Source organism: Mauremys mutica, chromosome 11, assembly GCF_020497125.1.
Source record: "Mauremys mutica isolate MM-2020 ecotype Southern chromosome 11, ASM2049712v1, whole genome shotgun sequence".
NCBI lineage: Eukaryota > Metazoa > Chordata > Testudines > Geoemydidae > Mauremys > Mauremys mutica.
The window spans coordinates 48,024,192-48,095,584 of record NC_059082.1 but is presented as its reverse complement, the minus strand read 5'-3'; the positions used below and the strand labels follow the sequence as shown (position 1 = coordinate 48,095,584).

At 45.2% G+C, this 71,393-nt stretch overlaps 2 protein-coding genes across 7 annotated transcripts in view; one reads left to right on the top strand and one right to left on the bottom strand.

Annotated features, from left to right (window-relative positions):
- JPT2 (Jupiter microtubule associated homolog 2) overlaps positions 1–28,061 on the top strand; it is a 31,047-nt gene extending 2,986 nt beyond the window's left edge. Inside the window, exons 1-5 of one of the 2 annotated variants that reach the window (XM_044980279.1) lie at positions 9,439–9,579; positions 9,783–9,931; positions 11,280–11,422; positions 24,380–24,428; positions 25,509–28,061. In XM_044980279.1, the coding sequence (XP_044836214.1) occupies positions 9,865–9,931; positions 11,280–11,422; positions 24,380–24,428; positions 25,509–25,681 (432 nt within the window). In that variant the 5' untranslated portion in view covers positions 9,439–9,579; positions 9,783–9,864 and the 3' untranslated portion in view covers positions 25,682–28,061. Of the gene's footprint in view, positions 1–9,438; positions 9,580–9,782; positions 9,932–11,279; positions 11,423–24,379; positions 24,429–25,508 lie in introns of those variants that run through there. The other variant, XM_044980278.1, reaches the window with a different exon arrangement.
- A 3,607-nt stretch (positions 28,062–31,668) lies between these two features.
- Positions 31,669–69,887, bottom strand: LOC123344352 (major facilitator superfamily domain-containing protein 1-like). Of its 5 annotated transcripts, XM_044980472.1 has the most exons (15): positions 69,739–69,871; positions 67,951–68,040; positions 66,801–66,901; positions 53,444–53,530; positions 53,238–53,362; positions 53,089–53,144; positions 52,007–52,150; positions 51,345–51,503; positions 45,739–45,854; positions 44,500–44,600; positions 35,226–35,337; positions 34,386–34,523; positions 33,622–33,761; positions 33,287–33,398; positions 31,669–32,828 (listed from the first exon to the last, which is right to left on the bottom strand). In XM_044980472.1, the coding sequence occupies exons 5-15, from the start codon at positions 53,282–53,284 to the stop codon at positions 32,718–32,720; spliced, it is 1,236 nt and encodes a 411-aa protein (XP_044836407.1). In that variant the 5' UTR covers positions 53,285–53,362; positions 53,444–53,530; positions 66,801–66,901; positions 67,951–68,040; positions 69,739–69,871; the 3' UTR covers positions 31,669–32,717. The 5 variants fall into 5 exon arrangements, with proteins under 5 accessions (XP_044836407.1, XP_044836405.1, XP_044836406.1 ...); XM_044980470.1 differs by lacking the exon at positions 53,444–53,530; XM_044980471.1 differs by lacking the exon at positions 53,444–53,530 and having other exon boundaries at positions 69,681–69,778.
- Positions 69,888–71,393: the final 1,506 nt, after the last annotated feature.

Below are 71,393 nucleotides of genomic sequence, written 5' to 3'. Positions count from 1 at the left end.
GTTATTGGAGACTAGGCTAGATGGGTCACTGGAGTGATCCAGTGCAGCAGTTCCTATATTCCTGTTAATCTCTGGGAGCTTGTACATCTGTATTTGTTTGTTAGATGTAGATGAGGTATGGGGAGACCAGCAAGGTGCAGGGGCTACACAATTGAAAAGAGCCTTTCTATTCTCTCAAGTACAAAGACTTCTGGCTGCAGTGAGGGAATGGGTCTTCTTACTTCTCCCCCAGCTTCCTGGCTCTTGAGAAGAAGTCCTTGCTATACTACCCTCCCACACAATTTAATCCCCCTCTTCCCCCCCCCCCCACCCATGAGTAAGTAACTTAGGGCTTGTCTGCACCATGCAGTTTTTAGCAACAAGGCTGTGTTGAGACAGCCTTGTCGCTAAAAGTCAGCATGTGCCGACAAAATACTTCCAGCCCCGCGAGCAGCATTAACTTTGTCCTCAGGAGAGCGCTCTTGCCAACAAAGCCACGTTCATGCTGCCACTTGCGTCAGCAAAACTTTTGTCTTTCTTGGGGGGAGGGGGGGGTTTTAAAGTATGCATGAAAGACAAAGGTTTTGTCAAACCCTAAAGTGCCTGCCTCAGTCTTAACAAAACAATGTCCACAGAGCTCTGACTAGCTGCTGTGAAAATGATCTCTCTGAAAACTTTGCCACTTGGTTTACATGACGACATGTAAATTGACACTTCATGTATCTGAAGCTGTCTGATCCCTGAAGACATGTAAACCAGTGTTGGGCTTTGCTTCATGTTTTTGAAAGTTCTTCGCAATTAAAAGGGCTAGAAACTTTTTTTTTTTTTTTTTTTTTTTTTTAATACAAGAACTGCAGAAATTGATGTCTTAGGTCCCATGCTCACTAGGGAAACTTCAGTGAGGAGGATTTCTTCCACAAGTGCTGTAAGGGAGTGTTAACTGTGAAATCTGATTATTATATTTAGCTAACTTGGGTATGAATTTATGGGAGCAGCTACCACAGTTGTGTATATAAACTGAGCAAATGCATGCACATAAGCAGAAATGTTCCTAAAAGTGCTCTGCATCATTTCTCCCATCTATTGAATGCAGTAACTTTGTAAATAGCTTTTTATTTATTACATAATGGTTATATTCTACCCTCTAGTGTTGTGCAAACATCCCATTTTTATCCTTGGGAAGTCTGCTCTGGAGCGAGGGTAGTTAGCACATGCAGTGTCTCCTGGTGTATTCCATTCCCAGTTCCAACTGTGGAACACCACTTGTCATAAATAATGCACCAAATGTAGGTTCTAACTTAAACTTTTTCTGGACCTCTTTGTTTTGAAGTAAATATTGAAGATGTGACCTAAGTATAACAGGTGCATTGGCTTCTGCCTAAATCAGCAGAGAGCCTGAACAATACCTTTGAGGGGTGTATACTGAAGACTAATAATGAGAACTTGTCACTGCTGGTTAATATTAGCAAAAATGACATTATCCCACAGTCCCAAACAGCCTCTCTGTGCAACTAGCAACTTCCAGTTTTGCTCCTGTTAATGAATAACTGCATCAGAAGCTATCAATACAAAAATCATTGTCATATTGATAGCTGAAAATGTGAGGACCGCATAATATTGAATTTAATGTCAAAATAGCAAAGGGATTAATATATTGACTATTAATCTTCATTTTAAGCTTTTGGCTTTTAATGAATTAAATATCAGCTGTTGCAGAATTTCCAGTCAGCCACAGAATCAGGAAATCTTGCCACAGAACCTAGGTTCGTTTCCCATGTAATAGGGTGTTGGAATGCATGGTCCCATTTGGGAGTACACTTAAACTGACCCTCTTAATACAATGAGGGTTTATACCCTTGCTCTCCTGCAAATGTGCATGCTAACAAGAATTCTAACAGCAGGAATTTCTTCTAAGTCAATGTATAACTTCTAAATTAAGCTATGCATTTCTTTTTCCTGTATATCTTTGGCAGTATTCTTAGACTTCTCCCTTTCTATCCCTCATCCTCTGGCCATACATAAAAGTGCTATAGTTCTTAAAAGAACAAGACCACAAAAAGTAAATCTTTTAACCGGCTCCATTAGTGTCTTGGTATGTCCTCATTTGCTCTTCTTTACAGAAATTCCTCCCCCAGCTCCTGTGTTTATGGTTTTTGGTCACTCAAATGACCTCAAGCCATAAGTTGGCTTTGTGTAAATACAGCGCTTAGATAAAGCTGACTCTTTCTAACATGGTTTTCTTATGTATGTTTTGATAGCAATTTAGTTCTTTTTAAAATAGCTAGAAAAATATAGCTCACTCAGCTGGAGAACTGATTAGCTTAGCATTGTGACAAATTCAACCTTAAACTCGAACCTGATACATCATGAGCAAAAGGCCTTACCTGTTGTGTTTGAGTCTGTAGCTAAAAATCTCAGCAAATGGAAGGGGTTCAGTAAACTGGTGTTCACAGTGAGACTAGGAAGTGTAAAAAATTAATGAAACCGGTGAAAGCAAAATGCAACAAAGGCTTATTTTGATGGAAGAAATTGCTCTGAACACAAAAGGGGAACTTTCTGCCGCCCTCCCCCCCCCCCCCACTTTGTAACAGACTGGAACTACTTCCCTTTTCAGGAGATCTGAAATGCTGCCATTTATTTTGTGTAACTGAAGTCAAGCTTCATAGAAATGGGGATACGTGGCAGCAGGCTACAAGATGCTGCACTGAATATAGACTGTGTACCTGCTGCTTGAGTTAGGTGTTGCTTTTATTATGCACAGCACAGAAACCGGCTCTTTCATATCTTCCTTTGTGTCTATAGTATTGGAATCTGACAGGATTGTGTTATCCATATGAAGGAGATGTATTGCACTAAAGATTTAGCTGAGATAAAACATAATTTAGAGTGGAATGAGGTGCTTGCAGTTACTCTGAATTCTGAGTTTTTTAAAAAACAAAAAAATGATTAATTTAGGCTGTGAACCAGATGATGGTGTTTATTCCAAGATCTGGAGGCACTTGGTGGTAAAGGGGAAAGAACTGCATCATGAGATGTCCCTAGGGTTAGTCGTAACAGCCATAGATTCTTGTCCTTTCCCACAATTCCTAACTAAAGCATACTGTGTAACAGGCTAACTTTTCCTTTCTGCTGCTCTGGGTTCCATCACATTGCTGATGCGACTCCTTTTTTGTACAAGATAAATTTGCTACTCAAACTTAGGAGGTAAAGGCAGCTGACCTAGGCACTGATAAAGCTACGGACCTACTACTCCAGGGGCAAGCCTTAGCTGTTGGTACTTGTTGCTAGGCTTCACTAATCTGATTCTACTATAACCACCTCATTCCTGTCTCCCTCGCTGCAGTCTTATTATGGCTGCATTCTGTTTGCTGAAAGCTTGGCTTTCACTGGACTACATTTGTCCACTGTAAACCCTAGAATGGTTAATGAAGTCTGATCTTTGGTGATGGGGTCACAAGTTTTCTAGTTTAAGAAGTTTTTACATGTCCTAGGACTGAAATGCTTGCTCTTTTTTCCAACTTTAAAGTGGAATTGTAGCAGAAAAACAGGCATAAAGATACCAAAAGAACTCTGGCAAAAAGTCTGATACAGTTTGAAGATTAACTTTATGAAATTTTTGTTGATTCAGACTTCCTTTTAGTCTCTTATTGCTTCTGGAGCATCACAAATAACCAGTACCTGTTCTGTAGATCAGAGGTCTCAAACTCAAATGACCATGAGGGCCACATGAGGACTAGTACATTGGCCCAAGGGCCGCATTACTGACACCTCCCCTTCCCCCCCGCTGCCCTCGGCCCTGCCCCCACTCCACCCTTTCCATGAGGCCCCGCCCCTGCCCCTCTTCCTGCCCCTTCCCTGCCCACATTCCAATCCCTTCCCCAAAATCCCCACCCCAACTCCACCCCCTCCCTACCCCCAGGGGGTGCAGGAGGGATGAGGGGTGCAGCAGGGGGTCAGGGTGCAGGAGGGGTGTGGCAGAGGGCTCAGGGCAGGGAGTTGGGGTGAGGGGGTGTGGCAGGGGGCAGGGGATTGGGGTGCAGGAAGGGTGTGGCAGGGGGCTCAGGGCAGGGAGTTGGGGTGTGGGGTGCAGGAGGGGTGCGGCAGAGAGTATGGGCAGGGGATCGGGGTGCAGGAGGGGTGCGGCAGGGAGTATAGGCAGGGGATCGGGGTTCAGGAAGGGTGCGGCAGGCAGCTTAGGGAAGGGGGTTAGGGTGCAGGAGGGGTGCGGGGTGCAGCAGGGGGCTCAGGGCAGTGGGTTGGGGTGCAGGAGGGGTGTGGCAAGGGGCTCAGGGCAGGGGGTTCGACTGTAGGAGGGGTTGGGGGGCGGGCTCTAGTCCGGCACGCACCAGGGGCAGGGCAGGCTCCCTGCCTGCCTTCCCTGTCCCCATGCCGCTCCAGGAAGCGGCTGAAACGTGGGGGAGCAGGGACACGGGTGTGTGTCTTGCTGTTGCTTCACGCACTGCCCCCTGCAGCTTCCATTGGCCGCAGTTCCCCATTCCCGGCCAATGGGAGTTGCTGGGGGCGGTGCCTGAAGCAACATCAACACACACCCCTGCGCTTCTCCTCCCCCAGGTTCTGTTCGCTTCCCGGAGCGGCACGGGGGCAGGACAGGCACACAGGGAGCCTGCCCTGCCGCCGGAGCAGCTCTAGGTAAATGCTGGGGGAGGGCCGGGGGGGGGGGGGCATAGAAAATAACCTTGCGGGCCGCGTGTTTGAGACCCCTGCTGTAGGTGGTTTTGGTCAACCGAAAAAAGATGTGTGGGACAAAAACTTATACCTGGCTCTTTTTAAAAAAAAAATTAGTTTGACAAAGCCTCAATTTAACTTGAAAATTTGTGCTTAGTGCCATTTTAGTTTAATTATAAACTTTGCTATTTCAGCCACTGACTTCAGTGTCCCTGTAGATGTCTTATCTAAATTTTACAAACTGCTGTACGCAAAGAATAAAGTATTAAAAATATCTTTATTCAGAACAGTGGGTGCTGTTGGGTGCTCAGCACGTTGAAAAACAGGTTAGTTTGTTTAGGTACCTAATATATGGACTTCAGGCACCCATTTTTAAGTTAGACTCAAGTCTTGGCCTGGGTCTTCTCCTTTTGAACTGCTTCATCCAGAAGATGTCTGGTGCCATTCCAAACCCTGAAGTATTTCAGCTTTCTTGATTTGTGAATCCTCAGTTTATCAAAAGGCGGTGTGTGCTGCAGTTAGAGCAAAGCTTATTACCTTAGTGTTCTGAGGTTTCTGGTTGCTTTCTGACAGAGGAGGTTAACAAGGCCCTGAACCTAAACTCTTGGCATAGATAAGCATTTCAAGGCCCTGAAAACACTTAAATTGTAAGCACTTTGAGACAGGGCCCATCTTTGTTCTGTTTATATAGCACCTAGCACAACAGGTTCTTGGCCCATGACTGGGGCTTCTAAGTATTAAAGGAATTCAGGTATTAAATACACAGTCATGTTGATCTCAAATAAGTGTGTATAAATGTGTATAGGATCAGAGCTGAAGATTTCTCTTTAAATAAGAAACCTTGTGTAAAATCTGAAATTCTAACAATGCGGAAACTCTTCCCTCTGTCACAGTGATTGTATTAATCATCTGGTTTCTAATTTTAAGACTACAACATTAGAAGACAGGGAAAAGTAGCAACAGCTAACCATTTGTTTAACTTAGGCTTCACTTAAACCATTTTAGCCATCCTGGAGACATCAAAGCATCCATGTATAGCTAAACAAAGGTCAGAAGTAGGACATTAGCCTCTAATTACACACTGCAGGTTATATAAACAAATAGCAAGTTAATTCATATCAAAAGTCAGAACACTGCGCTACAAAGTGTAGAGGACAATTTCCTTGTGCAGATGCTAGAGTCAGAGCTCTTCTTGACCTGCTGCTCACAAACAGGGAAGAATTAGTAGGGAAAGCAAAAGTGGATGGGAACCTGGGAGGCAGTGACCATGAGATGGTTGAGTTTAGGATCCTGAAACGAGGAAAACAGGAGAGCAGCAGAATAGGGACCCTGGACTTCAGAAAAGCAGACTTTGACTCCCTCAGGGAACTGATCGGCAGTTTCCCCTGGGGGAACAACATGACGGGGAAAGGAGTCCAGGAGAGCTGGCTGTATTTTAAAGAATCCTTATTGAAGTTGCAGGAACAAACCATCCTCATGTGTAGAAAGAATAGTTAATAAGCCAAGCTGGTTGCTTGTCGTAACAGTGAGATCCTTGCTGATCTTAAACACAAAAAAGAAGCTTACAAGAAGCGCAAGATTGGGGACCAGGGAGGAGTATAAACATATTGCTCAGGCATGCAGGAGTGAAATCAGGAAGGCCAAATCACACTTGGAGACGCAGCTAGCAAGGGATGTCAACAGTAACAAGAAGGGTTTCTTCAGGTATGTTAGCAACAAGAAGAAGGTCAAGGAAAGTGTGGGGCCCCTTACTGAATGGGGGAGGCAACCTAGTGACAGAGGATGTGGAAAAAGCTAATGTACTCAATGCTTTTTTTGCCTTTGTCTTCATGAACAAGGTCAGCTCCCAGACTACTGTACTGGGCAGCACAGTATGGGGAGGAGGTGACCAGCCCTGTGTGGAGAAAGAAGTGGTTCAGGACTATTTAGAAAAGGTGGACGAGCACAAGTCCATAGGGACTGATGCGCTGCATCCAAGGGTGCTAAAGGAGTTGGTGGATGTGATTGCAGAGCCATTGGCCATTATCTTTGAAAACCCATGGCAATCTGGGGATGGCTGGAAAAAGGGAAGGAGGAGGGTCTAGGAAACTACAGGCCAGTCAGCCTCATCTCAGACCCTGGAAAAATCATGGAGCAGGTCCTCAAGGAATCAATTTTGAAGCACGTAGAGGAGAGGAAAATGATCAGGAATGGTCAGCATGGATTCGCCAAGGGCAAGTCATGCCTCACTAATCTAATTGCCTTCGATGAGGAGATAACTGGCTATGTGGATGAGGGAAAAGGAGTGGACATGTTGTTCCTTGATTTTAACAAAGCTTTTGATACGGTCTCCCACAGTATTCTTGCTAGCAAGTTAAAGAAGTATGGGCTGGATGAATGGACTATAAGGTGGATAGAAAGCTGGCTAGATCATTGGGCTCAACGGGTAGCGATCAATGGCTCCAATTTAGTTGGCAGCCAGTATCAAGTGGAGTGCCCCAACGGTCAGTTCTGGGGCTGGTTTTGTTCAATATCTTCATTCATGATCTGAAGGATGGCATGGATTGCACCCTCAGCAAGTTTGCAGATGACACTAAACTGGGAGGAGTGGTAGATACGCTGGAGGGTAGGGATAGGATACAGAGGAACCTAGACAAATTAGAGGACTGGGCCAAAAGAAACCTGATGAGGTTCAACAAGGACAAGTGCAGAGTCCTGCACTTAGGACGGAAGAATCCCATGCACTGCTACAGACTAGAGACCGAGTGGCTAGGCAACAGTTCTACAGAAAAGGATCTAGGTATTACAGTGGACAAGAAGCTTGATATGAGACTTGTTACCAAGAAGGCTAAGTGCATTTTGGGCTGTATAAGTAGGCGCATTGCCAGCAGATTGAGGGATGTAATCATTCCCCTCTATTTGGCATTGATGAGACCTCATTTGGAGTACTGTGTCCAGCTTTGGGCCACACACTACAAGAAGGATGTGGAATCATTGGAAAGAGTCCAGCAGAGGGCAACAAAAATGATCAGGGGGCTGGAGCACATGACTTCTGAGGAAAGGCTGAGGGAACTGGTAGTATTTAGTCTGCAGAAGAGAAGTATGAGGGGGGATTTGATAGCTGCTTTCAAGTACCCGAAAGGGGGTTCCAAAGAGGACGGATCTAGACTGTTCTCAGTGGTACCTGATGACAGAACAAGGAGTAATGGTCTCGAGTTGCAGTAGGGGAGGTTTAGATTGGATATTAGGAAACACTTTTTCACTAGGAGGATAGCGAAGCATTGGAATGGATTACCTAGGGAGGTGGTGGAATCTCCCTCCTTAAAGGTTTTTTAGGCCTGGCTTGACAAAGTGCTGTCTTGGATGATTTAGTTGGGGATTGGTCCTGCTTTGAGCAAGGGGTTGGACTAGATGACCTCCTGAGGTCCCTTCCAACCCTGATATTCTAAGATTCTTGTTCTGTCATCTGCCACCACTGAGAACAGCTGAGCTCCATCCTCTTTGGAGCCTCCCTTCTAGTAGTTGATGGCTGCTATCAAATTCCCCCTCACTCTTCTCTTCTACAGACTAAACAAGCCCAGTTCCCTCAGCCGCCTCTTGTAAGTCATGTGCCCCATCCCACTGATCATTTTCATTGCCCTCTGCTGGACTCCCTCCAATTTGTCCACATCCTTTCTGTAGTGGGGGCCCCAAAACTGGATGCAATATTCCAGATGTGGCCTCACCAGAATAGAGGGGGAATAATCACTTCTCTTGATCTGCTGGCAGTGCTCTTACTAATGCAGGAATGGTGGTACGGCCACATCTTGAATATTGCATACAGATGTGGTCTCCACATCTCAAAGATATACTGGCATTAGAAAAAGTTCAGAAAAGGGCAACTCAAATGATTATGGATTTGGAACGGGTCCCATATGAGGAGAGATTAAAGAGGCTAAGACTTTTCAGCTTGGAAAAGAGACTAAGGGGGGATATGATAGAGGTATATAAAATCATGAGTGGTGTGCAGAAAGTGAATAAGAAAGTTATTTACTTGTTCCCATAATATAAGAACTAGGGGCCACCAAATGAAATTAATGGGCAGCATGTTTAAAACCAATAAAAGGAAGTTCTTCACACAGTGCGCAGTCAACCTGTGGAACTCCTTGCCTGAGGAGGTTGTGAAGGCTAGGACTATAGCAGGGTTTAAAAGAGAATTAGATAACTTCCATGAATTTAAGTCCATTAATGGCTATTAGCCAGGATGGGTAATGAATGGTGTCCCTAGCCTCTGTTTGTCAGAAGGTGGAGATAGATGGCAGGAGAGAGATCACTTGATCATTACCTGTTAGGTGCCCCATAGGGAGTTAACCTGGCATTGGCCACTGTCGGTAGACAGGATACTGGGCTGGATGGACCTTTGGTCTGACCCAGTATGGCTGTTCTTATGCTTGCTAGAAATTGACCCCAATAAACATCACATTGTCTGTACTTTGGACTTCTGGTCTTTTGCTGTTTGCTGTCTGTATGGCAAGAACCAGGGAAGTGGGAGGGTGAAGGGAAAGCCTTCTAACATAGGGCTGACTCTAATCTTGCTTTAGCAAATATATCTGTCTTCCTTCACTTGCTGACTATCTCTAAGTTTGCTTTGCTCAAGTGGAAACTACAGATAAATCTACACTTTTATAAAAGAAAATGTCAAGCCAAAGGAAATGTTGCTGTGTATTAACATGAGGGTTATGTCCAAGTTCTGGAATGTAACCCTTCAGGCTGGAATTATTACAGTAGTATGAGGTCACAAAGGGATTATATTCAGGCATATTCTGGTCAGAACTAATATCTGTGTCAAACTAATTACTAGAATAACGTTCTGGAAGAGGCAGATATGGCACCCCACTACTGCTCAGTGTTGACTTACAAGTGTTTGTCATAGTTTGTCAAGGACCAACCAGACAAGTATGTGAATTTTAATGATAGACGTGCACAGAGTATTTCTAACTCTGGTCTGCTAATCCTAAACTGTGTAGTATAAAAATTTGAGCACTTTAACCAAATTTAATCTTAACTTTGGGGATGGGGAGGAATGTGGCAAACATGCTGAATGCAGTAGACTTCAAATAAGTTGGCATCTGTCAGTAACTGTTAATGTTCTGCAACAGAGTATTGAAACCCCCTGGAGGAGGCTCTAGTAATCTGTTTGGGAACACAGAAGAAGTTTCCTCTTCCAGCAGACCACACAGAATGGCATCTAGCATCTTTGGAGCAGCTGAGGAACCTCAGAACTTTCCAAAAAGAACATACCCTCCAGGTGAGAACACTAGTTTCCTCAGAGAAACCACTGAGGAGAAGAGGTATAGCTGATTCTGGGTTGGAAGATATATTTGGTTCTTGTACAATACTCAGCTGGAACATGAACATCCTAGAGCAATGTAGCAGGTAAATACCAATTGAACAGCAATTTTTGCTGTCCCTGTAAACTATACACTGCTGCTAGCTGACTGAGCTTGTGCACTAAACCCAGTCAGGGAGCATTCAATCATGAGTGCTGAGCTTAGCTCTAAACTGAACTTGTGCTGTAAAATAGAGTACTTTTTCTCCTGATGAGCCATCAGGCTGACCTTATTAAATATAGGGATTGGGGAAATCATTAATCTACCCACTAGGCTTAAAGGACTTAAAACATTGAGCAAAGCTAATGTGGGATAAGAGTTTTGGTAGCCTTTTTTCTGCCTACAGGCAGAAATGAGACTACTCAGCCCACTTATAAGAACCTTGGAGTAGCCATTTTTAAGCTTGAAATAGAACTCTTATAATTGCAATGTGTAAACATACACGAGGGTGATGTTTCTGCTTGCATATTTAGTGTGAGCTTTTGTTACATGGATAGTTTTAGTGGTGATAAGCTTGCCAGCAGTGAAATATGAGGCATTAGGTAAATAGTTACCATTAATCCAATATGGCAGCTATTAACTATACAAACCACTGATGAAAACTTACTGTTTGTTCAATTCTGTGCAGTAATTTCACTTCAAAGCATGAATTAGAATGGCATGTACAGTTAGATTGCTACATTGGACTTTACTAGAAGTTCTTGGTTTAAAAAAATTTTTTTTACTAAAACCATAGGCAACTTTCTAGCCCTGCCTGTTTGCAGCCATTGAGATGCAAGTGCTCAAGACTATACAGTAACTACTGTATGATTTCTAAGTCTGTGTCTGCATTGACAGAACTCAGGCCTTTAGTTTTCTGGCTATAGCATAGGTATGATACCACCAGGTTGCCCAATCCTAGTAGAGAATTGGAGATCTTTCCTAATGTAGCCACCATATAATGTCGGGGTGGGGAGGAGGCAGATGGGGGAGAGACTTGGAGGATCCATTCCAGAGACTTTTCCAGCTGAAATGGTGACATACACAAAGAAACTACTTCAGCTGTAACAGATGTAAATCCAAGATTTTTTTCTGAATCCTGGTGACACAAGTCTTTTAAATATTTTCAGGATATTGTAGTAAGCAAAAGTCTAGGATTTCTGGACAGATTCAGTTAGTGATACCGAAAACCTCAAACATGGATATTTGAATTTTTAAATCACATCTTAGTTAACGTTTTAAAGAAAGTTAAAACCCTTTTCCAAGTAACTGTTCGTTACCTTGCAGGGGGGAAAGGAAGTGGTATCTTTGAGGATCCTAGCCCTGTCCAGTCTCGTCAACGCATGAATCCGCCTGGTGGGAAGACAAGTGATATCTTTGGGTCTCCAGTACCGGCCAGCCCTGTTCGAGCACACCCAAACAAACCCAAGGTATTTGTACTGCTGTGACTGTGAAAATGGTTAGAAAAAATTGCTAACAGGGCTTGCTATAATCTGGTAGAGTTAGTACGTAGGAGCCTTGTTCCTAACATGTGGCATGTTAGTCCTACGTTATGCCTCAGGAAACCCAACATTAGTCAGCACTGCCTCCACAACCCTCTTCTAGTCAAGGATCCCTTGTTACTTTTGATAGTAAACTCATTTATGCTGCATCAGTTCTCAGTGTGTTGCAGATTTTTGTACGTAAAAATATACAGTTGCACTGTGGAGCTATAAGGGGGAAGCCGAAAGCTTTTTACAGTTGGATACAGGAGAACTGGTGCGTCTGTCTCCCAGATAAGGTGTAGGAGGCTGTCTTCTGACAACCAGGAGGCATTTCAGGCTTTTGGAGTTGGAAAGAGATGGATCTCCTTGCTGCGCTTTTTTTTTTTTTTTAAATGGGGGTGCTGACTTCAAATTTGGGAGGTGCTGAATTCCTTACTATTCACCTTCACAAGGCTTTACATAAACTAGCTGCCTTCTGCATCCCATCTCAGTATACACAACAACATTAGTTTGACTTTCTGCTAAAACAGGGGTCAGCAACCTTTCAGAAGTAGTGTGCCGAGTCTTCATTTATTCACTCTAATTTAAGGTTTCGCATGCTGGTAATACATTTTTAGACGGTCTCTTTCTATAAGTCTATAATATATAACTAAACTATTTTTGTATGTAAAGTAAACAAGGTTTTTAAAATTTTTAAGAAACTTAATTTAAAATTTAAATTAAAATGCAGAGCCCCCCCAGACCGGACCCGGGCAGTGAGTGTGCCACTGAAAATCAGCTCATCTGCGGCCTTTGGCACGCATGCCATAGGTTGCCTACCTTTGTGCTAACATGATCAGCAATGAAATAGCTAATTTTAATGTCAGCCTTATCCCCCTTATTTCAGTATCTGCAGGTTCAAGCACATGTCAAAATATCAGTTTATATTTTCATTTTTGAGGTTCTCAACAACAATGGTTAGAGACCTATTTTTGTGTACAGAAGCTTAATTCTGGTGCACAGTTGTGGCAGTCATAGGACTACTATGTGGCAATTTACTTGGCTGCATAATCACATTAGACACAAGGTCATAGCTATGAGCAAACATTCTTCTGGGGAAAACAAGAATGTAAATACTTGCTACTTATGTACCATTTTCTTGCATAGTAGATTGGCTCCTGCATCTTGGCTGGTTAACTCTTTCCTTAAGTTGAAACTGCACCACTGAGTGAGTCAGCCATCATACTGGCAAAGTTCTTGACAAGTGGAGAGTCTTGGAAACATACTCTCTATTAAGCAGTAGTGTTAATGGAACCTGTGCTTCACTAAAATTTCTGCTGAAGGGAAACTGATGGTAGAAGCTTTATTGCTTCTAAAGTTCTAATTGACCAATGTTACTAGAATCTGATTTAAGAACATAGAACTAAACCTGAGGCAGGAGTCAGAAGTGATATTCTTTGTCGCAACCTCTTATGCAGTCTTGCCAGTATTGACTCCAAGGGATTCTGGGATTTGGGTCATAGGAAGAAACTGAGAATTTTGAGGGCTGGGTGTATGCTTGCTCAGGGGTCTTGTGTTACTTTAGAGGAGGTGTGTTTTGCTTCTCTTCCTACCCTCTGCATTGGATGGCTCTGGGGTAGCACTTCTGTGAAGTTGGCGCCACTCTCTAGAAACGCAGTTTCGCCCAGCCCTGGAACTTAACGCTGGATGTGGGGAGGGCGGCATGGACCATTGTAAAATTTTGGATGGAGCAGGGATGCAGTGGGAGCAGCAAGAGGAGGGGGATGAAATCATTCTCTGGGTTTTAGGTAGAATTCTAGTCAGTTGCTCACCCTCAGAGCATGCAGCCCAGTATGTGTGCCCACTTGCAACCTACTTTAAGCTCACACCTCACCGACTGTGAAATGCTTGAGAGAATTTGCACTGTTGGGTAATGTGATGCTGTCTTTAAAGAGGGGGTTAAAGGTAAAAAATCTTTTAATGTCATTTTCATGCCAGCCCTTTCTGCTGGGGGTGAAACTATCCTAGAAACAGTAGAACTGTAATGATTTGATGTACTAGGTATTCTAATGAATTGTATTGATTTGACTACAGCAGTCTTGGTGTGAGGAGATCCTTTGAAGCCATCCTTGCTCATCACAGCTGATTCCTAAATCTGAAAATGGGTCAGTGAGGGTGGGTGAAAACTATCCTTAGGCTCAACTGATACAGTAATCCAAACTACTCTGGATACTTCACTGAGCATGTGTTTATTGCTAAGATGCCCACTAGAGCACTGAAGAGTGTGCTGTTCTGGGTCTGAACACTTGCTATTTTTTTGGTGCCATTGGGTACTTGTAGAAAGAGTCTTGCAAGATAATGGTCTAGAATTGAGATAGATCCAAGGGTAGAAAGTCTTAAGAATCTAATAGACTATTGCTGTATCTTGCTTCCGTGAGTAGTCTTGGTACGACATACAGGATAATACAGCCAGCATAATGTGAAGAGCACATGTCGATTCTGATGTTATCGACATGAACTGTGACCATATAGATCATTGTTGCAACTGAGGTACTACAGTTGTACCAGATCTTGTACAAAGGAGGTCAAATAAGGTGTCTATGGAAAGGTTGTAATTCACTAGTTACGATTATGCTGTGTGTATCATTTTTATATTTGAAGTTATGAATATTGGCCATGTAATTGTATCTCAATGTTTTGAGTCTAAGTAGCATCAGTGAAGCATTTGGTCAGCTTCTTGAGAATGGGCAGTTACTCAGAATAGTCCTATCAGGAAACACTTAACTGACAATGGACTTTGGGAGATGCCAATCCACATCTGAGCTTTCCTGGGAACGTTCAAACTAACATGTAAACAATGGCGTCGGCCTGCAAAAAGCTGAATCATTCGTGGACATGTGACTTGCCCAGGTGGCTACAAACTCCATCTTATTGCTGTGATTCTGCACAGAAGAACAAAGGGGTTTCCACCCAAAAGAGAAGATATAAAAGGCCCTGGAAGCCTTTCCATTTTGTCTTCAGCTGGCTCAAGAGATGGCCTCTCCTCTCCAAAGAGATGCCTGAAAGAAACTGGCACAAAGGACAGTAACTACAGGGATGTGAGTGATTGCTGGACCCAAGCCATAAACTACAACGTTGGTCTGAAAAGGATTGGGCCCAGACTAGGAAGGAGTCCAGTCTGTGAAAGAAGCTTATTGGAACATCTCCAAGTACTGTATTCAGTTTCTTAATATATTAGGCTTAGACTTGTGTGTTTTGTTTTGATTTGGCTTGGTAACAGAACAAAGTAAATTATTACTTGAAACCACTTAAATCCTACTTTTTATACTTAATAAAATCACTTACTTACTGTGTTAATTAATACCTGGGGGAGCAAACTGCTGTGCATATCTCTCTATCAGTGTTATCGAGGGTGGACAACTTGAGTTTTTACCCTGTATACGCTTTATACAGAGTAAAATGGATTTATTTGGGGTTTGGATCCCATTGGGAGCTGGATGCTGGAGACAGGATCACTTCTTAAGCTGTTTTGAGTTAAGTCTGCAGCTTTGGGGATGTGGTTCAGACCCTGGGTCTGTGTTGCAGCGGGCTTGCATGTCTGGCTCAACAAGGCCCAAACTGGCAGAGAAAATGGGCTCAGAGGTAGTCTCAGCACAGTCCCAAGGGTGTCTCTGTGACCGAACCTGTCACAGTGGCGTAGTCAGCAGGATTTGTGCACAGCTGATTGCTGAGAGACACTGGTATCAATTTTAAGTGTGGTGGCCGGAGAACAGACAAACTGGTTACTGGTTTGTTATCTTTTTGTTTATTTCAAGTGAGGGATATAAACACAAGAAAGAAGGAAAATGACTACCAGGGAGGCAGCTACAAAACTAGAGCTGGCCAGATTGGAAGCGGAAGAAAAGACAAAGGATTGTGAGTTTCAAATGTGGCAGGCAGAAGTGTGAGGCTCAAAGAAGCAGCTGTGGCTTGGGGAAACCATGGAGTCCCAGAAACAGGCTCAAATTGAGCTGCCCTGGAGTTAAAAAAAACCCGAGAAATACAGGCCCAAATTGAGACCCAGAAGCATGAACTGGCTGTAATGTAGTGGAAGAGACAGAACCCTTCAGCAGCTGGCTCCACTTCCCCAAAAATCCATAAATGGGAGTGGTTATGTCGGTAGTATGATGAATCCAGTGATACTGCCGAATATCTTGTCACCTTTGAGAGACTATGCACCCTCCATGTGATTTCTGAAGATCCAAAAATGACCACTTGCCCAGTCAATTTTGCAATCAGAGCTCTGGACATATTCAATAAGATGCCTATTGATGCTTCAAACTATGGTAAATTTTAAGGAACTGGTTTTGAAATAGTTTCAGATTACACTTGGAAACCTACAGGGTTAAATTCCAGAGTTTTACGAGGGGATCTGGATTAAGTAATGTGGCTTATGTAAATAAAATGAGAGATTTGTTAGACAAGTGGGTGAGGGGGAAAAGGCATTACCGTTTTGAAGAAATGTGAGATTTAATTACTCAGGATCAGTTCCTGAATATGTGCAGTGATATAAAACAGTATTTGTGGGACAAAAAAGTGGATGCAGTGGGGGAATTAGCTGGGTTTGCAGACTCTTACGAGCAGTCACAAGATGCAATTAAACATAAACCACTGGCAGAGGGCTATAGCATTGGTGGAAAGCAGAATCACTGTTTTACCCCTGGGAAAAGGGAGGCTGGGCATTCACCTCCCTATTCCCGTTACTCGTCCCAAATCTCCTGTACAAGCAGAGGAGCCCAAAAGGTGCTATCGTGGTAAGTCCACTGAGCACCTGAGGAATAAACGTCCTTGGCTGAGTGGGAACAGGCAGCAGGTAATACACAAAGCTGCTGCTTCTCAGAGCACAGGGTTATCCCAGGCTGCTGCCTCTTTCCACACAGGATTTGTAAAGGTTGCTTCTACACAACCAAGCAGTGAGCATATGCATGCTGTTAAACTTAATGGCAAAGTGCTCCAAGGATGGAGAGACACTAGTGCAGAAATGTCTGTGGTCAGAAGGTACCTGATCCATGAAAAGGATTTGTTACCAGGGAAAATGGCAGAATTAGAATTGGTAGAAGGTGTTGAAGAAAAACTTAGTTCTCGCTACAAAGTCCTTGCACCTTTATCTAAGGTACACATGGAAACTGGTGATTTGGAGGCTGAACTGACTGTTGTAGCAGTGGCACAAAAATTTGTACCATTTCTACTGGGAGATGAATTCTTTGTGGCAGAATCTGTCCCAGGGTTTGTTAGCAACAAGAAGGAATCTTGTGCTGAAAGCCCCCGAGGGGAGGCTAACGTCACACATGCTGCTGGGGGAACAGGAGAGTGTCTCTTTAATTCCTCTGTAGCAGTGGAGAATGCAGCTCTGGGATGGTCATAACCAGTTCCTGTCACCCCGGTGCTCAAGGCAGGTCTGGGTGGGAAGGGCTGGATAAAGCCAGCTCCTGTCCTGTAATCATCTCCTTAGGGGAGAGAGATGTTCCACCTTGTAACAGGGAGGTTGTCAGGGTTCCTTCCCTACCCTGAACTCTAGGGTACAGATGTGGGGACCTGCATGAAAGACCCCTAAGCTTATTTTTACCATCTTAGGTTAAAAACTCCCCAAGGCACAATTTCCTCTCTTATACCTTGGATTAAGTAACGCTGCCACCACCAAGTGATTTTTAAACAAACATTTAGGGAGGGCCACTTGGAGCCCTCCCTTCCCCAAATATCGCCCTAAGTCCCTACACCCCTTTTCCTGGGCAAGCTTGAGAATATATCCTCACCAATTGGTACAGTGAACACAGACCCAAACCCTTGGATCTTAAAACAATGAAGAATCAATCAGGTTCTTAATTAAAATTCTTCTTTTTAAAGAAAAAGTAAAAAATTCCTGATTTTACAGAGGTATGGTAAGTACTTTACAGAATAACAAAAGACTCAAGAACACAGAGGATCTCCCCTCTAGGCAAAACCTTAAAGTTAGAAAACCAGGCATAAACCTCCCTCTTACACAGAGGAAAACACAAGCCAAAATAAAAGTAAACTAAGGGTATGGCTACACTTGCAGATGTGCTGCGCTGGGAGTTACAGCTGTGTTCATACAGCTGTGTAGGGAAAGCGCTGGTGTGTGGCCACATTCATAGCTACCAGCGCTGCAGTGTGGCCACATTTGCAGCGCTGTTGGGAGTGTTGCATTATGGGCAGCTATCCCAGCGTTCAAGTGGCAGCAACGTGCTTTTCAAAAGAGGGGGGTGGGGTGGAGTGTGACAGGGAGCGGGGGAGAGAGAGAGAGAGTGGATTTTTGGAGCCGACACTTCAGCTCCCTGCCTTGCAAAATCTGAAAATTTCCTCGACCCCTCATTTACTCTTAACTGCAAATAGCCTGCAGACCAGATAAGCAGCTGCTCCAACGGACTCCCTTTCTCCCCCTCCCCCCACTGTTTCTCTCCTCAAGCAAACACTCATCCCCCTGCCTGCCTCATTCACAGCAAGGTAGTGGGTTCTCAATTGATTGTTCACAGTCACAGATTGATCACAGCAAACAAGAGCTGTGTTTTTCCTAGATAAGCAGCTCCCGGAGCCCCGAGTTCACAAGAAAACAGAGGCATCATAACAAAACAAAGAGTAATTTAGTTAAAAGCATTCTGGGATATCTCCTAATACCCTGGAGGTCAACAACAGCGCTGGTGTGTGGCCACACTTGACGAGCAGCGCTGCATCACCAGCGCTGCACTCATTATACCCCAGGCAGACCCAGGTGTACAGCCAGAGCTGCAGCCAGGGAGTTGCAGCGCTGGATGTGCCCTGCAGGTGTGGACAGTTACTAAGTTGCAGCGCTGGAAAGCCTCCACCAGCACTGCAACTCTCAAGTGTAGCCATACCCTAAGGCAGGGGTCCCCAAGCCCTGGGCCGCGGACCGGTACCGGTCCATGGCCTGTTAGGAACTGGGCCGCGAACCGAGCGCACAGCAGGACATGAGCAGTGAGTGCACAGCAGGACATGAGCGGCTAGGACATGAGCGGTGAGTGAGCTAGCAAAGCTTCATCTGTGTTTAGAGCCGCTCCCCGTTGCTTGCATTACTGCCTGAGCTCCGCCTTCTGTCAATGTTAGAGTCTCATAGGAGCGCGAACCCTACTGTAAACTGTGCATGCGATGAAGGGAGTTTTGCACTCCTTATGAGAATCTAATGCCTGATGATCTGAGGTGGAGCTGAGGCCATGATGCTAGCGCTGGGGAGCGGCTGCAAAAACAGATTACATTAGCAGAGGTTTCACTGCACAGAGACCATAGTCTGCAAGCGATTGATTTATTAATATCAGAACCCTATCAGTGAGTGGCAAGTGACAATTAAGCTGCATCTGGTGGCAGGCTTTATAGTGGCAAGTGAGTTGATGTACTTCAATTGTACAGCTGCATCTGGCGGCAGGCTTTAAGTCAGAATCTGACACTTATATTAGTCTGCACGTGGCCCGCCCATTATTTTATTTACCACTTCCGTCCGTGCCTCTTTCCCACACAGTTTTGGTAAGCCCACAAGCTAACCCTGGCCAAAATGAGTAAAAAACCAAACGTCACTGCAAAGCTTCTTTGAAAAGGGTGAAAGACCCAATGATGAGACAGCAGAAGACTCTAAGACGGCCAACAAAAAGAAAGCTGCATTTAAAAGAAAATACCAAGAGTCCTACTTAAATTACGGGTTCATTGCAACAGGTGACTCGCATTCTCCACACCCGCTTTGTATAATATGTGGCGACCGGCTATCCAACGAAGCCATGAAACCTTCAAAACTGCTTCACCACATGGAGACCAAGCACCCTGCATTAAAAGATAAGCCTTTGGAGTTTTTCAAAAGAAAAAAACGTGAACACGAACAGAAGCAATTACTGAAGGCCACCACTTCATCAAATGTGTCTGCACTGAAAGCATCATTCTTAGTGGCTAATGGCATTGCTAAAGCTAAGAAGCCCTTTACTATTGGTGAAGAGTTGATCCTGCCTGCTGCTAAGGACATTTGTCGTGAACTTTTAGGAGAGGCTGTAGTTCAAAAGGTGGCACGTGTTCCTCTTTCGGCTAGCACCATAACTAGACGAATTGATGAAATAGCAGAGGATATTGAGGCACAATTGTTAGAGAGGGTGAATGAGTCACCGTGGTACACAATCCAGGTTGACGAGTCTACTGATGTTGACAACAAAGCAACAATGCTTGTTTTTGTGCGATATATTTTTCAGGAGGATGTGCATGAGGATATGTTATGTGCACTTTTGTTGCCAACCAACACCACAGCTGCAGAACTATTCAAGTCTTTTTGAATGATTACATGTCAGGAAAACTGAATTGGTCATTGTGTCTCTATATGCACGGACGGAGCAGCTGCCATGACTGGACGGCTTTCTGGTTTCACTACTCGGGTCAAGGAGGTCGCTTCTGAATGTGAGTCTACGCACTGTGTCATCCATAGAGAAATGCTAGCTAGCCGAAAAATGTCATCTGAACTTAACAAAGTTTTGCAGGATGTGATTAAAATTATCAACCACATTAAAGTACATGCCCTTAACTCACGTCTGTTCGCGCAGCTCTGTGAGGAGATGGACGCAGAGCACACACGTCTTCTCTTATACACAGAAGTGAGATGGCTTTCTAAAGGTAGATCACTGGCCAGAGTTTTTGAGTTACGAGAGCCGCTCCAGAGATTTCTTTTAGAAAAACAGTCACCACGGGCAGCACATTTCAGTGACACAGAATGGGTCATAAAACTTGCTTACTTGTGTGACATATTCAACCTGCTCAACGAACTCAATCTGTCACTTCAGGGGAGAACGACAACTGTGTTCAAGTCGGCAGATAAAGTGGCTGCATTCAAAGCCAAACTAGAATTATGGGGGCGACGAGTGAACATTGGGATTTTTGACATGTTTCAAACATTAGCAGAGATTTTGAAAGAGACTGAGCCAGGGCCGCCTTTTTCCCAGCTGGTGCATGATCACCTATCTCAGCTTTCAAAAGAGTTTGAGCATTACTTCCCAACCACAAAAGACCCCCGAACTGGGAAGGAATGGATCCGTGACCCATTTGGGAATAAGCCAGGTGAATCGACTTTATCCGTGCTAGAAGAGGATCAACTGCTTGAGATCACAAATAACGGTGGCCTTAAAAGTATGTTTGAGACGACTTCAAATCTCCATACGTTCTGGATTAAAGTCAAGGCGGAATATCCTGAGATTTCCACAAAAGCACTGAAAAGCTTACTTCCATTTTCAACATCCTATCTTTGTGAAGCAGGGGTTTCTGCAGTGACAGCAACCAAAACGAGATTACGGAGTAGACTGGACATAAGCAACACACTTCGGGTGTCACTGTCTCCCATCACCCCCAGATGGGACCGTCTAGTTGCAGGAAAACAAGCTCAGGGCTCCCACTAATTCTGCATTATGATCAGTTGTATAATTATTTCATTATATATTACAATAATAATAGAAATAAAAGTACAAAAATAAATGTAATGCGCTTGAATCGTCCCAAAACCATCCCACAGGTCCGCGGAAATTTTTTATTCTACGAAACCGGTCCCTGGTGCCAAAAAGGTTGGGGACTGCTGCCCTAAGGCATTTCCTTGCTAAATACTTGCTAACTTTATAGGAGCTGGATTGCTTGCTTCCTTGATCTGTGTCTGGCAAAAGCCCACAGAACAGACAAACAAAGCCTGTCTCCTCCTCCTTCCACCCCCTCCCTGCGATTTGAAAGTATCTTGTACCCTCATTGGTCCTTTTGGTCAGGTGTCAGCTAGGTTACCTGAGCTTCTTAACCCTTACGGGTAAAAGAGGAATTAACCAGTTACAGGGTAAAGAGGGATTTTATGCTACCCTTAGCTGTATGTTTATGACAGAGGTGTTCCCAGCTGCTGACTGCTAGGAAGTTGCAGGTCAGCAGGGGACAGGGCCTTCCCTGGGTGCAGAGACATGTATCCCAGAGATGGAGGTTTGGGTCCTGATGACCACAGTGGTGGGAACAGACCCCAAGGACTCTGTAGCTGGAAGCAAGCCCAACCTGAGTGAAAGGGGGGGATTTTGCTGGCCAGTGAAGGGTCTGTCATAGCTGGTAGCTATGAGCCCACAGATGGATCAGGGTCACTTTCCCTTTTGCAGGACACAGAAGTGTTGGCCTCAGAGGGGAGCCCAGAGAGGGAAGTCAAGATGGAAGGTGAGGGGGGACAGGAGGGTCTGCCCAAGTTTTGTAGGAAGGCTTTTCCCCAGAAGGAGGGTGAAGGATCTGCATCTAAAATGCCAGACCCCTCACCTATGGATCAGGTTTTGAGAGACGACTGCGGTCAGATCTCCTGGAGGGGAGAGTCAACCCAGCTTACCTGTTGGGAACAAAGAGGGGATCTTACGAATCCAAAGCACTCCATTAAAGAATGTTGTTCCTGCTACCTTTGTAAAAGATAACATTGTCTCTTCAAGGCTGGGGGAAGAAAAACTTTGCATTTTGGAAGCTTCACAAGGGGGTGGGGTACAACCCAAAGAAATTCCCAAGGGAGGGGCGGGGGGCAGGCACGGTCACAGTGCACCCTTCCCTTGCCAAATCCTCAAACCCATGCCTGAATTGGGAGCCTTCTCCAAAGAGACAGGAAACTGTGTCTAAACCTCTACCATGGTACACACAGGAATTGGGAAATGCAATAGACACTGAACAAGCTAAATTGTGTGAACAGCAAATCTATGGCAGACAGGCTCTATTAATCTTGTATCTTTTGCTACTTTATCTAGGGGTCAAGACAAAGGAGTTAATACTAATGGTAACCTTTAAAGATGTGACATACCTGATTTATGGGAAAAACTTTTGTACATGCTAGGGATGGTGACAAGACTGTCCCACAAGCATGTTGCTTTTCAGCTTATACCTGTAAACAGGCTGGAAGCTTGGCACAGCAGCAAAAGCATAACAGGCCTATGCTGCTGTGTGGAAGGGGAAACTGAGGCACACCGCCTCATGGCATTGGTGGCTAAATGCCAAGACACCTACACTTTAACAGATATTGTGATCCTCATTCTGTTAACAGTACTACACCACAACATGTTTTCAGGCACCTGGGGACCAGAAACCCCAAACCTTGCTAGAACACCTGTAAATTACATCATAGAGTTTTAAAGGTACTGGGAGAATGTGTGACAAGAGCCAGACAGGGATTTTACAAGTACTGCCTATGCCATGGACAGTGTCCAAGTCTCTGGCAGTAAATTCAGGAGGAGGGTGTGATGTTATTAACATGAACTGTGACCGTGATCATTGTTGCAACCAAGGTCCTTCAGTTGCACTAAATGCTGTGCAAAGGAGGTCAAGTAAGGTGTCTACGGAAAGGTTGTAATTTGCTAGTTATGATTATGCTGTCTGTATGTATCATTTTTATATTTGAAGTTATGAATATTGGCTATGTACTTGTATCTCAGTAGCATCAGTGAAGCATTTGGTCAGCTTCTTGAGAAAGGACTATTTTGAGTAATTGTCCAATCAGGAAACACTTAACTGACGATGGACTTTGGGAGATGCCAATCCACATCCGAGCTTTCCTGGGAACGTTCAAACTAACATGTAAACAGTGGCGTCGGCATGCAAAAAGCTGAATCATTCATGGCCATGTGACTTGCCTAGGTGGCTACAAACTCCATCTTGTTGCTGTGATTTTGCACAGAAGAACAAAGGAGTTTCCACCCACAAGAGAGAATATAAAAGGTCCCGGAGGCCTTTCCATTTTGTCTTCAGCTGGCCTCTCCATTCCAAAGAGATGCCTGAAAGAAACTGGCACAAAGGACAGTAACTACGGGGGTGTGAGTGATTGCTGGACCCAAGCTATAAACTACAATGTTGGTCTGAAAAGGATTGGGCCCAGACTAGGAAGGAGCCCAGTCTGTGAAAGAAGCTTATTGGAACATCTCAGAGGGTGAGATTTACCGGCTTGGTAACAGACAGAACAAAGGAAGTTATTTCTTGAAACCACTTAACTCAGGGGTCGGCAACCTTTCAGAAGTGGTGTGCCGAGTCTTCATTTATTCACATTCATTTAAGGTTCTGCGTTCCAGTAATACATTTTAATGTTTTTAGAAGGTTTCTTTCTCTAAGTCTATAATATATAACTAAACTATTGTTGTATGTAAAGTAAATAAGGTTTTTAAAATGTTTAAGAAGCTTCATTTAAAATTAAATTAAAATGCAGGGCCCCCCGGACCAGTGGCCAGGACCCAGGCAGTGTGAGTGCCACTGAAAATCAGCTCGCGTGCCACCTTCGGCATCTGTGCCATAGGTTGCCTACCCCTGACTTAACTTCTACTTTTTATACTTTGTGTTAATAAATACCTGGGGGAGCAAACAGCTGTGCATATCTCTCTATCAGTGTTATAGAGGGTGGACAATTTATGAGTTTACCCTTTATACAGAGTAAAACGGATTTATTTGGGGTTTGGATTGGGAACTGGGTGTCTGGGTGCTGGAGACAGGAGCACTTAAGCTGTTTTGAGTTAAGTCTGCAGCTTTGGGGTGTGGTTCAGACCCTGCATCTGTGTTGCAGCAGGCTTGTGTGTCTGGCTCGACAAGGCAGGGTTCTGAAGGCCCAAACTGGCAGAGAAAACTGGCTCAGAGATGGTCTTGGCACATCACGTGACAGTCCCAAGGGGATCTCTGTGACCAAACCCATCACAGGGATCACTGTCTCCTTAAAGAACTTGATGCTACAGTTGCTGTCCCAATGCCATTGCAGGAAGCTTCATGGAGAGCAAGCTGCAGCATTTGGCTCTTACTGCAGAAATCACATGGTCTTGGTGTAAAGGATCTTTTAGGTCTAAGATTTAAGAAAAGCTTGCAGTGGAGTAGTAGTTGACCTATGGCCTATGAAGCCCTAAAACAGTTCTGATTTTATTGCAGGATCACATTGTCTTACAAGAGGCAGGAGATGCATCAAAGGAACTGAAAGGTAAGGCAAGAGAAACCTCTTTCTCTGAGATGCTGTGAAGAGTATTTTGGCCTGTGTATGCAAAGAGGAAGAATAAACAAGACTAATGCTGGTTCTAAGGACAACACAATCAAGCATGGTCATGGCTATAGAACTTTCAGCATCAGTTACGTGATAGGAAGTGATCCTGAAATAACCATCCAACTTCTTCTATTAAGCTGGGTCACTTTAGGTAGGGTATAGAAAGTGGGCCCTATGCTAGGCTGATCTCTAGATATGAGAAGTGTCTGTCTTGATGCCTGCCCTCCTAGATGGTCTGTCTGTTTTTTTTTATAGGAGACTGTTTTTGTACTGAAGCCCAAGCCCTTAGAATGTGGTGGGCCAACTTGGACCATCCCATTTTGAAGCAGCAAGGACACAAGTTAACTGAACAAATTCAGATGTAATTCCCATTTCTGCAGCTCTCTCAAGCAGTTGAGCTATAATATATCTGAATCTTGAGCAGAATGATCTCCTTATTTAAGTGGGGGAATGCGCAATTATTTATAAGATATAGACAGACACACATTGTGGTAAACTGTTCCTCCTTCTCCTGCATTCATAGCTTGTAATTCTGGCCTTCCTTAACTGTAGCTATGGAGTAACTGATTTTCCCAGAATGCATTATTGCTCCATTACTAGCTGCTAGGTTAGAGCATAATGGAAGCTGTACTTGTGAGCTCGAAGCTCCTACCTGGCAGGACATAGCATTTATGGGTTGGCACACTATCAGTAATAAGTGTGTGATGTCAACATTTTATAGTATATAATAATCTTACACAGCACTCTACAGAATAAGTAATGACCTAAGATGTCTAAAAGTGGGCATAAATAATTGGTGAGAACAAGATAGGAGTGTCTTGGAAGAAGTAGGCCTTGAGCAGGAAAAGTGCTGTTCTGGCTCTGAACAGTCTCTCTCTACCCCTGCACAAGTGAAGAGGGGAGATAAAGGGAGCGGAAGGATGCGAGGGGTTGGAAGGAGGGAAGAATGTACCGAGTGTATGAAAAGCAATGTTACTGCAGTGCAGTGTAACCATTCTAACCTCCCTTGTCATCACACAGCTACAGAAAACCACAAACCACAGATGGAAGACAGAGGCGAGAAGAGAGATCTTGGGAAAGAAGAGCCAGGCCCCAAGATAGATGATCATGAACCCAGACTGGGACCAAGGCCACGGTCGCACAACAAAGTCCTCAATCCCCCTGGTGGCAAATCCAGCATTGCATTCTATTAGGAACATTCACTTTCACTAATGGAGTCAGCACAGAAACTTTATCTATAGGTCCTGAGGTTTGTTTTCAGATGCTTTAGGCAGGAGGATGGGGACTTTAGTGACTCATCTAATCCAAATGGAGGACATCTTGATGTTCAAGACTTCTGTAAGACCTGTTAGTTATGGTGCTTATGGAAATAACTGATGACTCTTATGTGCTAGACAGTGCAGGATTCAGCGAGACAGTAGCTTAGATAGGTGCAAGAGGAGTGTTCCTTTGTGGTGGGCAATTAAAAAAAAATACTCTTAATCTTGCAGCTAGTTAGTAGCTCAGACTTTTGGACCAAAGTATTTAGGTACAGTCAGTATGGTGAAATTCTATCCCAGTGGATGGGGACTTGGATGCCAGGCTTGGCATCTGTCTAATTGAGCCTAACAGGAGCTAATGCTCTCCTAGGCCGTGTATCCTAACCTTAAGAAGCTAAAAATTTTATCTGCAACCATTTTAATATAAACATGATCCATTCTAAGTGGTGTTGCTGGGCTCTGAAGAGTTCTGCTTAGTCCTTGGCCATAAGAAGAGGCTTCCTCCCCAGGTTTATTATGTTAAAACTCTCATTGTTCTGTGGCAGTCTCGCAAGCCATCAAGTTATGTAAAGTTTTGGAGCACTTCTGTAATAGTCTGTACTGATATTTGCTCGACAAAGAGAAAAATTATAGTTTAGTGTACTGTCTCATCCAGGCACTCCTGGAAAGATCTTATTTCACTGATGTCATGCAAGGGTGCCTCCAGCTTTCCTGGTAGGGAGGGGAGTGATTTGGGTACACACAGTTGCATCTATTGAAAGAACTCTGACAAACTACAGTAGTGTATAATTAGATTCTGGAAACTGTCCCAGGACATCTCTAGTGAGCCAGCTTTAATGTCCCATCACCAGCCTCTAAAAGCTCTCATGTACCCATGCTTTAGCTTCTGCAGGGTTTTTTTCCCCCCTCCCTCTGTCTTGGAGAAATAATGGACTGTTCTGCTTGTATCCTCCAGTAGCTTTGTTTTTTGTTTCTATGCTGACTCTGTTAGTGAAACCTCTGTTTTGTTAGCCATGGGTTGCCTTTGACTGCCTGTTATTCCTTGGTAGTGTGGACAATCCAAGTTGCTCATCCACACATACTCATGTAGCTATTTTAAGACTGTTAATCCCTGTTCATCTGCTTGGGACAGTCTAGGGATCACTGCAATACTCTTCTGGCACAGTGGCTGTTTTGAATTATGTTTGCAAGAATGTGCATTGTTCTTTCTAATTAGGTATGTGAGTTTGGGGGTGGGGGGTTGAAAGAGGGCTCTTAAATTTCAGTTAATTCTGGACTTTCCTCAAACATATCAGATACTGATACTTTGGATAACACTAGGTGCTTAGACTGTTGGCCACTTGTAATAGTGTTGGTTGTGTGGGGGTGTGGGTTTTTTTTTTTTTTTTTTAAACTACCTAACTCATTACATACAGGAGTTGTTCAGGTCCACCAAAGACCAAGTGGCCTTATCTACACAGTGGCTCGACATACCAGTAGCTGTTCTAGCCCAGGTTCACTGAAAACTATTTCTGTGGCAAACTGTTCAGAAGAGTTATTTCTTAGCTAGGAGCTACAACAGCTTAGAGGTCATAATGATTGTTAAAGTGCCCAGCAAAGATGAATGACTGACTGACTACCACAGAGACTCGCAGCTGCCTTTTAACTTATGGAAGTGAAAATCCCCTTTTACAGGGTGGAAGTGGCAGGAATCTTAATGCCTCCTGTGCCTCTTCCACAGGAGGCTTGGCGCTCCTGCTGCTGGCCGCCTCTAACTGTACGAGGATGGTGATCAGGATTGAGGGAGTGTGATCCCAATACATCTGTTTTAGATTCATATTCTCTCCCCCCCCGCCCCCCAATATAGCAGTTTCCTAGTTGCTATTCCTATTTTGCTTATTTGGTCAAGTCTGTAAAGGATCTCCTGTTCCCTCCTGCCATTTTAGTGTTTATCTTTGCTTTCCAGTACGAGCTAGGCTTTTCCGGGGATTAGCAGGTAGGAAAGGCCAACCAGTCTGCCCTTCTGCCTTCAGCTTTTGTATTGAAGAGTTTGTGGGAAAGTCAGTGAGCTTAGGTTCAAAGCTTGATATCTTATAGACTAACAGGAGCTGAAATATTGTTTTAAACAGCAGTTTCCAGCTAAGTCTTAAACTACTATGGACTTCTGTCTGCATGTGTTGGCTAGCATTTCCCTCACTGGCATACACTCTGCTCAGTGTCTCAAGTTTAAGTTTGATAAGGACACTTTTTTTTTTACACACACGTGCAACAGGGGAATGGAACTTGTATTAATGGTTAAATCATGGACTTCTCAATAAACCACAGTATTTTGTTATTCACTGTGTGTAGCTGGGTACTTCTGTAAATAAGTCACTGTTCTAGTCTATAGCAAACACTTTAGCCTGTGATCAAATTCCATATAACATTTCTTGTGTAATACAATGAGCCTTCTCAAACACTTACTTACTTACTTCCTGCCACAGTTAATTTTAAAGGTGCTCCATCCTCTGACTGGGGGCGGGCAAGCCAGCCTGCCTCCCTCCCTCTCTGTTGCAGAAGCAGTGTAGCCTAGAGCAGTGGTCCCCAACCTTTTTCATGTGGCAGGCGCCGGACGATGAGCCACTTGACATGGCTGCTTTTTGGCGGATGTTTGTCCGTGGGCCAGTACGCGGGCACAGATAGGTGCCCACAGGCACCGCATTGGGGACCACTGGCCTAGAGCATGCCTGGAATCAATCTACACTAGCTTCCCCTGTAATGGATACAAGAATGGAAGTGTAGCAGCTTCCAACAGGCTGTGTTTAGATGCATTTTTCTGCTGTCTAAGCCCCTTTCCATAAACCTTGAAATTGTCTCAATTTGCCTTTAATTGCTATGTTATTGAGCATCTACACTTGTCCCTAGAAATGGATCCGTATTTGTGAAAATTCATAGTTGTAAGCCTTTTCCCTAGTGAAACAAATGTAAGTGCATAAAACTCTTTATATATCTAGCTGCTTTTGTTCTGTAGACTAGATACTTTGAGACTATTATACATCCCACTCCAGATAAATTAGACAGCATGGAAGTTAGAGAGAAATATTAACTTAGGGTGAACTATGCAGGCACTCTGTCAAAGTTGATGTTTTGTCACAGCTGGAAGGTATAAACAACCAGGGATTCATATTCCATCTGCAGACTGAACTTCACTGTACCTCTGTGCTGCTTGTAAGACTAAGCTTTCATATTTCATCTCTTGGTGGAACACATTCTTAAGCCAATCGTTTAGGTAAGAGCTTGTGCACCTATGAACTAGTATCAAGGATAATTAAATCTTAATACAGTGATAGGCAGGAGATAAATGAGTGTGGTAATCTATAGATTACATCCAGTGTTTGTAAAGGATTAAGCAACCTTATTGGTGCATGACCACAGTTACAGAACTATACGATGAAGTCATACTACAGAATCTGCAAATGAGTTCTTTATTTCTTTTCTAGAAGAAACAAATCTGACTTTTGTACTGTTTCCTGACTTTTAAGGTAAACATTATCCAGGTTAATGCTCTAGACAATGCAACAGAAAAGTGCAGGTGCCTAGTGTACATACTAAAGTTAGCTTAAGATGTAGCAGAAGTGTTGATCAATTGCATGCTTTGGCATGTCACTAGAGAAAACACTTGTAGGCTTTTCCATGTCTTAAATATCAGTCAGGTATGATCTGACAGTCTAGTTTAAAATTCATGATGCATAACTCATGTAAGTTTTTGGCTTCTTATATTGAGGAGGGAGGGAAGAGGAAGGAGCAGTAGGCTACCAACCTTCCCATTACCTTTGAATGAAAGAAATAAAGGAAAGTTAGAGTGGTCAGGCATATTAGAATTCTTTAAGGATGTCAACAAGCATCCATAGAGTGTACTTGGACTTCCAGAAAGCTTTGGAAGATGTCCCTTACTAAAAGCTCTTAAGCAAAGTTAGCAGTCATGGGAAGAGTCTCTCCTAGATCAGTAACTGGTTAAGAGATAGGAGAAAACAGCTATGAATAAACAATCAGTTTTATCAATGGAAGGAATTAAATGGTGGGGGTTAAGGTTCTGTAGTGGGATCTATGCTGTTCTGGAAAAGGGGATGTAGGATAGAGAAGTGGCAAAATTTGCAGATAAGGAATTTTTGTATTAAGTCCAAAGCTGACTGCAAAGAATCTCACTAAAGTGCATGACTGGGCAAGAAAATGGTAGATGAAATTCAGTCTGGCTAAATTCAAAGTAATGCATATTATAAAACACTCCCAAATACACATACAGAATGATGGGGCCTGAGTGGTAACAGCTAATTTAAGAAAGACATATTAGAGGCATTGTGGATAGTTCTATGAAAACATCTGCTCAATGTGCAGCAGTAGTCAAAAAAGCTGCTAATGTTAAGAACCAATAGGAAAGGGATAGATAATAGAGTAAGCATGCCACTATATAAATCCATGGTATTTGCTTCCCCTGAGTACTACATGCATTTCTGGTCACCCCATCTCAAAAAATAATGAATGGAAAAGGAACAGAGAAGGATAACAAATAGAGGTATGGCACAGCTGCCATGTGAGGAGAGATTAAAAAGACTGGGATGATTCAGCTTGGAAAAAGAAATGACTAAGGGTGGGGGGGACAGAGGCCTATAAAATTACATGAGAACCAAGGGGTCACTCATTGAAATGGGTGATAGGATGGATCAATCAAAATTGCCTGATTCTATTCATTCCCTTTACAGCATCTGACATTGGCCACTGTCAGGAGATCTATTGTCTGACCCAGTGTGGCCATTATGTTAAGTAGTAACTTTGATAACTTAGTGCTGACAGCTATGTTTTTTGTGAAGTGTTAGACTGCTGCTTATGATGATGTTAACTAGGCACAGAACATCTGTTACTCTTCTGAGGCAGAGCCCTACTATTTGTGTCCTACACTGGACTATAGAAATCCCAGCATGCATTTCCAAATGCAACTACAGAATGTTACAGCACGGAGGTCTAGTAATATGATGCCAATGCAGAATAGCAGTGATTGCATGTAAAAAGATGCATTTAAAGGGATAGTATAGCTGAGGTCTGCTTTACTAACCCATCAGTCTCCCCTCACCTAATTCGTGGCTAAAACTATTGTTAGACTCATAGAAGATTAGGGTTGGAAGAGACCTCAGGAGGTCATCTAGTCCAACCCGCTGCTCAGTGCAGGACCACTGCCAACTCAATCATCCCAGCCAAGGCTTTGTCAAGCCTGACCTTAAAAACTTCTAAGGAGGGAGATACAACCACCTCCCTAGGTAACCCATTCCAGTGCTTCACCACTCTCCTAGTGAAATAGTTTTTCCTAATATCCAACCTAGACTTCCCCCACTGCAATTTGAGACCACTGCTCCTTGTTCTGTCATCTACCACCACTGAGAACAGCTGAGCTCCATCCTCTTTGGAACCCCCCTGCAGGTTATCAAATCCCACCTCGCTCTTCTCTTCTGCAGACTAAATAAGCTGTTGTGGACAAATAATACAGGTTCACACGTGGCCACTAGGAAGTTTCAAGCTAAGTCCCATTATGACCATCTCTATAGGATACATACGCACATTACAAGCATCTCCATTGTACTGCCTCATGATAGTAGAAGTAGAAGAGAGCATAAGCTATCAAGTTTTCAGGAACGGGCACCATATCTTTCAAAATCTTCTGCCACAGGAACTGGAGCAGGTTATAGCCTCTCCCCTCAGCCTTTCAGTTGCCTTAGTCATAGGTGTTCCTAAAGTCCAGTCCTTCCATTGTTTGCATTAGGTTGTACTGTGAGTCAGAGTAGCTTTAGATGAACTTACACATACTAACAGAAGGCAGAGAGGGAATTGTTACATAAAAACTTATCCTAGCTCAGCTGTGTCACAGGAACAAAATTTGCTGTAATAGAGGATTTCTCCTCTGTAACAATTACTTTAGAAAAGGTTACTTTATTGGACTCATCAGTACACCTTTTGTTCTCACATTAATACAGAAGTTAGTAGTTTTACTCTGCAATTGTTTAACCATGTACAAGCAGCAACTTCCAAACCTGTCTTTTTTTCTTTTTTAGCAAAGCATCTTTCAAGTGGTTGCTCTCACCTCTGTTTAACAATGAAATTAACACACACTTGAAGCATCATCCTCAGTGCTTACAAGAGCACCATTCAAGAGGTTGCATAGTAAAGATGATTGTTTTACATATCTGTACAGGTCAATGATCAATGTGCACTGACAATCGCTAGTATAAGATCAGGTTTTAAGGGGGTTTATTTACTATTTTTGTTCAACAGTTTTATACAATTTGAAGGCAACATTGCTGTATCTGAATAATGCAGCTTGTGGGAGTGTTAAGCAAAAAGTTTGGCTAGTTTTCACATAATTGGTCTTGCCAATTTAAAATAAGTAAAACAATTCCAACAGCCTTTACCAGGACAAAGTGGCATTCTTATTTACACACAATGAATTTGTGAAAGGACATTGTCAATCAACCGCAATTATTGAAATGGAAGGCTACTCAACCCATTCACGCCACTGTGAAGGTGCAGTGATATTTTAATGAAATACCTTACATTGATACATTTATAATGATGAATTAAGGTGAATTATAAGATGGTATATAGTTGCTTAGAACAAACTGCAGGTGGACTGAGTTTAGACTCTAAACATTGTAGTGTAGTCCATTTCAAAAAGTGCACCACATAAGCTTCATCACTGGCTTAATGTACCATATGGCTGATTTGTTCCTGACACAAGGAACAAAACAACTTTCCCTTCATATGCATAATTCCCTTCATACCAGCTTGTTTTCATGGATGCCTGAATAAGGTTACCCTTGTTAAAAAAAAACAAAAACCCAAAAATATTACAATGTATTCCTTAAAAGCATACAATTGGAAATACAGAGGGACAATACTGTGCCAGCAACCAGTTGTAGTTGTACTCTGTCACTGTAGGATCCAAAATAGGGCATCCTGATGCTTGTTAGTTGATTAACCCTTCATCTCCCACTTCATCCAAGAGCGGTGCTGTGTCTACAGGCTGTCTGACTTGTTCTGCAGATGATCGCTTTGTTGCTCTGTTCAGTGTCCCACCCTGGCAATTCAGAGAAGCAGATAGTGAAACAAACAAGTAGCTTTCCTAGAGAATGTCTGTAGCTTACAGACAACCTTTCAGCAGATGTTTAGGTCTTCAATATTTTGTGCAACCCATCTTGGGGAAGGAATGTGTGATTAGGCCACCAACATACGTGATACTGGTGGTTCCCACCATTGCCACTCCTATCTTTAAAAGTATGGTAACAAAACACAGAAAGCAGTAGGTATCTGCAGGATATTCTGCAGTGACCAACTCAGCAGTACCTATCCCGAGTCAGTGAGAAAACCTTCCTTATACAAACTCTGCACTACCTAAGGTCCCTTTCAAACCAACATTTTGGGAGCTAAGTTTACACCTAAGAACTGCCCCAATGCACTTTTTGTAGGAAATACCTAGTGTCCAAGGCATCTTGCCCTGGATGTAGGAGGGTAATGAAAGTTTAAGCATGTTACTACCTGCTGCTTGTCCACCACGTTGAGGCTAACAGAGGCAGTAATGCATGCAATGGTGTTTGCCAGCATGAAGATCATCATCTGTTGCCAGCGCCATAGTGGGATCTTTAGTTCACTGTTGGGTCCAGAAGATGAACAAACAATGATCATGTGAGAATGTGTTTCCTCTTGCTATATAACATCCAAATAAAATGAAGCAGCACATGGTGTTGGCTTTCGTGTCCTGAAACCAGGCATGGTTTAGACCACAAACAAAACTGGTTTTATGCTCTCAGTTTAGTCCCCATCAGCACAACTTGTGGGCTTTTGCTTAAGAGACAAAAGGCACTAGTTCTCACCTGGACTTGGTTCCCAGAATGTGTCCAACGATCAGATTGGAGAGACCACTTCCAATCATCTGCACAGAGGTTGCAAGCCCCATAGCTGTACCTAATGTTGCCTGGGGAACCACAAGGGGTATGGATGGCCACAGACTCGCCTGTTGTAAGGAGTAATGAAATGGACTGATGTTAAAGTAGGAAAAGTTTGCTGCCAAGACACTTTCTAGAAGAGTCTAACAATTCAAGTCCCAGCTTCAGGCTACTAGCTGATCGACTGAGGGAGAAAGAAAGTTGTCCCCATTACACATTTGGATGCCTTATGGAGGGGTTTACACCTTCCTCTGACTCATCCACCAATGACCACTATCAGACCAGACGATTACAGTAAATGGATGATGAGAGTGCCTACATCTTTCCTCTCCAGTTACTGCAGTCAACTTAAAGCACACACAATTCAGAGTCAAACATCTCAATAAGGAGCTGGGATAACTGCCTTAGGTGGACACTCTGGATCCTGCTCAAAAGGTGTCCTGAAAGGACAGTACTGCTTAACAGCTAATGTTTCCCACAGACCATGCCAATGGGTTCCTTAAGCTGTTTTGGGTTATACGGAGGTGTTTGCTGACTACATCCTTTGGGCTTTGTAATCCAAAGACCTCAGAATGCACACATGCCCAATGTTTAGCCCTTGGCTAGTGTAAAATGCCAGTGTCTGGAAAGGAGTGAGGAGGGAACCAAAGTTATAAAGTGACCAGCTAGTGCTGTGGCTTCTACATACTTACAGCAGCAAAGGAGTAAGTGATCCCCAGCCAGATGGTAGACACAAGCGGAGGAACGAATGTAAATGCCAGGAGAGCAAAGACTGGCAGAGTCAGCACAGCACAACCAACTGCAAACACACCTCTCAGTCCTACATAGTCCTGATGAAGGACAAACAGAAGGTGATTTACCAAGAGTCCCCCACTGTTTCCACCAGGGTTCCAGTGTGCTCCTCCTCAATGAGCACAGCTGAGCAATGCATGCTGGTAAATGATAACTTATAAGAGTATCAGCTAATGGAAAAGAACACCTCACAAAGTATTCCCAGTTCCTTATATGTACCGAGAGGGACTGAAGAGACTGGTGTGCCTATCAGAGAGTAAGGGTGTTCCAAATCACCTGAATTTGAAACTCCAAGGTTTTAGTTTTAAGGTGGTATGTTGCATTTTAGTGCTTACGGAAGTGAGGGATTGATACATTAGACAAAGCATGAGTTGATTCTGTGCAAGCTACTGCTCCTCATCCCTTACAAAGCTCTGCCTGTGCTCCTCAATCCTGACCTGCAACACTTCCCTCACTGTTTTATCTTGGGCTTCTCATGAGTATTCAGCTATTGGTGTCATACTTCTACAACAGGAACTAAGGGATCAGAGATCAAACTCATTTCACTTCTGACCTAATGCAGAATGGTCTTCAGGGTTTCTAAACTAGTCTGTTGATCCCCTGCATCACTAATGACCCAACTCCAGAGCTCTAAACACTCAATCTCTGTCAGAGATGTGCAAAATATTTGTACTAAGCCTTGGTCTATTAGCAGACAATCCACCATGTAGCTGATGTTCTGCTAAGTACTGGGTACTCACGATTAATATGCCAACTGCTGCAGAGAGAACAAGAGAGCTGTCATATACCGCCCCAGCAATGTAAGCGGCTGCCTGCTGACTGTAGCCAGAGTACTTATCCTGGATAAACTTGCTAAAAATAAAATTGAGGGGGACAAAAAAAAATTACATTAGGATTCTTGGTCTGGTTATCTTGGCACAAAGCAAGTCTGAGCACACATCTGGCCAGGGAGTTTTTAATTAGAGAACTTGTCAAAGCGAAAACTCAAATCAATCTGTATACTCATCATTTTTTTAAAAGGTGTGCTGAACAAAAAGGTCGGTTGGAGGGAGAAGGGAGGTTTGTGCCCTTCCTTGCTATGGCCTGGTCTACACTACGAGTTTATTTCGAATTTAGCAGCGTTAAACCGAATTAACGCTGCACCCGTCCACACAACGAAGCCCTTTATTTTGATATAAAGGGCTCTTAATATCTGTACTCCCCGACGAGGGGAGTAGCGCTGAAATCGGTATTGCCATTTCGGATTAGGGTTAGTGTGGCCGCAATTCAACAGTATTGGCCTCGGGGAGCTATCCCACAGTGCACCATTGTGACCGCTCTGGACAGCAATCTGAACTCGGATGCACTGGCCAGGTAGACAGGAAAAGCCCCGCGAACTTTTGAATTTCATTTCCTGTTTGTCCAGCATGGAGCACTGATCAGCACAGGTGACCATGCAGTCCCAGAATCAAAAAAGAGCTCCAGCATGGACCGTACGGGAGACACTGAATCTGATCTCTGTATGGGGAGATGAATCTGTTCTATCAGAACTCCAGTCCAAAAGACGAAATGCCAAAACATTTGAAAAAATCTCCAAGGCTATGATGAACAGAGGCCACAACAGGGACTCAACACAGTGCTGCGTGAAACTTAAGGAGCTGAGACAAGCGTACCAGAAAGCCAAAGAATGAAATGGACGCTCACAGAGGGAGGGGTGACTGACAACTGTAGCTATCCCACAGTTCCCACACTCTCTGAAAAACCATTTGAATTCTTGGCTGAGCTCCCAAAGCCTAAAGGATCAAAAACATTGTTGCAGGTGGTTCAGGGTATATGTTGTCAGCCCCCCTCCCCGTGAAAGCAAAGGGAAAAAAATAGTTTCTCACCTTTTTTCAATGTCATCGTATGTCTACTGGATGCTGCTGGCAGACGCAGTGCTGCAGTGCTACACAGCAGCATCCCCTTCCCTTCTCTTCCCGACGGCACAGTAGGACTGATAGCCATCATCGTCGTCCCGTGAGTGCTCCTGGCTGGCCTCGGTGAGGTCGGCCGGGGGCGCCTGGGCAAAATTGGGAATGACTCCCCAGGTCATTCTCTTCTTTAAGTTTTGTCTCCTGGAGATTCACTCCTGCCTGGAATATCATGGCAGCTGGAGGCTGCCCTCCCCTCCCCCCCTTTGATCTCTGCTTGCAGAGGCAATAAAGTCAGTGTTGTTTCTTATTCATGCATTCTTTATTACTTCATCACACAAATGGGGGGATAACTGCCATGGTAGCCCAGGAGAGGTGGGGGAGCAGGGAAGCAACAGGTGGGGTTGTTGCAGGGGCACCCCCTAGAATGGCATGCAGCTCATCATTTCTGCGGGATGTCTGAGGCTCTGACCCGGAGCGGCCGTTTGCCTCTCTGGTTCTTTAGTAGGCTTGCCTGATATTCTAGGCAGGACTGACTCTCCCAAAACTTAAAGAAGAGAATGACCTGGGGAGTCATTCCCATTTTTGTCCATGTGCCCCCGGCCGACCTCACCGAGGCCGGCCAGGAGCACCCATGACAGCAGCAGACGGTACAGTATGACTGGTAACTGTCATTGTCAACTTGCAAAAGGCAAGGAGATGCTGCTGTGTAGCACTGCAGTACCGCATCTGTTAGCAATGTCCAGTAGACATACGGTGACAGTGAAAAAAGGCTGAACGGGCTCCATGGTTGCTGTGCTATGGCGTCTGCCCAGGCAAGCCAGGGAAAAGGGCATGAAATGATTGTCTGCCGTTGCTTTCACGGAGGGAGGACTGACTGACGACATTTACCCAGAATCACCCGCTACACTGTTTTTGCCCCATCATGCATTGGTATCTCAACCCAGAATTCCAATGGGTGGGGGAGACTGCGGGAACTATGGGATAGCTACCCACAATTGCAATGCTCCGGAAATCGACGCTAGCCTCGGTACATGGATGCACACCGCTGAATTAATGTGCTTAGTGTGGCCGCGTGCACTCGACTTTACACAATCTGTTTCCAAAAATCGGTTTCTGTAAAATCGGAATAATCCCATAGTGTAGACATACCCTTTTATAATGGATAAAGGAGGCCTGAAAGTTTGGGGGTATGGGGAGGGGGGCATGCATCTTGGAAATTCCAGGAACAGCAAGTCCTGTTTTCCCTGGTGTTCTCCTTGTGGGAGTAGAAGATTTCTCAGCCCTGAAACTGAAAGGCTGAGAGGGATGTTAAATTTTTAGATACATTAACTCAAAACAGTGGAGGGAAGAAGGATCAGCATTTAGCAACTTCAACCCTTTGATTAAGGGCCCAGAAATTTCCCATTCCAGTTCTCTACTGCTCCAAGAAGATATCCAATAAAAGCAGAGAAGACAGGCCCAAATATTGCTACAGCGGAAAACAAGCTCCTTTGTACATTATGGAGGACAAACCTGGCATAAACCTAGTGTTTTTAAAATCCTTTGTCGTGCCCCTAGATTTCTAGTGGCCAGCCTCTGCTTAGCAGCTTTGAGAAACTAATTTATCTGGAAACCCTCTGCTCACCTAGATTTTGACTGGTTGCTTTTAAGTGACTAGAATTATTAAGTAATTAAAAATGCTGTCCCTGCAGATTTACTGCCATAGATCCAAGTAATCAATGACACGGAAGGCACTGAGCCATGATTCTTGTTTTGGAAACAAGCCTGGAATTAATCTGCCAAAAGAGATATTTGAAACATGACTCTTTGTTCCGGAGGCAGTGTGGAGTATTGCTCCATGACAGAACGTGGGGATACAGCAGTGCAGGTATCAGGCCAAGTACTGTGCGTTTTGCTTTCACTAGGTTCTAATATTAGGACCTTTTTTGTTAATTGCTGCAGCGGCACAGGAGCCAGCAAACAGAGCTGTAAACAGGGGAGTTTCTGTGGGAGTTTGCGGGGGAGACTAAAAGACCTAGGCAGAGGAATTGACAGGCTAGTGAAGGGAGGGGGTGGTGTTCTGCCTGGTGCCTGTTGGGGGTTTGTTTTGCTGTAGGTGGTGGTGGTTTGCTTTGGTTTGTGTTTCCTGGACTAACAGGTTTTAGGTGGGAAGGCTATGACCGATACAGAGGCAGCAGTGAAAGACACAATGAGGATGACTGGATGTGGAAGCTGTGGCATGTACATGATCCTGGAGGGGGTACCTGAAAAGAGTTTCGTCTGCATGAAGTGCCGCCAGATAGAGCTGATGGAAGAAAAGATCCGAGGACCAGAGATGCAGGTGGAAACTCTGGTCGAGTTTAGAAGGGGGTTCGAGTGGATGATGGAGCATGGACATGAGGAGGCTGAAGGGAAAAGCTCAGACTTGCAGATGGAAGCAGCACCAAAGACTGAGGAGAGACTGCTGGGTGAGGAAAGTGGACAGTGGAAGCATGTGACTAAGAGAACCAGGCAGAGGAAAAGACGGGCCAGTGAAGGAACAGGTTTGCAGAGTTGGAAAATGAAGAAGGGGCACAGCAGGTGGTCGCTGAAGTTGAGGGGGCAAGGAAGAAGAGAAGAACAGCTAGCCCTATAGGAAGAGGTGAAGAGTCAATAGAGACAACACCAAATGAGAGCCCCTGGAGGATACCGGATGGGTTGCAGAGGATTGCAAGGGACAATAGAAATCGAGAGGACTTGCAGCCAGAGGGAACCGGATAGACCGGAGAATCGCACTGTCACCAGGAAAAGGCAGGTGATTGGGGACTCCTTACTGAGAAGAACAGACAAGCCTGTAACCAGAGCTGATCCAGAGAACAGAAGGGTGTGCTGTCTGCCGGGTGCTAAGATACAGGATGTGGACCTGAGGCTGAAAAGGATCCTAACGGGAGCGGGAAAGAATCCGCTGATTGTCCTTCATGTGGGAACGAATGATACAGCTAGATTCTCGCTGGAACGTATCAAGGGAGACTATGCCAGACTGGGGAAGACGCTTAAGGAAATCGAGGCTCAGGTGATCTTCAGTGGGATTCTGCCTGTTCCTAGAGAAGGGCAACAAAGGTGTGATAAAATTATGGCGATCAACAGATGGCTCAGACAGTGGTGCTATAAGGAGGGCTTTGCGATGTACGGCCACTGGGAAGCATTCATGGACAGAGGACTGTTCTCTCGGGATGGACTTCACCTGAGTAAGGAGGGAAATAGACTTCTAGGATGGAGGCTGGCACAACTGATTAAGAGAGTTTTAAACTAGGAATCTGGGGGACATGGTTGGGAGATGTCCAGGTAATCTCCACACTGGTATTTAACATTGAGAGGGAAGAAAACAAAGTAAGAAAGGATACAGCCGTGGGTAGGAGAATGGACATAAGGAGGAAGGGTAGTGTAGATACCAGTCTAATAGGTGATACTGATGATAGAATGTCTGTGCCTAATCGGGTAAAGAATGTGAGTGAAGCCAAACAGCAAGAATTAAGATGTTTGTACACCAATGCGAGGAGCCTAGGTAACAAAAAGGAGGAACTAGAGCTACTGGTGCAGGAAGTGAAACTGGATATTATAGGGATAACAGAAACATGGTAGAATAGTAGTCACGACTGGAGTACAGGTATTGAAGGCTATGTGCTGTTTAGGAAAGACAGAAATAAAGGCAAAGGTGGTAGGGTAGCATTGTATATCAATGATGAGGTAAACTGTAAAGAAATAAGAAGTGATGGAATGGATACGCCAGAGTCTGTCTGGGCATATTGGGAAAGAAAGCTACTAGAGCCTCCCCATAGATAGTGCTTGGGGTGTGCTACAGACTGCCGGGATCCGATTTGGATATGGATAGAGACCTCTTTAATGTTTTTAATGAAGTAAACTCTAATGGGAATTGTGTGATCATGGGAGACTTTAACTTCCCAGATATAGACTGGAGGACAAGTGCTAGTAATAATAATAGGGCTCAGATTTTTCTGGATGCAATAGATGATGGATTCCTTCACCAAGTAGTTGAAGAACCAACAAGAGGGGATGCCATTTTAGATTTGGTTTTGGTGAGTAGTGAGGACCTCATAGAAGAAATGGTGGTAGGGGATAACCTTGGTTCGAGTGATCATGAGCTAATTCAATTCAAACTAGATGGAAGGATAAACAAAAATAGATCTGGGACTAAGCCCTTTTGAAATAAAAAACCGAACTTTAAAGAATTAAGGAAATTAGTTAGGGAAGTGGATTGGACTGAACAACTTGTGGATCTAAAGGTGGAGGAGGCCGGGAATTACTTCAAGTCAAAGTTGTAGAAACTATCAAAAGCCTGCATCCCAAGAAAGGGGAAAAAATTCATAGGCAGATGTTGTAGACCAAGCTGTATGAGCAAGCATCTTAGAGAGGTGATTAAGAAAAAGAAGAAAGCCTACAAGGAGTGGAAGATGGGAGGGATTAGCAAGGAAAGCTACCTTATTAAGGTCAGAACATGTAGGGATAAAGTGAGAAAGGCCAAAAGCCATGTAGAGTTGGACCTTGCAAAGAGTATTAAAACCAACAGTAAAAGGTTCTATAGCCATATAAATAAGAAGAAAACAAAGAAAGAAGAAGTGGGACCGTTAAACACTGAAGATGGAGTGGAGGTTAAGGATAATCTAGGCATTGCCCAATAGCTAAACAAACACTTTGCCTCAATCTTTAATGAGGCTAATGAGGAGCTTAGGGATAATGGTAGGATGACAAATGGGAATGAGGATATGGAGGTAGATATCACCACATCCGAGGTAGAAGCCAAACTCAAACATCTTAATGGGATGAAATTGGAGGGCCCAGATAATCTTCATCCAAGAATATTATAGGAACTGGCACATGAAATTGCAAGCCCATTAGCAAGAATTGTTAACGAATCAGTAAACTCAGGGGTTGTACCGTATGACTGGAGAATTGCTAAGACAGTTCCTATTTTTAAGAAAGGGAAAAAAAGTGATCCGAGTAACTATAGGCCTGTTAGTTTGACATCTGTAGTATGTAAGGTCTTGGAAAAATTTTTGAAGGAGAAAGTAGTTAAGGACATTGAGGTCAATGGTAATTGGGACAAAATACAACATGGTTTTACAAAAGGTAGATTATGCCAAACCAACCTGATCTCCTTCTTTGAGAAAGTAACAGATTTTTTTAGACAAAGGAAACGCAGTGGATCTAATTTACCTCGATTTCAGTAAGGCATTTGATACGGTTCCACATGGGGAATTATTAGTTAAATTGGAAAAGATGGGGATCAATATGAAAATTGAAAGGTGGATAAGGAACTGGTTAAAGGGGAGACTACAACGGGTCATACTGAAAGGTGAACTGTCAGGCTGGAAGGAGGTTACAAGTGGAGTTCCTTAGGGATCGGTTTTGGGACCAATCTTATTTAATCTTTTTATTACTGACCTTGGCACAAAAAGTGGGAATGTGCTAATAAAGTTTGCGGATGACACAAAGCTGGGAGGTATTGCTAACACAGAGAAGGACCGGGATATCATACAGGAAGATCTGGATGACCTTGTAAACTGGAGTAATAGTAATAGGATGAAATTTAATAGTGAAAAGTGCAAGGTCATGCATTTAGGGATTAATAACAAGAATTTTGGTTATAAATTGGGGACACATCAGTTGGAAGTAACAGAGGAGGAGAAGGACCTTGGAGTATTGGTTGATCACAGGATGACTATGAGCCACCAATGTGATATGGCTGTGAAAAAAGCTAATGCAGTCTTGGGATGCATCAGGTGAAGTATTTCCAGTAGCGATAAGGAGGTGTTGGTACCGTTATACAAGGCACTGGTGAGACCTCATCTGGAATACTGTGTGCAGTTGTGGTCTCCCATGTTTAAGAAGGATGAATTCAAACTGGAACAGGTACAGAGAAGGGCTACTAGGATGATCCGAGGAATGGAAAACCTGTCTTATGAAAGGAGACTGAAAGAGTTTGGCTTGTTTAGCCTAACCAAACGAAGGCTGAGGGGAGATATGATTGCTCTTTATAAATATATCAGAGGGATAAATATCAGGGAGGGAGAGGAATTATTTAAGCTTAGTACCAATGTGGACACAAGAACAAATGGATATAAACTGGACACTAGGAAGTTTAGACTTGAAATTAGATGAAGGTTTCTAACCATTAGAGGAGTGAAGTTCTGGAACAGCCTTCCAAGGGGAGTAGTGGGGGCAAAAGACATATCTGGCTTCAAGACTAAGCTTGATAAGTTTATGGAGGGGATGGTATGATGGGATAGCTTCATTTTGGCAATTAATTCATCTTTGATTATTAGCAGGTAAATATGCCCCATGGTCTGTGATGGGATGTTAGATGGAGTGGGATCTGAGTTACTACAAAGAATTCTTTCCTGGGTGCTGGCTGGTGAGTCTTGTCCACATGCTCAGGGTTTAACTGATCGCCATATTTGAGGTTGGGAAGGAATTTTCCTCCAGGGAAGATTGGCAGAGGCCCTGGAGGTTTTTAGCCTTCCTCTGCAGCATGGGGCACGGGGTCACTTGCTGGGGGATTCTCTGCACCCTGAGGTCTTTAAGCCACGATTTGAGGACTTCAATAACTCAGACATAGGTTAGGGCAGGGGTCGGCAATCTTTCAGAAGTGGTGTGCCGAGTCTTCATTTATTCACTCTGATTTAAGGTTTCATGTGCCAGTAATACATTTTAACGTTTTTGGAAGGTCTCTTTCTATAAGTCTATAATATATAACTAAACAATTGTTGTATGTAAAGTAAATAAAGTTTTTTAAATGTTTAAGAAGCTTCATTTAAAATTAAATTAAAATGCAGAGCCCCCCGAACCGGTGGCCAGGACCTGGGCAATGCAAGTGCCACTGAAAACCAGCTCGCGTTCCGCCTTCGGCATCTGTGCCATAGGTTGCCTACCCCTGGGTTAGGGGTTTGTTCCAGGAGTGGGTGGGTGAGATTCTGTGGCCTGCATCGTGAAGGAGGTCAGACTAGATGACCATAATGGTCCCTTCTTTCCTTAAGTCTATGAACCTATGAAGCCTGCAAGGACCCCTCCCCACCCCAAACTGCTGAGCTGTTTGTTTATATTTATAAATATAGAGCCCTCCTTTTCATTTTTCTCCCAAGATCTCAAAGCACTTTGCTAATGTTAAGTTTTGCAAGCCGCCTCTTAGAAAAGTAGAAGTGTAGCCATTTGCAAAATGAGGAAACCAGACAGAGGAGAAGCACTTTCCCCAAGGTTATATAGAGTCTGTGTCAGAGCCACGGTGGGAACAACCCAGGTCTCTCAACCCCTAGTCTGCTACTCTAACTGCATTCCCTCCCACTGAGGTTCTAACATTTTGGAAATGGCAGTGTGCTGTAGGAACTGCCATGCACAGCAGTTTTAATCTATGCCTTATCTTAAGATGCTGACTGCTGGACACCTTCCAGGCAGCTGCTCACATGTGTGGCAGTCCTGGGAGGCACCTTGGGAAGGCTGCAATGGTTCTGAGTTGTTTAGCCAGGAAACACTTTACAGCATCAGTGGCCATGAATCTGATCCCACTGGAGCCCTCAGCACCTTCCTCCTGTTGACATTGCCACTCCAGTAAGTGTTTTACTTGAATGGATTTATGCAGCACAAACCCCCTGACTCCAGAAGCTGGGCAGTTACATCTAGATGCACTTCATGAGCCTTTCAGGTGCCGGTCAGATGGGTTTCCTCTTTGCCATTGTCCCACCTAGGTCAGGGGAGAAGTATTAATTTGCAGGAAAGCAAATTTGGAATGTCTCCAATCTTTGGAGTTCTGGAAGAATCCAAGTTCCTTTAAGGTTGCTTTGGACTGGAAATCCCCATGTCTCGCATCATCTTCAGAGATGGCTGCATAACACAGTACAAGGGAGATAAGAATCAAGGACCCTGATGTTCTATAGCTAAATGTTAAGCACCTTGCTTGAGAGGGACATTGCTTCCTTTCTGGCTTTGTGCTCACAAAGGCAGCAGTAAACAAGCTGTTTGGAAAGCTCCCCATTCCTCTGAGATTCCCAGGCTAGCTGAATGGAGAGGAAGATGGACACTGTTAGCTCTGTACCGAAGCTCCAGTGCTGGGAACAGTTACCAGCACCAATGCTACCTTTCTGGTCAGTACCTGGCATCTGCCACAAAAGGGAAGACCCCGTTGTAGAAGAACATGATGGTTAGGACTAGGAGCCAGTAGCGAAGTGGCAGTCGCCGGACATCCTGAACTCGCTGTAAAGAGAAAAGCCCCCTAGATTAATAGGATACAGACTACTTCCAACTTCATAATGATGTTACCTTCTTCCTCTACTATTCCATGAGAAAGGCCAGCTGGTGACTGGAGTCTGAAAGGTCACTCATTCGCCTCTGGGAGTTCCAGCATTTGCTGTGCCCCTCCATACCCACACACCACCCTTCTCTGGCCGTATGGTCAAGTGCTTTTTCTTCCCTTCATAAAAGTCTGTAGCAGCAGAAGACTTTTCTGAGCAGAACTAGCAGCTGCCAGAGGCAAACCATGGGATGAAACACAGCAGGGATGTAGGTACAACTAGGAGTTATTAATGAAGGGAAATATCAGAATATAACCAGTACATTAAGAATGGAAAACTATCATTAAGTCAGGGTATACTCTTCTGAAGTTTAATGGATCTGATGACCTGAACCAATGGCAGCCCTGTTACTTGGGACACTAAGGGTATGTCTACACTGCAATTAGACCCTCATGACTGGCCCATGCCAGCTGACTCGGGCTCACCAGGATGTTTAATTGCAGTGTTGAGATTTGGGAGGGTCCCAGAGCTCAGGCTGCAGCCTGAGCCCTGAACGTCTACACCACAATTAAACAGGCCCTTAGCCCAGCTGGGCTAGTCAGCTGGCATGGGCCAGTCACAGGTATCTAATTGCAGTATAGACATACTCTTGGAGAGTGTAGCACAAAGACTGGTTCTGCCTTGGCAGGAAGATGGGCTAGTTCTGACCAGATTACTCTGTAAATCACACAAGAGGAGGCTAGAATCTCATCTGTATTCACAAGCAACTTGCACAATGAACTCAGGTGAATGTTTGCTGACTCCTCATGCTCAGAGTGCTGGCTCTGGTCTCTGATAGGCTGGCAACATTTATTTTCTTTGTTTAGTTTAATTTTCATGATCCCTTGTTGTTTGCAGCTGCAGAAGCCTAAGAGACTTATATGAAGAACTACCATATAAAACTTGGATAAGTGGCATTGGCTCCCTCTTCTGGCCAAGATCAGCTACTGCTATTGAAAGCTTTAGTCACAAAATAAACTCAGCAGAGACAACAAAATTCAGTTTAGCCCATGCCAGAACCTCAAGGCTCTGGAGGAAAAGGCAGTCTGTATTCCACATACCACTTTCTTGGACTCTTGCTGGATAACCCCATCCAAGCCAAGCTGCTTCATGCCCACTTTGTCCAACATGCTGACTGTGATGGCTGAAATAAAACCCAACGTACAGAGCAGGGTACCTGCAAACACAGAAGAGATTTTAGGACTTCCCTGGAGCAAAGAGCTGAATGACAGAGCCCTCTGCAGGATTCATCTTCCTGGCTTCTCTCTTACAACATGACTAGCACTTCTCCATTGAGCCACAAGTTGGATCCTTTACAATGTATGGATCAGGGGCGGCTCTACGTTTTTGGCCGCCCCAAGCAGTCATGCGCGGGAGGCGCCCCGGAGCCGCGGGAGCAGCAGACCTCCCGCGGGCATGACTGCAGAGGGACCGCTGGTCCCGCGTGGCTCGGCTGGACCTCCCGCGGCTGCGGACGGTTCGCGGGTCCGGCGGTTCCGCTTGAGCTGCCGCAGGCATGCCTGCGGGAGGTCCAGCCGAGCCGCGGGACGAGCGCCCCCTCCGCAGTCATGCCTGCGGCAGGTCCGGTCCTCCCGGGGATCCGGTGGACCTCCCGCAGGCATGACTGCGGCAGGTCCGCCGGCCCAGCCTGCCGCGCCCCCCCCGGCGGCAGGGAACGCCCCCTACATTTTGCCGCCCTAGGCACCAGCTTGTTTTGCTGGTGCCTAGAGCCGCCCCTGGTATGGATCAGCACAAGGCTGAAAAATTTGGGTTGCAAACATTCTGATTCTAAGATGGGTATTTAGTTGGGTTTGGTCCTGCTTTGAGCAGGGGGTTGGACTAGATGACCTCCTGAGGTCCCTTCCAACCGAGAGATTCTATGATTCTATGATTGTAAGGCCAAGTTTTCACTTATTTTATAATAAGATCTGATATATAATAAGATCTGATTGCCTTCTATGATGAGATAACTGGCTCTGTGGATATGGGGAAAGCGGGGGACATGATATATCTTGACTTTAGCAAAGCTTTTGATACGGTCTCCCACAATATTCTTGCCAGCAAGTTTAAGTAGTATGGACTGGATGAATGGACTATAAGGTGGATAGAAAGTTGGCTAGACTGTCGGACTCAACGGGTAGTGATCAACGGCTCAATGTCTAGCTGGCAGCTATCAAGCGGAGTGATCCCCAGGGGTCAGTCCTGGGGCCGGTTTTGTTCAACATCTTTATTAATAATCTGGATGATGGGATGAATTGCACCCTGAGCAAGTTTGCAGATGACACTAAGGTGAGGGGAGAGGTAGATATGCTGGAAGGTAGGCATAGGGTTCAGACTGACCTAGACAAATTGAGGGATTGGGCCAAAAGAAATTTGATGAGGTTCAACAAGGACCCCATGCACTGCTACAGGCTGGGGACCGACTGGCTAAGCAGCAGTTCTGCAGAAAAGGACCTGGGGATTACAGTGGATGAGAAGCTGGATATGAGTCAGCAGTGTGCCCTCGTTGCCAAGAAGGCTAACGGCATATTGGGCTGCATTAGTAGGAACACTGCCAGCAGATTGAGAGAAGTGATTATTCCCCTCTATTCAGCACATGTGGAGTACTGCGTCCAGTTTTGGGCCTCCCACTACAGAAAGGATGTAGACAAAGTGGAAAGGGTCCAGCGGAGGGCAACAAAAATGATCAGGGGGCTGTGGCACATGACTTATGAGGAGAGGCTGAGGCAACTGGGCTTGTTTAGTCTGCAGAACAGAAGAGTGAGGGGGGATCTGATAGCAGCCTTCCACTACCTGAAGTGGGGTTCCAAAGAGGATGGAGCTTGGCTATTCTCAGTGGTGGCAGATGACAGAACAAGGAGCAATCTTCTCAAGTTGCAGTGGGGGAGGTTTAGGTTGGATATTAGGAAACACTATTTCACTAGGAGGATGGTGAAGCACTGGAATGGGTTACCTAGGGAGGTGGTAGAATCTCCATTCTTAGAGGTTTTTAAGGCCCGGTTTGACAAAGCCCTGGCTGGGATGATTTAGTTGGGGTTGGTCCTGCTTTGAGCAGGGGGTTGGACTAGATGACCTCCTGAGGTCTCTTCCAACCTTAATCTTCTATGATTCTATACTTTAGTATTAATATTTCTGCTTATTGACACCTTCCTCCCCCAGCTGAGGATTAAAATAGTCCTGGTTATTGAAAACGGCTAAAGAGACCAGGAGACCATGGGACCAGGAGATCACCCGGCCTGTCTTCAGAAAACAGATGGGAGAAAAACAACTCCCATACTTGATGGTCTGCTTCACATTTGTAGAGTAACTGCAGATAAGGAAGGTCCAATTGAGCCTTGGTGTAAACAGGTACAACTCAGAAATAAGTCAACGGAGTTATGCTGGGTTATACCAGCAGTGAATTTGCCCCCAAGTGACTGCTGCAAATCAGACTAGTTTTTTATCTGAATCCTTTGGAAAAATCGAGCAAAGTTCACTTGAAAAGCCTGTTCAGATGTGCATTTGCTTAGCATTGGTGTATTTAACCCTCCACATGTAGGATACTCAAGTTGTTCTGATGCTGCTGCAATTGGAAAATGATCACCCAAGTACACAGCAAAGATCTGGAGGGGAATCTGTTAAAGCAGAGCCGGTTGAGAGAACATCTTAGTAGAGCAGAGGGGCAGGATTTTTCTCATAGTTGCCTCTCGGCTGGAATCACATCCTTGAATAAGACTGGTACAACATTCACTGATTTGTTACTTGGTAAGTATATTTATCCTACACTCCCCATCTCCAAGAGACCCCACACAAAGTACAAACACAGTGATTCCCTTTACCATCTCCTCAAAGGCATTTTTAACACACCCATCACCATAATACCCAGGCACCATCATCATCTAGGCAATATTATGACCCTACATCATAGTGTCTGCTACACAGGGATTCCATTTGTCAATGTGAAAAGGAAAAAACCGTCAAGCAACATGGAGGCCAGAGCAGGACTACACCAAAAAGAGGGAAGTGAAAATTCCGCACCCCCTGTACATACGCGCGCATGCACGCACAGACACATGCTTTCTTGAGGTGAGGTCTTAAATCTATAAATATTCAGAATTCGACCCATGTTAAAATATGTCTACAGGCACAAAACTATCATCGACTCAGTGGGAATTGGTCCCTTGGGAGAATAACATGACGGGGAAAGGAGTCGAGGGAAGCTGGCTGTATTTCAAAGAAACCTTACTGAGGTTGCAGGAACAAACCATCCCGATGTGTAGGAAGAGAAGTAAATATGGCAGGCGACCAGCTTGGCTTAACAGTGAAATCCTTGCTCGTCTTAAACACAAAAGAACCGCTTACAAGAAGTGGAAGATTGGACAAATAACCAGGGAGGAGTATAAAAGTATTGTTCAGGCATGCAGGTGTGAAATCAGGAAGGCCAAATCACACTTGGAGTTGCAGCTAGCCGGAGATGTTAGGAGTAACAAGAAGGGTTTCTTTAGGTATGTTAGCAACAGGAAGAAAGTCAAGGAAAGTGTGGGCCCCTTGCTGAATGAGGGAGGGAACCTAGTGACAGAGGATGTGGAGAAAGCTAGTGTACTCAATGCTTTTTTTGCCTCTGTCTTCACAGACAAGGTCAGCTCCCAGACAGCTGCACTCTGCAGCACGGTATGGGGAGGAGGTGACCAGCTCTCTGTGGAGAAAGAAGTAGTTCGGGGCTATTTAGGAAAGCTAGACGAGCACAAGTCCATGGGGCCGGATGCGCTGCATCCGAGGGTGCTAAAGGAGTTGGCCGATGAGATTGCAGAGCCATTGGCCATTATCTTTGAAAAATCATGGCGATCGGGGGAGGTCCCGGATGACTGGAAAAAAGCTAATGTAGTGCCCATCTTTAAAAAAGGGAAGAAGGAAGATCCAGGGAACTACAGGCCAGTCAGTCTCACCTCAGTCCCTGGAAAAATCATGGAACAGGTCCTCAAGGAATCAATCCTGAACCACTTAAAGGAGGGGAAAGTGATCAGGAACAGTCAGCATGGATTCACCAAGGGCAAGTCATGCCTGACTAACCTAATTGCCTTCTATGACGAGATAACCGGCTCTGTGGATGAGGGGAAAGCAGTGGATGTACTATTTCTGGATTTTAGCAAAGCTTTTGATACAGTCTCCCACAGTATTCTTGCCAGCAAGTTAAAGAAGTCTGGGCTGGATGAATGGACGGTAAGGTGGATAGAAAACTGGCTAGATGGTCGGGCTCAACGGGTAGTGATCAATGGTTCCATGTCTAGATGGCAGCCGGTATCAAGTGGAGTGCCCCAAGGGTCGGTGCTGGGGCCGGTTTTGTTCAATATCTTCATTAACGATCTGGAGGATGGTGTGGACTGCACCCTTAGCAAGTTTGCAGATGACACTAAACTGGGAGGAGTGGTTGATACGCTGGAGGGTAGGGATAGGATACAGAGGGACCTAGACAAATTAGAGGATTGGGCCAAAAGAAATATGATGAGGTTCAACAAGGACAAGTGCAGAGTCCTGCACTTAGGACGGAAGAATCCCATGCACTGCTACAGACTAGGGACCGAATGGCTGGGTAGCAGTTCTGCAGAAAAGGACCTAGGGGTTACGGTGGACGAAAAGCTGAATATGAGTCAACAGTGTGCCCTTGTTGCCAAGAAGGCTAATGGCATTTTGGGTTGTATAAGTAGGGGCATTTCCAGCAGATCAAGGGATGTGATCATCCCCCTCTACTCAGCACTGGTGAGGCCTCATTTGGAGTACTGTGTCCAGTTTTGGGCCCCACACTACAAGAAGGATGTGGATAAATTGGAGAGAGTCCAGCGGAGGGCAACAAAAATGATTAGGGGGCTGGAGCACATGACTTATGAGGAGAGGCTGAGGGAACTGGGATTGTTTAGTCTGCAGAAGAGAAGAATGAGGGGGGATTTGATAGCTGCTTTCAACTACCTGAAAGGGGGTTCCAAAGAGGATGGATCTAGACTGTTCTCAGTGGTAGAAGATGACAGAACAAGGAGTAATGGTCTCAAGTTGCAGAGGGGGAGGTTTAGGTTGGATATTAGGAAAATCTTTTTCACTAGTAGGGTGGTGAAGAACTGGAATGGGTTACCTAGGGAGGTAGTGGAATCTCCTTCCTTAGAGGTTTTTAAGGTCAGGCTTGACAAAGCCCTGGCTGGGATGATTTAGTTGGGTTTGGTCCTGCTTTGAGCAGGGGGTTGGACTAGATGACCTCCTGAGGTCCCTTCCAACCCTGAGATTCTATGATTCTATGGTCAGAGTGCATTGCCAACCCAGAATATGGCAGTGTGTGTGTACACACACAAGTAAATCAGTTTTACTCCATTGATTCAATGAGAGTATACATTCACACACAATACTGTTCACACGTTCCTGCAAGTGTTGTAAAGTCACAGAAAGGCTGCAAACAAAGCTAGAGGCAAATGCAACAGTTTTAGAAGGAAGCTTCAGCCAGCAATGAAGCATCTTCTATTGTGTCCTCAAGCCAGGAAGGAGAGCAAGGGAATGCTGTCTGGAAGACACACAGCCCACCTGCCACACACCAGGTTCACTCTCTTTCCTATGCATATTCTTTACCAGAGTTAGACAGTATCGCTTGGCTGCTTCGTCTTGGGCCTAGAGGCAAGTGAAGCAGAAGCCAGAAGGAAAAGCTCACCTCCCCAGAGTGTCCACTGGATACCAAAGTGGGTCTCAAACTGCTGGGTGAAGAAGAAGTTGAGGACACTCCCAAGCCGGGAGAAGGAGAGGGTCAGTCCAAATGCCAAGGCCAGTTCCTTCCCCTTGAACCAGAAGGCAGTGATGCGATTCTGCACAACTTGGAGGGGGTGGGAACAGAGGAGAAAGGGCTATGTCAACAGATGCACAGAAACCGAGCCTAGTGCATTAAACACACATACCTGGGGCAATTTCCCAATTCATGCTCGGTGGGCCAGATGGGATCAGAGTCAAAGACTCTTGGATATCTGAGGTAGAGATACAGTGTGTCAGATTAGCACCCCTTTGGGATAGCCCTTACCACTGCCGCAACAGGGGGGAGGTCAAGTGGCTTCTGAAAAGCCAAGCTGTAGTGTGAGTATTGCAGCTGCTGCTCCCAGGAGGGGGCAAAGGCTGGTTAAAATTGTGGATCTTAATATTAGAAGGGCAGATGAAAGTTCTACACTCCCAGCAGGCAGACCAAATATTCTGTCCTCATCCATCACCACTCAGGCCTGGTTCCTGGTGCACAGAGCAGGTGAAGGTCTGACTGCAGGAACAAAGGCCCAGGGACAAAAATCCCATTTGGGGTCTAACCAGGACAGGAGTTCTCAGATTCCTTACTGGTAAGTGACCCATTCCCAGATCCAAACAGCAACCGTCCCATCAGCATCAGCGGCAGAAGGTACTGAGTTCCCTTGAAGTGAGAGCCCAGAGCGAAGATGGACGATCCCAAGACAATCAGGAAAGAGAAAAGAAAGACACCAACTAGGGAGGGAGACAGAAAAACACAGGGACACATTGAAATAAAGGCAATGGATAAATAAAATAAAATAAAATAAATAAAGAGAAAATTACTGTGCAATAGGAAAGGAGCTCTGAATTTTTATCCCAGGACAGGTAAATCCCTGGGTCTCCCATCAAATTGACTCTATGACATATTATTTTACTACTATATAGCCCCTTTCATTGAAGGATTTTAGGTCACTTTGCAGAGGAGAAAAATATTATTGTGTGCCTTATACATGGGAAAACTGAGGCAGAGGAACGTTAAGTGGCTCAACCACAAGCCTATAGGCTTCATGCTCCTGAGTCTTACTCCTAGCTCTGCCATTGACTCTTTGATGTTGGCCAAGTAACTTCACCTCTGTGTCAGTGTCCTCATCTGCAAAAACAGAGACAAGAATGCTGACCAGCCCTACAGGGAATGGCCAGGACTGCATTCTTTACTGTGTTGTGGAGCTTAGATACCATGATGACAGATACCAAATCGAAGGCCATGTAGAAGAGAAGAATACAGGACTATCAGACAGTCACATCCACTGCCAGCTCTGAACTTATCTGTCTTCCTTTTATTGCGTGTCAGGAGATTAAAACAATGTTTACTCAACTGTTGTGTGTCATACTAAATTCTAGTGATCTACCATCAGGCCAAAGGGAGAACTGTGCAAGTTTACAGCAGAGATCCCTTATGCTTGTAATTCTATGGAGCAGCCTTTGTTACACTCATCTTCTCTTCACACCAGAAGGAAGTACCTTCCTTGGTTTGCTCTGTTTGTTGCCCACACTGCTTCATGCTGCAGGACCTTACTGAAAAGGTGATTCTGGTGTTGGGAAGCAATATCTCTTTCCATTGAAGGAATAGCTGGAAAGGTCACTTCTGTGCAAGAAGAAAGATCAGCTAACACGAAATAATTGGGACTTACAGTGATTTCCCAGTTTATCAATCAGGAATCCAGCCAGAATCACCACCAGCGCATTCCTATGGAGAATACCACAAACGTTTGGTTACTCCCTGCACATCCTATGACCAGTGCACATGATGCCACCCCTAAACAGAAGAAATGTGACTCACGTCCAAGCATAGATTGCATACAGCAGGTTGTACTGTGCAGGCGTCATCCCCAGACCTTCCACGCAGGCCAATGTGCCATTATGTCCAGTGCCATTATGCTGGGTTCCATTGGGGCAGGTTAGGTTCTGTGTAACAAGTTGACATAAAAAGTCTGTATTCCAACAGTAATAGAGGTCTAATTTGGATTACACAATGATTAGCCAAACCTTCTTTTTGGGTGGTGGGCCTCAATAGGTACAAGAGCCTGGTTTTGACTTCCTTTCTAGACTCATCTCCACCACTCACTTCCCAACCTGATAGAAGGAATTCAAAGATTTTCAGTGGCCTTGTGTGTATAGCGTATCCATCTTGAGGATACGATAGTAATTAAAATGTTCTGAGTGACAAAGGAGCTGAAACAATATACAAGGGATCATAAGAGACTACAGCAGAACCTATTTCCCACTGGCAACTGGGAAACCCATTGGAAATTACTGTGGTTTGACATTCGTAGACTTTGATACCAAGTATCAGAGGGGTAGCCATGTTAATCTGTATCCACAAAAACAACAAGGAGTCCAGTGGCACCTTAAAGACTAACAGATTTATTTTGGCATAAGCTTTCATGGGTAAAAAACCCACTTCTTCAGATGCATGGAGTGATAATTACAGATACAGGTATAAATATATATTGGCACATGACTTTGATAGGAGCTGTGGGGTCTCAGCACCTCTTATAAATACACCACTGAGATTTGAATCAGAGAGAAAGGCAAGGATACTGCATTGCAAAATGCACTTGGTCTGTGTATTGTAATCAGCTGTAGCTTAATTTTTAATGATCTGATACTAAATAAAGGTACAGAGAAGTGTTCTGCAGCAGCTTTTATAAAACTAATGAAGCCTCAGTAATGAGACCTCATTCCAGCTCCCTGCTATAAAAACTTTTATAAGGAATTGGAACCAGATCTCCTAAATCATAGTTCAATGCCATCACCACAAAACAGTAGCAATGGTGCACACTCTCCTTCTCTGAACCCATCTTAGTTTGGGGTCTCTTCAGAAGTCTTTATTATCTGAGTGTGTAAGAATTTCTTGCAGGCCTTCTAAAAGTCATAGGCCCAGCTCCATAATCTAGGAAGGACAGTGAACTTTAGCCAATCACATGTCTTGGATCTACTAGCAGAGGGTGCACATGAGTAAACCCATCCCTTTGCCAGAGACTGAACATAATCCATCAGCAGTAATGATCAGCAGGGATCCTAGTTTTCTGTGATAAAAATAAAAAAATTATCTGATTAAAAAAGCCCATAAAAATCCATTTTTTTCCACGATTAAAATGAAACGCTGAACTTTAGTTTGCTTAACCATAATATATGTATATGTATCAGTAGAACACAATGTTTATTGATGTATTTACAATTTTTAAGCTGGAAGACCAGGTCCCGCCCATTCGCCTGATTTACTGAATTTTTGATTACCCAATCTGGCCTTGCTCCCAGTTAGATTGGATAATCAGGATTCCACTGTATATGTTCTTCTTTTTTCACAAAATGTAAAAACTAAAGATTCTCTGTAAAAATGCAAATTCCATGTTTTTCCTTGACAAATGGATTTCTAGGATTCCTGACAGTCAGTGTGTGACGCTCTGTACCTCAGGGAAACACCCAGCGCCCCCATGTTCATCCGTGTAAAATGATTGTGTGGTATCCAATGCAAAGTTTGTCATGTTGGGTGTCTTCGGAAGGCTCATGATGCCCTGAGCATTGTTGTTACAGTGATGTTATAGTAACTGTTACAGTAATGTTATAGGTTATAATTTCATGTATGGAGGTACGAGGCTGAAAATGTATCCTCCTGGCTTAAAATAAGCCCAGGTAAAATCTCTCCAAGAGCAGAGGGGCATGTATGGGACAAATCCAGCACAGCCTCATAGGAACAAAGCACACTGGCCTAGGCAGGAAAAAAGGATCTGTTGGACTCTTGAGTGAGTCACCCCCATTCCTTTGGTCAGTTTGAGACTACAATAAGGTAATGCTCACCAGACTCTGAAAGCGGCAGGGAGGCAAAGCCAAGAGGGAAGAAAGGACATGATTAAAGGGAGAGACGTTTGCCATGCTCGCTCTCTCTCGCTTCCACCTACATCTATAGACACCACACCAAGAAACTGAAGTGCTGATCAAAGGGGTAAGCCTGGCTGAAGAGCAACTAGCCAGCCTGTGGTGAGAGGGGCCCCTTGACGATCAAAATACAAAAGGAGCGCTTAAAGATGATAAAGTCATTGCGGAAAAACTAAATGGATTCTTTGCTTCAGTCTTCATGGCTGAGGATGTTAGGGAGATTCCCAAACCTGGGCTGGCTTTTGTAGGTGACAAATCTGAGGAACTGTCACAGATTGAAGTGTCACTAGAGGAGGTTTTGGAATTAATTGATAAACTTAACATTAACAAGTCACCGGGACCTGATGGCATTCACCCAAGAGTTCTGAAAGAACTCAAATGTGAAGTTGCGGAACTATTAACTAAGGTTTGGAACCTGTCCTTTAAATCAGCTTCGGTACCCAATGACTGGAAGTTAGCTAATGTAACGCCAATATTTTAAAAGGGCTCTAGAGGTGATCCCGGCAATTACAGACCGGTAAGTCTAATGTCGGTACTGGGCAAATTAGTCGAACCAATAATTAAGAATCATAGAATCTCAGGGTTGGAAGGGACCTCAGGAGGTCATCTAGTCCAACCCCCTGCTCAAAGCAGGACCAAACCCAACTAAATCATCCCAGCCAGGGCTTTGTCAAGCCTGACCTTAAAAACCTCTAAGGAAGGAGATTCCACCACCTCCCTAGGTAACCCATTCCAGTTCTTCACCACCCTACTAGTGAAAAAGTTTTTTCTAATGTCCAACCTAAACCTCCCCCTCTGCAACTTGAGACCATTACTCCTTGTTCTGTCATCTTCTACCACTGAGAACAGTCTAGATCCATCCTCTTTGGAACCCCCTTTCAGGTAGTTGAAAGCAGCTATCAAATCCCCCCTCATTCTTCTCTTCTGCAGACTAAACAATCCCAGTTCCCTCAGCCTCTCCTCATAAGTCATGTGCTCCAGCCCCCTAATCATTTTTGTTGCCCTCCGCTGGACTCTCTCCAATTTATCCACATCCTTCTTGTAGTGTGGGGCCCAAAACTGGACACAGTACTCCAAATGAGGCCTCACCAGTGCTGAGTAGAGGGGAATGATCACATCCCTCGATCTGCTGGAAATGCCCCTACTTATACAACCCAAAATGCCATTAGCCTTCTTGGCAACAAGGGCACACTGTTGACTCATATTCAGCTTTTCGTCCACCGTAACCCCTAGGTCCTTTTCTGCAGAACTGCTGCCCAGCCATTCGGTCCCTAGTTTGTAACAGTGCATGGGATTCTTCTGTTCTAAGTGCAGGACTCTGCACTTGTCCTTGTTGAACCTCATCAGGGTTCTTTTGGCCCAATCCTCTAATTTGTCTAGGTCCCTCTGTATCCTATCCCTACCCTCCAGCGTATCAACCACTCCTCCCAGTTTAGTGTCATCTGCAAACTTGCTAAGGGTGCAGTCCACACCATCCTCCAGATCGTTAATGAAGATATTGAATAAAACTGGCCCCAGCACCGACCCTTGGGGCACTCCACTTGATACCGGCTGCCAACTAGACATGGAACCATTGATCACTACCCGTTGAGCCCGACCATCTAGCCAGTTTTCTATCCACCTTACCGTCCATTCATCCAGCCCATACTTCTTTAACTTGCTGGCAAGAATACTGTGGGAGACTGTATCAAAAGCTTTGCTAAAGTCAAGAAATAGCACATCCACTGCTTTCCCCTCATCCACAGAGCCGGTTATCTCGTCATAGAAGGCAATTAGGTTAGTCAGGCATGACTTGCCCTTGGTGAATCCATGCTGACTGTTCCTGATCACTTTCCCCTCCTTTAAGTGGTTCAGGATTGATTCCTTGAGGACCTGTTCCATGATTTTTCCAGGGACTGAGGTGAGACTGACTGGCCTGTAGTTCCCTGGATCTTCCTTCTTCCCTTTTTTAAAGATGGGCACTACAGTAGCTTTTTTCCAGTCGTCCGGGACCTCCCCCGATCGCCATGATTTTTCAAAGATAATGGCCAATGGCTCTGCAATCTCATCAGCCAACTCCTTTAGCACCCTCGGATGCAGCGCATCCGGCCCCATGGACTTGTGCTCGTCCAGCTTTCCTAAATAGTCCCGAACTACTTCTTTCTCCACAGAGAGCTGGTCACCTCCTCCCCATACCGTGCTGCAGAGTGCAGCTGTCTGGGAGCTGACCTTGTCTGTGAAGACAGAGGCAAAAAAAGCATTGAGTACACTAGCTTTCTCCACATCCTCCGTCACTAGGTTCCCTCCCTCATTCAGCAAGGGGCCCACACTTTCCTTGACTTTCTTCCTGTTGCTAACATACCTAAAGAAACCCTTCTTGTTACTCCTAACATCTCCGGCTAGCTGCAACTCCAAGTGTGATTTGGCCTTCCTAATTTCACACCTGCATGCCTGAGCAATACTTTTATACTCCTCCCTGGTTATTTGTCCAATCTTCCACTTCTTGTAAGCTGTTTTTTTGTGTTTAAGACGAGCAAGGATTTCACTGTTAAGCCAAGCTGGTCGCCTGCCATATTTACTTTTCTTCCTACACATCGGGATGGTTTGTTCCTGCAACCTAAATAAGGTTTCTTTAAAATACAGCCAGCTTTCCTCGACTCCTTTCCCCGTCATGTTATTCTCCCAGGGGACCTTGCCCATCAGTTCCCTGAGGGAGTCAAAGTCTGCTTTTCTGAAGTCCAGGGTCTCTGTTCTACTGCTTTCCTTTTTTCCTTGTGTCAGGATCCTGAACTCGACCATCTCATGGTCAACTGCCTCCCAGGTTCCCATCCACTATTGCTTCCTCTACTATTTCTTCCCTGTTTGTGAGCAGCAGGTCAAGAAGAGCTTTTCCCCTAGTTGGTTTCTCCAGCACTTGCGCCAGGAAATTGTCCCCTACACTTTCCAGAAACTTCCTGGATTGTCTGTGCACCGCTGTATTGCTCTCCCAGCAGATATCGGGGTGATTAAAGTCACCCATGAGAACCAGGGCCTGTCATCTAGCAACTTCTGTTAGTTGCTGGAAGAAAGCCTCGTCCACCTCATCCCCCTGGTCCGGTGGTCTGTAGCAGACTCCCACCACGACATTACCCTTGTTGTTCATACTTCTAAATTTAATCCAAAGACTCTCAGGTTTTTCTGCAGTTTCATACTGGAGCTCTGAGCAGTCATACTGCTCTCTTACATACAACGCAACTCCCCCACCTTTTCTGCCCTGCCTGTCCTTCCTGAACAATTTATATCCATCCATGACAGTACTCCAATCATGTGAGTTATCCCACCAAGTCTCTGTTATTCCAATTACATCATAATTCCCTGACTGTGCCAGGACTTCTAGTTCTCCCTGCTTGTTCCCCAGGCTTCTTGAATTTGTGTATAGGCACTTAAGATAACTCGCTGATTGTCCCGCTTTCTCAGTCTGAGACAGGAGTCCTCCCATCTTGCAGTCTCCTGCTTGTGCTTCCTCCCGGTATCCCACTGCCCCACTTACCTCGGGGCTTTGGTCTCCTTCCCCTGGTGAACCTAGTTTAAAGCCCTCCTCACTAGGTTAGCCAGCCTGCTTGCAAAGATGCTCTTCCCTCTCTTCGTGAGGTAGAGCCCGTCTCTGCCTAGCAATCCTTCTTCTTGGAAGACCATCCCATTGTCAAAGAATCCAAACCCTTCTCTCCGACACCATCTGCGTAGCCATTCGTTGATTTCCACGATTCGACGGTCTCTACCCTGGCCTTTTCCTGCCACAGGGAGGATAGACGAGAACACCACTTGCGCCTCAAACTCCTTTATCCTTCTTCCCAGAGCCACATAGTCTGCAGTGATACACTCAAGGTCATTCTTGGCAGTATCATTGGTGCCCACGTGGAGAAGCAGGAAGGGGTAGCGATCCAAGGGCTTGATGAGTCTCGGCAGTCTCTCCGTCACATCGTGAATCCTAGCCCCTGGCAAGCAGCACACCTCTTGGTTTTCCCGGTCAGGGCGGCAGATAGATGACTCAGTCCCCCTGAGAAGAGAGTCCCCGACCACCACCACCCTCCTCCTCCTCCTGGGAGTGGTGGTCGTGGAACCCCCATCCCTAGGACGGCGCATCTCATGCCTTCCAATCAGTGGAGTCTCCTTCTGCTCTGTTCCCTCAGATGTATCATCCACTCCACTCTCTGCACTAGTACCTGCAGAGAGAACACGAAAACGGTTGCTCACCTGTATCTGTGTTTCTGGTACTCTTTCCTCTTCTGGATGTCACATGCCTCCAGTTATCCTCACTGGCCTTCTGTCCCCGCTTTTATTGTGCCCACTGAAGCTGATCCTGATGTCTATCCAGGAAATCCTCATTTTCTTTTATGGAACGCAGGCTTGATATCCGTTTCTCCAGACCTTGAATCTTCTCCTCCAATATGGAGATCAGCTTGCACTTTGTACAGACAAAGTCGCTTCTATCCTGTGGAAGGAAGACAAACATGGCGCATCCTGTGCAGGTCACAACGGCAGATCGCTCAGCATCCATGGTCTCTTCCTTCTGAGAGCTCTCTCCAGGCAAACTCCTTCTGTTTGCCTCTCTGCTGTTCGCTGCTCAGCTGGTTCGCAGCTGACTGCCTTTTTATAACAGTCAGGCCCAGCTGGAACAAAGCACTCCCAAATCAAACAGCGCAGTCCCCCTACTGCAGCACTTAGCGTACCTCTGCTCAGAGGGATCCCAGGCAAACTCCTTCTGTTTGCCTCTCTGCTGTTCGCTGCTCAGCTGGTTCGCAGCTGACTGCCTTTTTATAACAGTCAGGCCCAGCTGGATCAAAGCACTCCCAAATCAAACTGGTCAAACAAGCAATCAAACAATCAAGCACACAGTCAGTCTGAATAAAATTGTCAGACACATAGACAAACAAACTGTTGAGCAATAGTCAACATGGTTTCTGTAAAGGGAAATCGTGTCTTACTAATCTATTAGAGTTCTTTCAAGGGGTCAACAAACATGTGGACAAGGGGGATCCAGTGGACATAGTGTACTTAGATTTTCAGAAAGCCTTTAACAAGGTCCCTCACCAAAGGCTCTTACGTAAATTAAGCTGTCATGGGATAAAAGGGAAGGTCCTTTCATGGATTGAGAACTGGTTAAAAGGCAGGGAACAAAGGGTAGGAATTAATGGTAAGTTCTCAGAATGGAGAGGGGTAACTAGTGGTGTTCCCCAAGGGTCAGTCCTAGGACCAATCCTATTCAATTTATTCATAAAAGATCTGGAGAAAGGGGTAAACAGTGAGGTGGCAAAGTTTGCAGATGATACTAAGCTACTCAAGATAGTTAAGACCAAAGCAGATTATGAAGAACTTCAAAAAGATCTCACAAAACTAAGTGATTGGGCAACAAAATGGCAAATGAAATTTAATGTGGATAAATGTAAAGTAATGCACATTGGAAAAAATAACCCCAACTATACATACAATATGATGGGGGCTAATTTAGCTACAACGAGTCAGGAAAAAGATCTTGGAGTCACCGTGGATAGTTCTCTGAAGATGTCCACGCAGTGTGCAGAGGCGGTCAAAAAGGCAAACAGGATGTTAGGAATCATTAAAAAGGGGATAGATGATAAGACTGAGAATATATTATTGCCCTTATATAAATCCATGGTACACCCACATCTTGAATACTGTGTACAGATGTGGTCTCCTCACCTCAAAAAAGATATTCTAGCACTAGAAAAGGTTCAGAAAAGGGCAACTAAAATGATTAGGGGTTTGGAGAGGGTCCCATATGAGGAAAGATTAAAGAGGCTAGGACTCTTCAACTTGGAAAAGAGAAGACTAAGGAGGGATATGATAGAGGTATATAAAATCATGAGTGATGTTGAGAAAGTGGATAAGGAAAAGTTATTTACTTATTCCCATAATACAAGAACTAGGGGTCACCAAATGAAATTAATAGGCAGGAGGTTTAAAACAAATAAAAGGAAGTTCTTCTTCACGCAGCGCACAGTCAACTTGTGGAACTCCTTACCTGAGGACGTTGTGAAGGCTATGACTATAACAGTGTTTAAAAGAGAACTGGATAAATTCATGGTGGTTAAGTCCATAAATGGCTATTAGCCAGGATGGGTAAGGAATGGTGTCCCTAGCCTCTGTTCGTCAGAGGATGGAGATGGATGGCAGGAGAGAGATCATTTGATCATTGCCTGTTAGGTTCACTCCCTCTGGGGCACTGGCATTGGCCACTGTCGGTGGACAGATACTGGGCTAGATGGACCTTTGGTCTGACCCGGTATGGCCGTTCTTATGTTCTTAGGCATATAAGTTTGTAAGGGCACTGAAAGTGTTAAGATCAGCTTAGAATGCATTTTGCTTTTATTTCATTTGACCAAATCTGACTTCTTGTGTTTTGACTTATAATCACTTAAAATCTATCTTTGTAGTTAATAAATATGTTTGTTTGTTCTACCTGAAGCAGTGTGCTTGGTTTAAAGCGTCTCAGAGACTCCCCTTGGGATAACAAGCCTAGGGCATATCAATTTCTTTGTTAAATTGACAAACTCATATAAGCTTGCAGTGTCCAGCGGGCATAACTGAACACTGCAAGACCGAGGTTCCTAGGGTTGTGTCTGGGATCGGAGATATTAGCTAGTGTCATTAAGGGCATGGCTACACTTGCAGATGTAGAGTGATTTGAGTTAAACCAGCCTTTGGAGAGCACAGTAGGGAAAGCGCTGCAGTCTGTCCACACTGACAGCTGCAAGCACGCTGGCATGGCCACATTTACAGCACTTGCAGTGGCATTGGGAGTAGTGTATTATGGGCAGTTATGCCACAGAGCACCTCTTCCCATTCTGGCGCTGTGGCTTGTGGGAAGGCAGTGGGGGGGGTGCAAGGCATTTTGGGTCCTATCCCAATGCCCCGTGATGCATCACTTCGCATCCAGCAATCCCTGTGCTTCCATCCACATTTGGCACCATCTTTCAACATTTTTTGTACAGGGCACTCTGTCTTCCCTTTCGGTCTGCAGGAATGGAGACTGAACTGCTGAGGAATATGCTGACGAGTCTCGCCAGCACATCACATTTGTCAGTCAAGTTACTGCTTAAGATCCAAACTGACAGTGAGGACTGACAATGATATCGACTCAAGTAACGCATACGACATGAGAGTGCTTGTGGCATTCACGGACATGCTCTCCACCGTGGAACGCCGCTTTTGGGCTTGGGAAACAAGCACTGAGTGGTGGGATCACATTGTCCTCGAAGTCTGGGATGATGAGCAGTGGCTGCAGAACTTTCGTATGAGAAAAGCCACTTTCATGGGACTGTGTGAGGAGCTCATCCCCATCCTGCAGCGCAAGGACATGAGATTGAGAGCTGCCCTGACGGAGGAAAAGCGGGTGGCTATTGCAATCTGGAAGCTGGCAACTCCAAACAGTTACCGATTGGTCGCTAACCACTTTGGAGTGGGAAATTCGACTGTTGGAATCGTGTTGATACAAGTTTGCAGGGCCATTAATCGCATCCTGCTCAGAAGAACCGTGACTCTGGGTAACGTGCAGGACATTGTGGATGGCTATGCACAAATGGGTTTCCCTAACTGTGAAGGGGCGACAGATGGGACGCATATTCCAATTCTGACACCAGTCTACCTAGCCTCTGAGTATATTAATCGGAAGGAGTATTTCTTTATGGTTCTTCAGGCGCTTGTGGATCACTGTCGGTGTTTCATTGACATTAACGCAGTCTGGCCTGGAAAGGTGCATGATGCACGCATCTTTCGAAACACTGGCCTCTTCAGGAAGCTGCAGGTCGGGACTTTTTTCCCAGACCAGAAGATCACTGTAGGTGAAGTCAAAATGCTCACTGTGATCCTTGGAGACCTCGCTTACCCATTAATGCCATGGCTCATGAAGCCCTATACAGGAAGCCTTGACAGCAGCAAGGAGCGGTTCAACAACAGGCTGAGCTGGTGCAGAATGACTGTGGAGTGTGCTTTTGGCCATTTAAAGGGCACTTTCTGTATAGGAAGCTGGACCCGGCCAATGACAGCATCATCGCAGTTATATCCGCGTGCTATACCCTTCATAACATTTGTGAAGGGAAGGGTGAAAGATTCACTCAGGCATGGAACTTGGAGGTTCAACACCTGGAGGCTGAATTTGAACAGCCAGACAGCAGGTCTATTAGAGGGGCCCAGCACGGGGCTGCAAGGATTAGGGATGCCTTGAGGGAGCAATCTGAGGCTGAAAACCATGAGTAGTGTTTGGTGCCCTGCATAGGAGTGAAGTGCAGTGGTTCCATGTTAGTAGGAATCTGTGTTTGCTATGCTGACTTGCAGTTCCTGTTGCTTTCCTGGGCTAAGGTATCTTTTATTTTATGCAATAATAAAGAATTTTTTCAAAGCCAAAAAAATCCATTTATTGAAAAGAAACAACTGCTTGGGAAACAGAAAGGGCAATGGGATGGGGTGGGGAACGGTACAATCACAGATTTGTGTATGTCCTGTTATACTCAGCCTTCCTGTCTGGAGCGCTGTGCAATGAGTGCTGCACTTCAGGATGGCTATACTGCATGGTGATGGGGGTTGAGTGCAGTGGGTAAGGGTCGTAGTTTTCAGGACTGGGTGGTGAAGCTACAGGTGTTGGAGGCAGCTGGTTGGGGAAAGTGGGTTGGAGGTGACATGGGGGCACAAGGGAAAGAGTTTTGGGACAGGGGGGTGCGGGTGCGGTAGTGCTCCACCTGCATGGCTACGAGCACCTGAATCGAGTCCGCTTGGCGCTCCATGATGCTTATCAGCCGATCCATGCTTTGCTGCCGGCACTCCTCATTCTGCTGGCGGATCCTACTTTCACTCTCCCTCCACTCCTGTGCTTTTAGATTCTTGTTAAGGGACTGCTGCATTACTTTGTGCAGCATGTCTTCTTTGCTTCTATGTGGCCTCTTCCTAATTCTTTAGAGTCTTTCGGACGGTGATAACATGGATTGCTGAGATCTTACGGTTGCATCTGTAAAGGCAAAATGCAACACTTAACAGAAGCAGCATTGTTCACACCAGACAGAACAATGACTCCCCCGTACTTAAGGGCAAGCACAGTCTACACAATAGCATAGTTTGCCCATCCCAAAGTGAGCGGACATAACCCACTGAAGCCCAAAAATGGTGAGTAAGCATGGGATCAAGGGGGACTGCTTGTTTCACGGCTGTACTGTCCTCTGGGTTTCTGTGCCTTGGGGAGAGCCAACAGCTGCAGGCGGTCCCTATACTGAACACTGTCCCCACATTTTCCACAGGAGTTTGTCCTGGAAGATATCTTGCTGCTGAGGGTGACCTGGGAAGCAAGGGAGGGTCTTCTATTGCAATGCAGCTTCCACCCGGGCCTATATGCAGCTTGCCTGTGTGAAGCAATGGTCCCCCACCCTTCATGGCACAGTGGCGCGGACATGTTAGCCTGATTGGGACAAGGACCACAGTGGCTCTCCCAAGAAACCCGCGCAAGCCCATTGCCCAAGTTCTGGATGAGACCTCCGAAGAGATCACTAAGGCTGATTACTGCGATATAAGAGAGCACATAAAGGCCCTATTCCACATCTAGGCATGCATGCAGCCCTAACCCTCCTCACCCCAAGAGCCTGCACCAAATAACTACCATCCCAAAATAAAAGCTGCCTACCGGGCACCTCCTCTGGTGTTTGTCCTTCTCCAAACACTGTCTGCCGCGATTGGCTACCTTCCTCTTGACTTAAGAACAGCTTCTGGCTGCATGCATCTAGGGATGCCAGGGAGTCTTCCTCCTCCTCAGCACCCTCGCTCCTGCTTTCCTTCTCCTCCTCCTGCCTTGTTCAACTGGGCTCTGAAGCGTCCATGGTGGTACTCGGAGTGGAGGTGGGGTCACCCTCAAGTATCATGTCCAGCTCTTTGTAGAAACGGCAGGTTGCAAGGGCACCACCGGAGCGGCAGTTTGCCTTGCAGATTTTGCAGTAGGCATTCCGCAGCTCCTTCACTTTAACTCTGCACTGCAGTGCATCCCGGTCATGGCCCCTTTCCATCACGTCCCTTGATATCTGCCCGAAGGTATTGTAATTCCTACGGCTTGGAGCGCAGCTGGGACTGGACAGCTTCCTCTCCCCAAACACTGATGAGGTCCAGCACCTTGCCACTGCTCCATCCTGGGGATCACCTGGCATGTGGAGGAATGGTCACCTGGAAAGATTGGCTGAGCAAACAGGAAGGGGATTTTCAAAATTCCCAGAGAATTTAAAGGGCGGGTCTGACGGTTGGTCACCTGAGGGCAGGGCAGTAGAGTTCAAAGTGATGACCAGAGTGGCTAGAACAGGCATTGTAGGACACTTCTGGAGGCCAATCAGAGAGCATTAACAGACCAGGGTGTCCACACTGGCGCTGCGGCGCTCCAGCGGGGGCACATCAAATGTTATTCCACTTGCCGAGGTGGATTACCAGGAGCACTCTAGCTACAGAGTCAGAGCGCTCTACATGCCTTGCTAGTGTGGATGCATCGTGAGTTAGAGTGCATGGGGCTGCTTTAATGCGCACTAACTCGCAAGTGTAGCCATGCCCTCAGTTCCACAATCCAAGGAGCAGCTTACATGCCAGAGGCTGAGCGTGAACAGCCCAGGAGTGGGGGTTCTCACAGCAGAGCAGGGTAAGGCTGGCTCCCAGAGTCAGGGATTGGAGTGACCTAGCAGATCACTGGTCCAGATAACACCAGAGGGGAACATCACACAGTGGCACAAACAATCAAGAGCTCCAAGTAAGCATCTCAGATCTTGGTCTACAACAGCACCCAATGCTCTATGGAGGAAAATGTACTCTGCAATACAGATAGTTCATTTCTTTAATAAAGGAGAGGCTTGGTGCACTGAACGAGGTGGAGATATTAGTAGTATGAACCCTATAGAATAAAGGGCTTTACTTATATCAGTTAGGAGCATTATTTGGTTTACTTCTCAGTTTAATCACAGACCCACTTGCAGTCACTACAACAGCTTGATGTAATTGATTTAGGTAATTTTTAATTAAACATCCCTGTTCTTTCAATCCAATTTAGATTATAAAATCTACAACAGAGACCGTGAACATCTATAGTCCTGTAAATATAATACTAACAACCTACACTACATTGTGACTGAGCATGGGAAAGATATTAGCCTGTAACATGTACGTAAGTCACCAAACAACAATTGTTCCTCCAACTGCTTGCACTTGCTTTGTACAAGTTACCATCTCTCCTGGACTGTCTAGATATCATTGTCTGGACACAGTGAATCCATCTTTCTTAGCATGTTGTGAGAACCCCTGCACTAGACTTCTTCATAGCAGAACATCTCTCAGGTTCTTTTTTAAATTCCCTGTTTGTGACTGGGAATCTCTGCTTTTCAATTTATACACCACTTTCCCAGTCTCCTCTTTGACTGCAGTCAAAGGGGCCTAGCAAAAGTTTTATCTTTCCCCTTGTGACCTAGTGACTTACCCCTTGAAACTGCTCCTGCAGGACACTGGGAATATCAAAGCAGAAGTAAGAGCCAAAAGTCAAGAGGCAGTTGAAGAAAAGCACTAGGAACCTGTAATAAGCTGTAGAGTGAACAAACATGTTATTGTCTATGTTACAAAATATGCTCATGTTGACAAAGTTTGTGCCATTCTTGGGACTTTTATATACACATGTCCTGTAACATATTTAGAATTCAAAACTCACTGAAAGTTTGTCATTGACAATAGACAAGTGTCAGTTTGATCTGCTAATAATTAAAAAACCCTATTTTAAATATATAGATATATCAACTAACACTAACTAATCATAGAATCTCAGGGTTGGAAGGGACCTCAGGAGGTCATCTAGTCCAACCCCCTGCTCAAAGCAGGACCAAACCCAACTAAATCATCCCAGCCAGGGCTTTGTCAAGCCTGACCTTAAAAACCTCGAAGGAAGGAGATTCCACCACCTCCCTAGGTAACCCATTCCAGTGCTTCACCACCCTACTAGTGAAAACGTTTTTCCTAATGTCCAACCTAAACCTCCCACTCTGCAACTTGAGACCATTACTCCTTGTTCTGTCATCTTCTACCACTGAGAACAGTCTAGATCCATCCTCTTTGGAACCCCTTTTCAGGTAGTTGAAAGCAGCTATCAAGTCCCCTCTCAATCTTCTCTTCTGCAGGCTAAACAATCTCAGTTCCCTCAGCCTCTCCTCATAAGTCATGTGCTCCAGACCCCTAATCATTTTTGTTGCCCTCCGCTGGACTCTCTCCAATTTATCCACATCCTTCTTGTAGTGTGGGGCCCAAAACTGGACACAGTACTCCAAATGAGGCCTCACCAGTGCTGAGTAGAGGGGAATGATCACATCCCTCGATCTGCTGGAAATGCCCCTACTTATACAACCCAAAATGCCATTAGCCTTCTTGGCAACAAGGGCACACTGTTGACTCATATTCAGCTTTTCGTCCACCGTAACCCCTAGGTCCCTTTCTGCAGAACTGCTGCCCAGCCATTCGGTCCCTAGTCTAATTCGGTCCCTAATAATTGTGAGATGCTATTTCGTATCCCTGTGTTGATTTTTCCTGTTCTTCTCTTAAGCCCTGATCCCACAAACAGGATTTGCATTGATGGGGACCCTTACCCCATGCCAGTCCCGATTAATTTCAGTGGGTCTCCGCACAAAGGTAAGGTTGCGCAGACCAGCTCCTTGAGGCCGGGAATCTCTTTATACCTGTATAATAAAGTATTGTGCATGTCTATGGTGATATACAAGTAATATTCATTTTAGAGTATGCTAGACCTGACATACTGGTCACTGTAAACTGGTTTATAGAATTCTGTTTAGTATTCACAGTATGGTGAAGTGTGTGTCAAATTATATGGAAATTTAGTAGTGGCTATAAGTGTGCCAATCTATCTCAGGCAGCTCTAATTTTCACCACAAACCCTTAAGCCACCAGCAGAATTAATAGAGAATTGTGACTGCCAGCATGCCATGGCACAAACAGGCAGACTGCAGTGAATGCTGGGAGTCTCTTTCCCTGTGGGCTGCCATTTCAGAAATGGGGGCAACAGCAATCTGTCCCCCAGGGCCCTGGGCAAGTGGCTCAGGATTCAGCATGCCCCTTTTGGAGTGGTTGAAGTTCCTGGCTCAGTGAGGTTTTGGGAGCCAAACTGCCCCCTCCTGCTCTGATAGACCTACCCACCCCTCTTCCAGTCAAACTGATCCATACCGCTTTCTGCCTCTTCACAAGGAGAGGGGCATACGACAGGCAGAGGGGATGGAGTCTTAACATACTCAATTTTTGAAATATAAAATATTCAAAGTACTAAAAAGCTGTAAAGGGAACTGTGAGGAAGCAAAATGCTTTTACCCATGTGTGATTATATACACATGCACACTAATTCCCAATCCCATTCAATAGTCTCTCTCTCATAATACAGATTCTACTGATTCTTATACGTAGCACCTACATACACTGTGAGTGCACTAGAAATTCACAGTTATTAGCAAGTATATAGTCAACAATGCAACCAGGGTTAATGTTGTGGGATTACCAACAGTTTCAGGGAACTATACTACATTTACCAGCATAGACCTCTTCCAATGCTCATCACCTCTCACTCCACTACATACAGCACTGTAACCTGCCATGGGACATTGGGATGGTGCAGTGAGTTAAAACAATATCAAGACCATGGTATAGAATTGGATTAACCCAGGGCTATGCAGAAGCAGCTTCTTGGAGCAACCATGAGGGCATGGTTTTGAAATAATTCAGGAGTTCTGCAGTGGGGGTTGACGGCTGTCCCAGATTGGGTGGAGGTGTTGTGGGCACCTCAGGCTCTATGGTGGCATATTACAGGAACTCTGTGACAACTAGCAAGTTCAGGGGATCCCCTGGTCTGAGCTTGTGGATCAGACCCAATCCCAAGGGGAAAGGACAAATATAGAGTTCTGTGTTTGTACAGCACCTAGCACAACAGGGTCTTGCTCCATGACTGGGGCTCCTAGGCGCTTCCATAATACACATAGTAACACACTAATCCTAAAAGTTCCTGGATTCAGCAGTAGGCTGGCATGACCCACAGCACAAAGGGAAGGGAATTAGAGCACCATACACTGTGGAGACGGGCCCAAAGAAGAGGGTCCCCAGGCCCTGCAGCAGCAGGCCTGACCCCGGGTAACTGGGGTCCCCGAACCCCTCCCTAACGGCGGGGCATCCAAGGTCCCAGCGAGAGGCTGGGGAAGAGAAGCCTGTGCACAGCGCCCAGGGGCAAGCAGAAGCACCCGACCCAGCTCTGGGGAAACAGTCACGTGACACCTCAGTCATGTGAGAGGGGCTGGTCAATCGATACCACCGCAGTCACCTGGCGCAGCGCTCCCCGCAGTTCTGAGGAGGGGGTCTCTATACCGCCCGGCTTGTACCTCTCTCCGCCGCTGCCACCATGGCTCCGGCTCCGCTCGCTCTGCGCCGACTCCGGTCCCGGTCCCCCCCACTGGCCACTGCCTCTCTCGGGCCGGGCCGGGCCTCCTCTCTGAGATTCCCCTCCGCCCCGCCTCTTCCCGAGGCTCCGCCCCCCAGCCCGGCGCGTGGGAAGTGAGACGCGAAACGGCCCGGGGGGTTCCGCCTCAAGCACCGCCCCCTTGCCCTCCACACCCCGGCGCGTGGCAGCGCAAGGCACGCTGGGACCCAGCGGCGGTGCCCTGCTGCTAACCCCGGGCGAGTGGGGGGGAAGCCAGGTCTGGAATGACCAATTCACCTGACTGAGAGGCTTTGCCAGCCCTACCCTAGGACCAGCAGCCGTAATTATTCCTGTGATTTAGATGATTTAGTTGGGGATTGGTCCTGATTTGAGCAGGGGGTGGACTAGATGACCTCCTGCGGTCCAGGGCCGGCTGAATAGCTGAAAGTGCCGCCCCGCTCCAGAGTTGCCGCCCCAGGCACCTGCTTGATAAGCTGGTGCCTGGAGCCAGCCCTGCTGCGGTCACTTCCAACCCTAATTTTCTATGAGTCTGTGCCTACCTTGGCCCTAGTGCTCCTATCCTGCTTGGGTCTTGACCATTAGACTAGTGCCCATGCAGAGTTAGGGGGGAGGGTCTGCCCATGTGCCCCAACCAGGGTGTGATAAAGAAAGGAACAGCCTGGTTCAGGGCATTAATGCCCCAGAGTGCTCAGTTATTACAAAGCATCCTTATAGCCCACACTGTGTAGTGCTGGAGCATGAGCAGTAAACAAGCCACTAGCATTTCAACCTGATCTTGGGAAGGTGGAGCTCTGGAGCAGATTACTGTACCCCTTTCAGGAGTCTGAGTTGGCTTCTGTACCCCCGTTACACCTCACATAAAAACTACTTACAAAATCTGACAAATATGAAAGTGTCACACTAGTATTGAAAAATTGCTTTCTCATTTTTACTATATAATTATGAAATAAATCAATTGGAATATAAATTTTGCACTTACATTTCAATGTATAGTATATAGAGCAATCATTGTATGAAATTTTAGTTTGTACTGACTTTGCTAATGCTTTTTATGTTGCTTGTTGTAAACCTAGGCAAATATCTGGATGAGTTGATGTCCCCCCTGTGTTAGCCAAAAGGGCTCGTTTCCCCCCGGAGCTTACCTAATTACACCAAGGAGGCACGGAAGACAGGAAGACGAGTACCACTCCCTTTATTGATCGGTCAGCTGAGCGGGTGCTCTCATCGGCTAGTGCCAGAAGAGAGACACACCTTACAAGCCCGTACGGGCTCTTTTATAACCAGTAACAAACAACTTAGCCTACGTTCGTCTATGTCATTTGGCTGACCTGTAGAACCTGTACATGTATCTGTTAGGGGATAATTGGGTACGCAGGATACATATATCATTTTGTGGGGGACACAAGATACATACAGCTGTTGAGGATACATTTGGCATTCTGAAGGGTATAGCTGTTGAGGATACATTTATCACGCTAAGGGGGAAACAAGATACACCTATTGACCCTTTGTACCAAATATCTTGGAAACAAATATGGAAAGACAGCTGCGTAAACTTGGGGAACCAAACAAGCTGATAAGCAATAGCTGACATAA

Coding starts and splice junctions, on each gene's coding strand:
- LOC123344352 (XM_044980469.1), bottom strand. CDS start 69,760: ATGGTGGCAGCGGCGGAGAGAG. Junction 45,855..51,344: donor CCAGTGGACACTCTGGGGAG/GTGAGCTTTTCC, acceptor CTGTGTTTGCAG/GTACCCTGCTCTGTACGTTG. Junction 33,399..33,621: donor ATTCTGGGAACCAAGTCCAG/GTGAGAACTAGT, acceptor TGGACCCAACAG/TGAACTAAAGATCCCACTAT.